Source organism: Equus caballus, chromosome 14, assembly GCF_041296265.1.
Source record: "Equus caballus isolate H_3958 breed thoroughbred chromosome 14, TB-T2T, whole genome shotgun sequence".
NCBI classification, from domain to species: Eukaryota; Metazoa; Chordata; class Mammalia; order Perissodactyla; family Equidae; genus Equus; species Equus caballus.
The window spans coordinates 35154135-35207939 of NC_091697.1; the positions used below are offsets into that span (position 1 = coordinate 35154135).

The following is a 53805-nucleotide window of genomic DNA, read 5'->3' on the forward strand; positions in this document are numbered from 1 at the left end:
TACCAGTAGGTAAACTGAGGCCCAAAGGAACGACTCCACAGCAAATTAAGAGCAGAGCCACGGCTAGGCTGAAACAGCTTCCCTGGCGAAGCCCTGGGGCCTGCATCCCAGTGTCCTCACAGCCAGAAGAGCCACACCTGCCCCCACCCACGAATTCTGATGTATTTGTCCTCCTGGCCCATGTGAGAGTCAATGTGTCACCCCTCCCAGGTGACATTTGTCTCTTGAAAGGATTGTCTAACCACAGAGTGGTGGGTGGCAGGTGGGCGGGTGCTCCACAGAGGCGTGCCACCATGCTGCTGGAGCACCACCTCAGGCTTCTTCGAGGTCAGGTGGACTCGGTCCACGTTCAAGTCTTCCTCTGCCGTGACAAAGATCCCACAGGGACCTCAAGGCCACAGTTTGGCCCGTGTAGCCATCCTCAGGGGTTTCCCGCCCCCAGCCAGCCAGAAACTGGCCCCAGACACCAGAAAACAAAACCAAAGACAAAGAAGTTCTGGGGCGAGCAGAACGTCTGTTCTGATCCCAGCTTTATTGGTGGCTCTGCAGCCCCCTTGGAGCCCCGCCTGCTTGCTCAGGCCAGCCTCTTGCTCACGCGCTCGTAGGTCACGCCCCTGACCGTGGATGTCTGAAAGAAGCAGCCAGAACAGAGGAAGTCAGTACCGGGGCCCCAGGTGACCATGGGCACCGCTGGAGGAAGAGTGGCCTCCGGTCCCAGCCCTGAGGAGAAGCGAGTCAGCTGCACCACTTCTCTGGGCCTCAGTTTCCCCTTTTATTACGTGAGTCACTGTGCGGTCTCAGTGTGGCAAAAGTGCTAAACAGATGTTGAGGGTGATGTGGCTCTTCGCATGATAAGCTTCCAGCTCCTGTTCATTTCCCTTCACCTATGCCAGGCACTTCCCTTGAATTATCCCATTTGACCCTCCCAACAACACTCCAGGGTTGTACCCATTGTACAGATGAGAAAACTAAAGTCTAGAGAAGTCAAGTGACCCTTCTGAGGTCGAGAGGCCACACTCAACCACGCCACCGTACAGCGTTCATGGGCACCTGTGCTCGGTGAGCGGAAGATGGTCCCTGCCCTCCGGAAGTGTAAGGTTCTGTGGAAGAGGCAGGCAAGAGCATGCTGTTCAGTGAAGGCCCACTGTGTGCAGTGCCCTGGGCTCAAGGCTATCAGGACACGCTGTCGTGAGATGGACAGGCGTTGTCAGTTGGTCCTGATACCCAGCGAAGGAAAGCAGCATTCTCACGGGAAGGGGGTGGGTTGCAGAGGGGGTTTTATGGAAGCGGGTTTGTCAAAGGGCAGTGGTGTGAGGTGATGTGTGATTTGCCTGTGGGATGAATGGAAGTTGGAGTGGGGTGGGGGGAAGCTGAAAGCAGCAGGGATGCTGGGCTCAGTCCAGAGGAGAGGTGCTGAAACACGGCAGGGGAGCTGCTGGTGAACTGGAGGCCAGAGGAGGGACGCCCACCAAATGTACTCCCTGTTGGCAGAAGGAGGGTGGTGGCCAGGATGACTCTGAGCCTCTAGAGATGGGAGATTTGGAACCCAGACGGTGCACGTGCATTTGTATGCGTGCATTCCTATGCCCTTGTGCATGCATGCATCGGTGTGTGCATGCATACGTGTGTGTGTGACAACCCTGGACTCTGGGCACTGCTCACACGACACAGGCTCCCTGCTCAGGACCCTCTAGGTATCAAGAAACAGGTTCATTCCATTTGGGAAGATCAGTTCTCTTGTCGGGCACAAACCTGCTTCGGTTCTCCTGCCTGTCCTCGCTGCACACCTCGCAGGCTGGGGAGCCTGCCTCTGGGAGTCAGAACCCACTGCTGACTTCATGTAAAAACATGTCCAAAACTTTCGTCAGAATCTCCAAGAGCTCAATTTCCATCAGGAAAAAGTATAGTCACTTTTGTCCTTTTTGTATATTTTTTTAAAACATACATCTATTTATTTCTAGATTTTTAAAAAAATTAAAATGAAGGGAGGAAGAACAGGCAGAGAGCCTAGTCTAGAAATCAACTGATGGGATCTGCCTCCACCATGAACTAGCTGTGTGACCATGGGAAAGTTACTTGCTGTCTCTGAGCCTCTATGGCTTCTCTGTAAAATGGGAATAATAGGAGTGCACTGAGCCTGTTGGGCCGTGTGCTCCGTTCCTCTAGACTGGGCTTGAGATGAGGAAAAGGAGGAAACAAGAGAGAAATGGATAGAGAGCAAGAGAAGAGAAGGAGAAGATGAGGACGTGGCAAACCCTGCCTCCCTCATTTCCCTTCTCCAGAACCTTAGGGAGAGTAGACTGGACCCCAGGGGGCTCTGGCCTGGTATATGTGTTGGCCTTGCCAGCATTTTAAAAAAATGTTTAGAGGGCCGGCTCGGTGTTGCAGTGGTTAAGTGCACACAATCTGCTTCGGCGGCCCGGGGTTCGCCTTTTCGGATCCCAGGTGCGGACATTTAATAGTCTGGAGATTTCACATAGAAGTGCAAATTTCCAGCTTCTCTTGAAAAATTAGGAGATTTAGCAGGAAGAATCCGCAGTCCCTTGTAGAAGTGGAGTGGGGTGGCAGCTGCCCTTGCAGGGCCCACCCGGACCCTCCATTTACACTCTGGGAAGAGTCCGTAAAAGCTCTGGCTAATCAGTGAGGCTTCCTGTGCCTCGGTCTCCTCGTCTGTTAAATGGAGGTTAAAACTCCTAACTGACAGGGTTATTGTGAAGAGCCAATGAGATGACATGCCCCAGTGCTCAGCATGGAGCCTGGCGCATGGGAGGTGCTCACAGAGCCAGCTGCCCAGAGGCCCACCTCTCAGGGACCAGGGCTGGGGCCAGAAAAGTGTCTGATCCATCGTCCCAGGAGCCAGCAGGACACTCACCTCCACCAGCTTGTCCCCCACAATCTCCGAGGAAAAGTGAAAGTTGGGGGAGTCCACCGTCAGCTTCCCACCCTCCATCTGCACGGTGGCCTGAAAGAGAAGCGAGACCCAGCCTGAGTTGGCAGAGGCCCCCGAACCCAGGCCAGCCCCTCAGGGAGGAAGGGCCTGCCACAGCCCCAGCAATCCCCCTCTGGCAGTCACTTGGCCTTATAGACAGACAGTTACATACTGTTTATCCAGAGAGAGAACTTGCGCGAGTCGCTCAGCCTCGCTGTGCCTCAGTTTCCTCTTCTCTGAAATGGGGGTAGGACCTGTACCTACTTCACAGAGTGACTGTGAGGATGAAATGATTTAATGTGATGTGTGTAAAGTGCTCAGAACAATGCCTGGCACATGCTGAGCGCCCCTCGTTAACTACGGAGTTGGTTGTGATCATCATCATCAGGGTGACAATGCTGTCGTCCAAGGACGTCGATTGCGGCATTGTTTGTAAGAGTTAACAACCTAAATATCCAGCCTAGATTCCCCACCCGTAGATAGCCTAACTGTCCGCCAGTGAGGGAGTGTTAAATAAACGACAGCGTTTCCATACAATAGGATACTGTGCAGCCATTAAAAAGAATACGGCAAATCACTGTGTGCTGGCCCAGAAACACAGCTTGAGAGATTGTTAACGTTAAAATACCCAAGTGACAGAATATGAACATTATGACTAATTCTCTGCCTTGGTGGCCTGAGGAGCAAAGTACTGATGGCCATAGTTGGGGCTGGAGGGGACCCAGAATGGGTGGAAGACCTGAGAGACCAGTCTGGATAGGATGACGACAAACAGTTACCTTTTACTTCTTTGCTACCCAAGATTGCAATTTCAAACCCGGATGGGTCTGATTCTGGGATTATTCATCTCTAGGCTACGCTGGGAAGCAGCATAAAAAGTGATTCTGCTCTCTGAAGCCAGACTGGCTGGGTGTGAAGCCGTGCCCCTATTGTGTGACCGGGCAACCTCTCCCGATGGCTCAGCCCGACTCCCTATCTGTAAGATGGGATAGTAATTGTAGTGACCTCGTGGGATGAACCACGTGAATGTGTGTGAGGTGCTCAGCAAGTGTCTGGGATGGATTAAGTGCTCAGCAAATGTTAACAATTTTTACTGTCGTTGGAGTGTCCATTATTGATGGTAGCACTAAAAACCAGGAGTGGTTAAATCACCAAGTAACTCAAGCTCCTAATGCTGGAGGCTAGACTGGAGAAAGAAGGCTGCGCTGTGGAGCAGCCCCAGGGGATGTGTTTGAGGAGAAGTTAGCCAGAAACCTGGGGAAGGAGGGAGGGGCGGCCAGCGGCCTCTCACCTTGAACTTCTTGCCCCCCACAGTCTCCATGTCACACTCCTTGCCGATGGTGAACTTGTTGGTGATGGAGTGGCCCCCGGGGTAGTGCTGGGACCAGGTGAAGTTCTGCCCGTCCTGCTGCACCTCCGAGATGATCTTGAAGTTTCGGCCCTTTTCGATAGTCTCGCTGGGGATCCCTGGGCCCGGGAACAAGCAGAGTGGCCGTGTCGGAGCGGCTCACAACCTGTGACTTTGGGGAGGAACCTTTCTCCCCTGCGGCAGGCTAGCACGATAATGAGGGGCACCAATCCCAGACCTACCACAAGCCATGTGGCTTGGGCAGGTCACCGCCTCTCGGAGCCTCAGTGTTTCCATCCACACAATGGAGCTAATAAGGCCCATTTCACAGGGCTGTTGCAAGGATTAAAGTGATTGTGTCTTGTAAAGCCTCTGGCATATAATTGACAATAAATAATAGCTGCTCTTCTGGTAGGACTGTAACATAAATATAACAGAAATCTGCCAAGCTCACAGAGTTCTAGAATGAATGGGACCATCAAGACAGTCTCCTAACGCTCTGATTCCACAGTTCGGAAATGAAGACCCAGAACGGGAATGGGGCTTCCAGCATCTGGATGGGGGCTCCAGGCAGAACTGGGTCTCGAACTGAGTCTGGCTCACTTCCAGTTCCACACTAGAGTGTCGCAGGTGAAGCCAAGTCCCGGCTCCTTCAGGGCCACCCCCAATCACTGACTCGGAGGGGCTCTTTCCTCCCCAAGGCTCCAGAGCACGTGGACTGTGCTCTCAGGGCCTTCCTGGCCACTAGGGGGTAGGGCACAGGTAGGTCCCGTGGCACTGTCCTCTGAAGCTTGACAGTGGCACTGCCTCAGACTGAGACAGCGCACCAGGATTGCTGCAGGATTAAGTCCATGGCCCCATTGGTTCCTCACAACCAGTGTTGCAAATCGAGCAGTGAGAGGAGTAGGATCTTTGATCTCTGCCCACAGTGCCTAGCACGGTAAGAGGCCCTTGTTTGGTGAATGACTGAGTGAATGAGTGACTTGTCAAACCTGGTCTCTATATTGACCCTTTGGTCACCACTCCCCAGGCAGGTTGTGGTGACAGCACTCATCATCTCCTCATAGGGTCCTGGGTTCTAATGACCTCTGCCACTGATTTACAAGTCTTGCTGAGACACCCTTTCAGTAACATTGGGTTGGCCCTTGCATACAGCAGGGGTTCAATAAATGTTTGAATGAATAAACCAATCAAGTCTCTGCTTCACCAATTACTAGCTGCGTTACCTTGGACTAGTAACTCAACTTCTCTGGGCCTCAGTTTTCCACCAGAAAGTGGAGATAGTAATATTCCCTAACTGCTTTAAAGTATTATGGTTCTTATTAGTCCCAGAGCCTGGAACAAAGTAGTTGCTCAACAAATGCGGGAGTGAATGAATGAATAAGCGAAGTCCAAGAGTTTGGGTTGCTGGCCCCGAGCTGGCTGGGACAGAGCAGCCAGGGAAGGTATATTCAGGAGCTCACTCACCAATGTGCTTCATGAACTCATCGTAGTTCTTCTCACTCTCGATCTCGTACTTGCCGGTGAAGGCCATGCTGCCGGGAGAGCTGGAGGCCAGAGAGCAGGCGGGGGCAGGAGAAAGCTCGTGCTGCTGAGCCCTCTAGTGCCCCAGCTTATAAATGCCTCCGGATGCCGAGCTCAGCCCCCAGGTCAGCCCACTTCTCCCCTGAAGAGGAAGCACTTGCCGTTTTATGATGTGGGCAGGACCGAGCCCTGAGGTTATTCACCCTGGGGAAGGGCTGGCTGTGAGCCCATCGTGCTCCCAGGGCTGGAGCTGCCACCGGGTTTGAGGTGTCATCCACCTCTGCCCATCCCTCCCTGTGTGCTCTCCTCATCCGTCATTGACTCGTTCAGCCCCTCATTCATCGACCAAAGTGCATCGAGCACCTGGCACTGCGGATGCACTGAGTGAGACACACGCCCTTCCCAAAAGAGCTTCCTGTGAGTCCAGAGACCAACACACTGCTGCGAGAACTCTCCTGCAAGCAGGATGTGCTGCGTCCTGAGAGAGAGGCAGATGTGCGGCCCGGGGCATGGGGAAGAGCCATGGTGTCCAGCTGGGGGCTGGTGCATCCTTGCATGGAGATGGCGTTTGATGCAGGTCTTGAGGGAACAAGAGGATTTGGATGTTTAGAGACACAGTAGGGTTGGAGGAGGCTGAGCCTGTAAGGAGACAGCATTCTCAGATGAGGGAACAGCGTGATGAAGGTGGGAGGGCCACAATGGAAGGAAACAATGTTTGGCTGCAGCAAAGAGCACTTGAAGGAGAACAGACACAAGGAGGGTGCAGATAATGCGAGCGGAGTGGAGCAGCAGCCCACGGCCCCAGGGAGCCCACTTAAAGGAGGAGGTGCCAGCATGCATTGAAGACCCACTGTGCGCCAGGCACGGGCTAGGAGCTTAATGAATTGTACTTTGTTGGAACTTCACTGCGGGGAGGGCTGGGAGTTCAGACCCTTGATTCCAGCCCCTATTCTGTCGTCTGGCGCCAATCCACACGCAGGACCCTCTCCTCAGCATCACTCCTGCCCTACCTGTCTTGTGGGACTGCTCTCTGGAGCAAACAGACTGATGATGAAAGGATGAGGCACTCTGCAAGGCTCTCCTTCTTATTATTAATTAAGGGAAATTCTGCAAGTCTGTCTCCTTACCAGAATCAGCTCTCCATGAACCCCTGTCATTTCCATCCAAAGCAGAATTCACTTCAGCCGCTGACCCCCAGACCTGGGCCTGAGCAGTTTCTGAACGGATGAAACCAACTTTGCCACATTTTGCCAGTCTTCAGTCTCCAGTCTTGGAATTCCTTACCCCAGCTGCGGGTCCTATTTTTTAAAAACCGTAAAGACACATATTAAAAAGGAAACAACCACATACACATATCATCGTGGATTTTCTGATGATAAATTATATATAGTGATTCACAGCAATGGCAGAGAGGGTCCTTGATAGCAGTTTGATATCTATCCTTCTGAACTTTTAAGTGTGTACATATACTGTCTTATGTAAATGAGATTCTATTGTTCTGTACCCTATTTTGATGTTATGATATAGGTACGTGTCTATATCATTACATAGAGGTATATCATATCCTTTTTAATAACTTCAGAGTATTCTATTGTATGTATGTTTCATAATTTACATAACTATTGCTGGATCTTTAGGTTATTTACAATCTTTTTCTATTATAAATAATTCACACCTCTTGGTGTACATGTCAAATTGTTTATTAAGATTGTTTGCTAAGGATGAGTTCCTAGACATGAAATTCCTGGAACAAAGGGTTTTTGTACCTCAAATGTTTGTATCTGTTACTCTCCTGCCTTTCTGAAAGGCTTGAGCAGTTTATGCTCCCACCTGGAGCATATGAGAATTTCCCCTCATTGACAACATTGATGAAATAACGACAATAATAGCTAATGTTTATTGAGTGTTTATTATGCACTGGGTACAATACTGAGTATTTTACATGGATTATCTCATTTAATCTTTAAAACAGCTCCATAAAGTGGGTACCATTATTGTCCCCATTTTGCCAAGAAGGAGACGAAGTTTCAGAGAATTTAAGTAACTTGCCCAAAGTCGCAGAGCCCCTGTGTATAGTTCATATTTACTACCAAAACAACTGTCAGCATTGTTTGAGGATATTTCCAAAAATCCTCCATAATCCCATTACCCTAACACTGTAACTGTTTATATTTTTTCAGTTCTCTTCCGCTATTTTCTCCCTCCTTCTCTCTCATCTTCACTTTCTTTCTCACTGACTCTAATTATAGCAGATATATAATAGCCATAATCACCATGTAAATGCAATATTCCATTCGACTTTTCTTTACTTAGCATTAGTTTATAAAGACAGTCCCGTGTTTCTATAAAGCTGACATGTTTATTGTTAGAAATGGCTGCATAGGGGCCAGCCCCGTGGCCGAGTGGTGGAGTTCTTGTGCCCCGCTTCGGCAGCCCAGGGTTCTGCCAGTTCGGATCCTGGGTGCGGACGTGGCACTGCTCGTCAGGCTGTGCTGAGGCGACGTCCCACATGCCACAACTAGACGGACCCGCAACTAGAATACACAACTATGTACTGGGGGGCTCTGGGGAGAGGAGGAACAACGTTTGGCTGCATAGGAGGCTGGCCTGGCGGCGTAGTGGTTGAGTTCAGTCACTCTGCTTCAAGTTGGGACTGAACTGGTTTACACCCAGCTTGCCTAGGTGCTGAATTTCTCAGGACTCAGAGTTTAGAACATCTTTAGAACTTCCTCCAAACATCCTGCCCCCAGCATCACAAATTGTGCCGTCTAGCAAATCTATTTCTTTTCTTTTTAGCAACCTTTATGGAGGATTTTTAATTTTCAAAGTAACGGATGTTCACAGTAGAAAATTTGGGAGCAAGAAAGCACAAATAAACTGAAAGCTCCTATAATCCCACCATAGTGTCTTATGTTTCAATTGTAAAATTAATACATGCTCAGTGTTTAACAGGACAGAAGCTCAAAACTGGCAAAGTAAAGGTGAAAGCCCCACATCTCTCTACATTTCATTTTCCAGAACCAGCTGCGACTAAATTCAGCATATAAACTTCTGGACGTTTCTCACATGGGCACAAACATATTTGTGCTTGTCCTTTCTTCCTTCTGTTCTTTTAGCAAAAATGAAATCCAAAGATACTGTTTTGTCTTGCTTTTTTTCCACTTCTCAGTATATCCTAGACAGTAATCTTATTTCTTCATGGAAGCTGAAAACTGTCCCATTCGCTATTGAAAGGGACTTTTCAAGTGAAGAAATCCACTAGTATAATGCATTATGTCACTCTGGTGCAGGCGTGGAAAGACAATGGAGCATTTGCGTCTCTCTGTAAACCTTGGAGGAAAACAGTTGAACCGCAGTAACTGGGATGGAAGTTAGATATAAGATGACAATCGGTGGGTAAGCTAGAGAAGTGTGAGGGTGGGTCTCTGGTCTTGCAGGAAGTGTGTACTGTGTAGAATCCCACCTGCATGCCTTGGCCTACCTGGAATGATGGCTCACCTTTCATCTGTCTTTCCAAATTCGAATTGTCTTTCCAACTCTACCTCCTCCAGGAAGCCTTCTCTGATTACTCCAACCTATAGATTGCCCCTTACGGGAATCCCCCTAGTGTGTACCATCTGCTTGTAATGGCTCAGGGGGAAACCTAGGCTTTAGAGTCATGCGTATTAGTCTTCATCTATTAGCTCTGAGACTTCAGACACGCAGTCTTCATTCATTCAACAAACGTGACATGAGCACCTACTGTGTGCTAGACTCTGGAACTACCAAGTATCTGTCCTCAAGTCTTGTGGGAGACCCAGCCTAGTAACAGGCGATTACAACACAGTGTGACAAATGAAATGTAGGCCGTAACACTGGGATATTGTGGGAAAACAGAGACAGCCCCCAACCACCTAAGCGTCAGGGAAGGCTGGTTTGAGAGCCATTGACAAATAAGCAAAGCTTTATTTACTCATTATTAAGTGGGGATAAAAATAGCTGTCTTTAGAGTTTTTATGAGATTAAACGAGAGTATGTAAATACAGCGCTTAGCACAGGATCTAGTGTTTCGTAGGTGCTCAGTGAATGATGCTATTGTTCCCACTCAGTGGCAATTTGTCTGGTCTGCTGGCCTATGGTTTTTTTTTTTTAATTTTTTTAAAGGATGTTATTTTATTTTATTTTTGAGGAAGATTAGCCCTGAGCTAACTGCTGCCAGTCCTCTTTTTGCTGAGGAAGACTGTCCCTGAGCTAACATCCATGACCATCTTCCTCTACTTTATACGTGGGACGCCTGCCACAGCATGGCGTGCCAAGCGGTGCTGTGTCCACACCCGGGATCCAAACAGGTGAACCCCAGGCCACGGGAGCGGAACGTGCGAACTTAACCGCTGCTCCACCAGGCCGGCCCAGGCCTTTGGTTTTGAAGGACTATCTATTGTAGCATTGATTTAACTCTACAAAATGTGTCTTTTATTCCCAATTAGAATTTCATCCCTTGAGGAGAGAGGCTGTATTTCTCCTTCCTCGTGGATGTGTACCTGGCAGGCCCTGGGATACTGTGGCTTGCATTTTACTTGTTCAGCTCCTTCTGGAATAGGCTGTGAGGCTGTTCTTCAGTGTGGTCTTCAGCATACACTGCCGAGGCGCAGTGCCTTGGGGCCAGGAGGGGAGCGCTTGTGGAAAATGGAAATCCCTGGGCCCTGACCCCCAGAGGGTCTGATTTGGGATGTCTGGGGGGTACCCTGGGATCTGCATTTGACCAGTCCCAGTGGTTGTGATGCACAGTTACTCTGAGAAGCCCTAGGCCAGGGGACATGGGCAGGAGCTGGCAGGATGGACCAGAGGGCCTCCCCAGGCCCCCGCATACCGCCCTTTCCCATGACTTCCTTCTGCACAATCAGAATCATTCTCCTTAGCAGCTGCTCATCCAAGGTCAGCGGCAGGCTGGGAGTGCTGGGGGTGTGGCAAAGACGCCTGACTCAGCTGCACTCCTCTCCCCTGCCCTGGAGTCTGGGTGCCTCTGACCCTCCAGTCCTCCTCCCACCCATGCCCTACCTCTTTCCCTCTTCACCAGGGTTCACCTCTTTGTTCAGACAATCATTGAGAACCTTCCACGAGGGGTAAATGACCTCCAACTGCCTCCATATCACAGTGAGGTTTTATGGGGCAATTGAACCAAGAGAGCAACTATACCCCCAGATAGAGATAAAGGATGGCCCCGAGGCTAATCCCCTGGGCCACCCCAACTTCCCACCTGAACTCCGGCTCCTGCCTCCAATCAGCCACCGTCATCCTGAGAGTAACCGGGGCAGGGAGTGGAGGTCCAGGTGCTGAGTCCCTGGTTGGAGGAGAAGCCCTAGGCCTCCTCATAACCTCCCCACCCCAGAACCTTCCAGGGCCTTGAATGGAGTAAGTGATCCATCAGGGTTATAGATTGTTAACCCCCTTCCTCTTCTTGCCTCAGCCAAGAATCTGAAATGCTAACTGGGGTTGGTCCTAGAATGTCAGGGCTAAAGGAGACCTCTGAGGGCAATTTATTCCATGATGCTTCTCCTAGCTCTGCTCTCAAGAGCCAGAGGCTAACAACTTCAGCATTCCCTTGGAAAGTCCAGTCGGCACTTGGTTTATCCGGAATTGGAAATTAGAAGAGAGAGACTCTGCGGCCAGGCTGCCTGGGTTTGAATCCCAGCTCTGCCCCTTGCTGGCTGTGTGACCTTGGGCTGGTTATTTATCTTCCTCTGTCTCAGTTTTCTCATCTGCAAAATGGGGATAATAATTGTGCCTACTTTAAAGGGTTGTTATGAGTAGTAAATGAGTTAATTTTTGTAAGCACTTTTTCAGAGTCCGGCACAGAGCATATAAGAGGGTGCTAAGTAAGTTGGGGCTGGCCCGGTGGTGCAGTGGTTAAGTTTGCACGTTCTGCTGCGGCAGCCCAGGGTTCACCGGTTCAGATCCCAGGTGTGGACATGGCACCGCTTGGCAAGCCATGCTGTGGTAGGCGTCCCACATGTAAAGTGGAGAAAGATGGCACGGATGTCAGCTCAGGGCCAGTCTTCCTCAGCAAAAAGAGGGGGATTGGCAGCAGACCAATCCTCAGGGCTAATCTTCCCCAAAACAAACACACACAAAAAAAGAGGGTGCTAAGTAAATGCTTCTGGGCAGGCTGGCTGTGCACCCTCAACACCGCTGTGTCTGGTCACCAGCTTTGCAGTGACAAGTATCTCCATCATTGCTAAGTGTCACGCCCCAGAGTTCAGTCCTCATTCTTGTCTTTTCTCTGAGCACTCACTCCCCTGGTGCTCTCATCCAGTCCCTGGCTTTAAATACCATCTATGTGCTGAGGACTCCCCATTTTTTTCCCCATCTCAGACCTCTTCCCTCTGGACTTAAATCCTACTGCCTACTAACAGCTCCACTCTGTGTCTTGTGCCATCTCAAACTTAGCATGTCCAGAGCTCCCGTCCTTCCACCCTCAACAAAGCCTGCTCCTCCCGGTGCCTTCTCCGTCTCAGCTGATGGGGAATTCTAGAAGCCAGCATCGTTGTGCACCTGCAGTGTGCTAAATGCTCTACAGGAATCATCACCCAATTCTCGCAGCCAGTCTGCCAGGGAGGTCCTGATAGCATCCCCACTGTGTAAATGAAGAAACTGAGGCTCAGAAGTGTCACAGTCAGTTGGTAAGTGCAGGAGGCAGTCTAGCTTCAGATCCTGCACTCATGTCCTCTAACTAAACGCAGCAATTTGATTTGGCTGCAGCTTCCAGAACCAACAAGGCTCACAGAAACCATTATTGCTCCTGCAGTACTTAGCAAGTGATCCCAAAGTGCCAGCCACTGTCCTGAAGCGCTCAATATATGGCATCTCATTTAATCCACGCAACAAACTTCCAAGAGAGCTGTTATTATCACTACTTACAGAAAAAAGTCTAGGCTCAGAAAGGTTAGGTGACTTGTCCAAGGTCACACAGCTTGTGGTTGATGAAGCTTGGATTTGAACTCAATTGTCTCTGGCCTGAAGTGGTACTTGCCACCACTATGGATACTGCTGGCTCTCGGATGAAAAGCAGAATGACAGTTTCTGGCTCTAATGCCAGAGTTATAACGGATGCATTCATTGATTCATTCATTCAAAATATATTTACTGAGCACTAGGCTTTGTGTTAGGGAATGGAGATACACAGCAGAAGAGAAGACAGTGCCCACCGCACTGAATGAGCTCCCAGCCCCGCAGCTCATCCCCTTTCCCCCAGTCCGTGCCCTGCTCTTAGCCTCACCTCCTTTCCTCTCCAGCCTGTGGATGCATCACTTGCTCTGCCAGGACCCTCAATGTTTTTTGGCCACCTTGGCTTCCCAGGTCCCATCTTTGGACCCCCAATTTTTGTCTTTCCACCTCCCATCTCCAGGACTGCTGACTACAACCAGAAGAAAAGGTACAACAGGGGCCGACACCACCACAAATTCGTGATGCTCCCTCAGCTGGGTTTTGAACAGCTCAGTAGTCACTCCCCTCATCACTGGGTGGTTCCCAGCCCCATTCCCCATGGCAACTGGTCTTATCAAGTCTCCTATATCACTCCCACCACCCCAGTGCCATCCCAGCCCCAGCCATTACTTTAATGGCCATATAGTAATCCATTGCATGGATATACCACAACTTACTCAGCCAGTCCCTCACTGGTGGACAGTTAGGTTAGGTAGGAAAAAGTGTACACAGGAATAGGAGACACCACAATGTGGAGAAAACAAAACCAAAGCATTATTCAAGACTGTGTATTAACATGATAGTGTTGAGATGAGCGAGGTGGGGCTAAAGTTCCTCTGGGTGTTCATGGGTCATAAACCAGCAGAGGACAGTGACCTCAGAGACAGTGCCCAGAGACAAGATGGGAAGTCCTGTAGCCACTGGTCTGCAGAGCAGCCTCCTCACTGGAGACAGTCTCCGCCAGACAGGAAAAACCCTTGCTTTCTGCTTCTGCTCTGTATCTCTGCCTGTCCCACTCCCTCCTTTTGAGCTGATAGAATGTGTGACTGTTGTAGACAGAGCCCATTGTGTTGTAAGTAAAGAAACCCACTTGAGCCAGTTTAGGCCAAAAGATGGAACTTACTACGTTTCACCATACGTAATTGCTGATATTGATCTTTTTGACCTATAAAAAAAACAATTTCATATAGGTCAACCTAATATTTTTAGGGATGCAGGGGGAATCCAAGGGGGTGGAAACAGAGGGCTTCCTGAGAAACTAGAGGAACCAGTCTCTCTCTCTCTCTCTCTCTCTCTCTGTCCATGTGCAGCTTCTCACTTTGTCCAATGATTCTCCAGTCCTTCTCTGCTGCCCATGTGCACCACGCACTAGGGCTTTCAGAGCATCCAACAGAAGCTAAGTCAGGAGAGAGTTAATCTGATTGGTCTATAGTGCGACAAGTGTCTGCCTTTGGTCCAACCAGCTGTGGGCAGGGAGGCGGAGCTCTTCACTGCAAGCAATGAAAACTGATTTGAGCGGAAAAGAAATTTACTGTAAGGATATCAATTAGATCACAGAATTTTTCAGCCTGGAAAACAAGCAGCGATGAGAGTGGATAAGCAGCTAGAACCACAGCCACAATCACGTCACAGAAAGGGTTTCGTGAGGGTCCTGCTGCCAGTAGCATCAAGAGCTGGACTGGGCAGTTTGCCCCTCTTATCAGTGGTGGCACTGCAGCCACTATTCCCCTGCACACTGGACGTACCCCTCCAGCCCCCAGCACCAGAATGGATTCTCTTGTCCCTGCTTCTTTGTATCTTTGCAAGCTGCAGAGGAAACGTGTTAGTGGGAACGTCTGATGGGTGGAGCCCAAGTCATGGGCACGCACCTCATTGCCATGGGTGATGGGAACACAAACATCTGGCCTTTTCTGCTTTGCACTTGGAGGTGGACCCCACCTTCCACCAGGACGCATGCAGTGGGGAGTTCCCTAAAGACAGACAGAAGTGCAGATGCTCCGCCCCACCAAGGGGGTCGTGAGGTACCACCCCAGCCATCAGGGCCAACTGCCTTGGCTAGAGAGGGACAGTTTTTGACAAAGTGACTGTGGGATGGGCAGATGCCTAAAAGGCATCCACCACAGTGACGTCTCCCCAAGATCATGGGCTGTGCCCTCCATGAAGCCTTTTTCTCCTTCTGATCTAGCCCACTCAGGCCGGGCTCTCTTCCACTCAGAACCTGCATAGGAGGGCAGGATTCAATTGTTACCATTGCTTTTCTGTCTGAGATGTAACCAGCTGGAGGGCAAGAAGTCTGCCTTGTGCTTCTGTTTGACCCATCCAGCGGCTGACCTAGGGCGGGCCCGTGGTAGGGGCTTTACTTGTTAGTAACAGACACTGATTCCTGGTGACGAGCAAAATTTTAAAAAATAATACAGGAATTTTGGAGGAAGGTATGGGGTAGCTCAGGTAGGCATAGGAAAAGCTAAACCACCAGACCTCAAGGTGGCCATAGCCCCGGAGCAGGAAGGAAGGGAGAGACAGACCCCATGGGCCACTGCCGTCCAGTGAATCTCCTTCAGCCATCCTCCATCCTTACAGCCCTCCACTCAAGACTCAAATTCCCTGCTTGGCCAATTCCTGGCTATATCACTTGGATGGGTCATTTAACCTCTTTGCTTGGGATTCCTCGTTGACAGCATGGGGCTGACAATTAAACCCGTCTCTCAAGGACTTGGAGGATTGGATAACTCAATACGTGAGGGTACTTAGAAAGGGGCCTGGCACCTACGAATACTTAATAAAAGTTAGCTAATAAAAAGGTACCAGGGGAGGGGCCAGCCTGGTGGCACAGTGGTTAAGTTTACGTGTTCCATTTCAGCCGCCCCGGGTTCACCGGTTGAGATCCTGGGTGCAGACCTACACACCACTCATCAATGTATGCTGTGGCAGGCGTTCCACATATAAAGTAGAGGAAGATGGGCATGGATGTTAGCTCAGGGCCAGTCTTCCTCAGCAAAAAAGAAGAGGATTGGCGGCAGATGTTAGCTCAGGGCTAATCTTCCTCCAAAAAAAAAAAGGTACCAGGAGAGAAAGTCCAACTGGCCGAGCTAGGGACACATATCCACTCCTGGGGGTGACTGAAAGGTCTTGATTGACAGTCCCACAAAGACCCATGTGCCCCAGGGGGAGGAACAAGGACACGGAGAGAACATGAAGTGCTCTTACAGAGGAAGGGGGAATGGATGCCAGGCAGGCAAGCTCCCTAGGACTGAAAAAGAAGATTGCCCACCCTCGTGTCTACTGGTCTCATCCTGCCTGGAGCCAGAGCCAGGAAGGAGGAGGAGGCAGGAGATATAGATCCAACAACATCCAAGCAACTGCACCTGCAAACTTCTGACCAAAGCGGCCCACGACCTTTGAAAAGTATCGCTGCGGGCCAGGGTCAGATGCCAAAGGTCTCCATCCAGCTCCCTGCGCACTTATTCATCGCCCCCTCTCCTGCCGCTGGCTAAGCATGAGGAATTCCTGTGGCTGGCACAGAATCACTCCTAATGAATTTCTAATGAACTCATTTGGTGTTAATGCGGTGTGTAATGCCGCAGGACACTCGTTATAATTTAGCCTTATTAAGTCTCTGGTTATTGGGAACGACTGTTGCCCTAAGCTCATAGGCAGGAGAAAAGTGATTACCTGGAGCAGGCAGTTAAGTTATGGAAAGACTGGACATTCAGAGAAGGCCCGGAGGCGGCTGCTCCTGTTGTTTTCTCCTTGGGCTGTGCTGCTCTCCAGAGGGGAACCGGCTGTGCAGGGCTTTGAGCTGGGGCAGAGAGCCTCCCTGACCTCCTATTCTGTAACATCAGAGCTGTGCGGGCTGCTGCCTGCGGGGTGGGGTCTTCAAGGCCCATCCAAAGGTGGCCCTGTTCCCAAACAGTCTTCTCCACTTGCCTACTGCTTGGGTCTGAATTTCCGCCATATGTGTGGCTGCCTTTGTATTGGAGGCACTGCTGCGGGTTGAAAGGTGACCATTACACGCCTCTGAGTTCACAAAGCAGTCACAGATAGATTATCTCGTCTGATCATCACAGCATCCCAATTATCGTCATTATACCCCTTTGACAGATAAGGAGATTGGGGCTCACAGAGGTGAAGCAATTACCCAAGGTCGCTGGGTTCCCGGACTGGGACTGCAACCCATATCTCCCGACCCCCAGGTCAGTTCCCTCTCCAGCTCACCTCTCATTTATTGCCTGGCATGCTTTTCCTGCACACGTGACTCACATCTCCACCTGGACCAGACTTCCTGGAGGGCGGAGGCATTTCTATGATCCTCTTCACCTGCTTGACTGGCCTTGGCTCGGAGGATGGGCCTCAAGCCTCCCTCGGTGAGGGCGGGCTGAGACCCCTGGAAGATTCTGTCATGCACAAGTTGATGTTGTGTCTTCTTTTACCACTTCTCCCTGAAATTTTCTCCTTATTCTCACTTTCTTACAACTAACTTCACACTTTTGGCTTAAATGTAGATCAAACCTTTTTCTTCCATTTGAAATCGTTTTCTCCTAGTGATCAAAGTAACACATGCTTTTTTCATAAAATTGAGAAAAATACAGAAAAATCTAAAGAACATAAGGATCATCTGTAATCCCATCACTCAGATATATAACTATTGTTCAACAGTTGTGCATATATCCTTCTAGATCTTTTATGTGTGCATATAAATATATGTACAAACATTTTATCCAAAATGGGATTGTACCTTATATGCTATTTTGGAACTTGCTTTTTATTAAACTTAGAAACGTGAAATTTCTGAAAGATGAATTTACATTGTCAAATAATAAGCAAAAACTAATTTATCAAGAATATCCCGGGGCTAGTCCGGTGGCGCAGCAGTTAAGTTCGCATGTTCCGCTTCTCGGCGGCCCAAGGTTCGCTGGTTCAGATCCCAGGGGTAGACATGGCACCACTTGGCAAAAGCCATACTGTGGTAGGCTTCCCATATATAAAATAGAGGAAGATGGGCACAGATGTTAGCTCAGGGCCAGTCTTCCTCAGCAAAAAGAGGAGGATTGGCAGTAGATGTTAGCTCAGGGCTAATCTTCCTCAAAAATAGAATATCCTTGGTAACTCCTCTGGGTTATGGGAAGATACGAAAGAAGGAGAATTTAGTGAATAAAGCCCAAGTAACCTCATATATAAGCCAGAAAGGAAATTTGTTTTCTGCTACTTTATCTCCCCAAACGTCTTGTTTATCAGTTTGATTTAGGGATTTGGCATGAGAAGACCAACGGAGCGGACATGAGGGCCTAGCTGCAGAGTCACATGGCACAGGGACAGGAAGGGTGGGTGGGGCCATGGGAGTTTACAGGTAAAGCCAGGGGCCCGACGTGGCCCTTGCTCACCTCCCCAGCCTCCTTCTCTGCTGAAAACTCATTTTCACTCGAATCCCCCACACTCACTGCTCCATTTTGTACCTCCTTGACTTTGCACATACTTCTCTCTCTACCTAGAATGCCCAGTGGCGTAAGTGGTGAAATTCGCTTTCATGCAATGTCTGATCAATCGTTTGCCTACAAGGAAAACAAAAAGAGCTCCTTGGAGGGCAAGGTAGGTTTGGGGTCAGTATGGAAGGGGGTGCTGAGCGGGCAGGGGGAAGGTTTCTTTCCCCTTTGAGGGGGGAACAAGCTTCTCACGGCCTTCCTGGGTGCTGTGTTTAGTTCAGCCTCTGTGACCACAGGGCTGCTGTGCACGTCCAAGCCACTTGGAATTGATCTCCTGCCTCCTAAGCCGTGTTCTGGTCTGCAAGTCCTTCTTTCCTCACTCTCTCCAGAACTTTCTATCAGTTCGGGGTGAGGGGCTGCTGGCCTCTGCCAATGGCTTCTCACCCTGCTTGCAGCCCAGCAGTTCCTCAGAGCTGCAAGAATGTTTACTGTAATTGTTCAGACGTGGGCAGGAATGGGTAAGTTCATGTTGATATCGATGTGAGCAGCATGTGTGTCTGCGCCTCTCTGTGCAAAAATGCGCACCGCCCAGGTGCATCTGTGTCTGTGGTATTGTTCGTAGGAACTGTGTGTGGGAGAAAGTATGCTATGTGTCCCTGTATCTGTGTATGTAGAAGGCTGTAGCGTTCTCCGTGTAGGCGTGTATCCCTGCGTATACCTGTGGAGCATCATGTGCTGGTGTGCTCAGCTGTGACCTGTGTGTGGCTCTGGAGCTGTTTGTGTACAGCTTCCTGGAAATGTTTGTTTCCTGAAGGGAGGGGAGCTATTAGTTGGATGGCTTAGACTTCAAGTAAAAACAAACAAACAAACCCACAAAAAACGCCTGAAACAATCAATAAAGTGATTACCTCACATAACAGGAATTCCAGAGGGGGGAGGGAGAACTCACAAGCTGACTGGTTGCATTGATCCATGATGTCTTTAAGGGCCTGCCTTCTTTCCACCTCTCCACTCTGCTTAATGCTGCGTCTTCATGGTCACAAAATGGCTGCAGCATTTCCATATCCCACATTCAGACATTAAGAATCCAGCGAAAGATAAACGCATCTTTACTTCTGGGGTGACTTTCCTAAGAATGAGGAAGTTTTCTCAGAAGCCCCAAGCCTACTTCCCCCCAATGTCTCATTTGCTAGAACTTGTGTGTGAGAGAGCCAAAGCTAAACCGATCTCTGTTAAGGGGACTGAGACACCAAGTCTGGTTTAAACTAATCAGCATCCCCCTCCTGGAGCTGAGGATGGAATCAGCCTTTCCAAGCACAAGGCAGCTTGGAGGAATGACAGTCATCTGACAGTTCTGTCAGGAAGGAAGACAAGTGGGAATGGATGTTGGGTAGACAGTCCCTAGTGTCTAGTGCAAAGGTGTATGCATATACGCAAGCATGTGTGTTTATAAGTGCATGTGAGTTTGTGTACATATGAACAACAGTGAGTGCATAATATGTACGGGTGTTTCAATGACCCATCATTGCATAACAAACCATTCCAGGGCTGGCCCAGTGGCACAGCAGTTAAGCGAGCACATTCTACACTTCACGGCCCGGGGTTCGCCAGTTCGGATCCTGGGTGCGGACATGGCTCCACTTGGCAAGCCATGCTGTGGTAGGCGTCCCACATATGAAGTAGAGGAAGATGGGCACGGATGATAGCTCAGGGCCAGTCTTCCTCAGCAAAAAGAGGAGGATTGGCAGCAGATGTTAGCTCAGGTCTAATCTTCCTCAAAAAAACAAAAAAAATTCCAAAACATAATGGCTTAAAGATTTTATTTTTCCTTTTTCTCCCCAAAGCCCCCTGGTACATACTTGTATATTTTTAGTTGTGGGTCCTTCTAGTTGTGGTATGTTGGATGCTGCCTCAACATGGCCTGATGAGCAGTGCCATGTCCGCGCCCAGGATCCAAACCAGCGAAACCCTGGGCCGTTGAAGTGGAGCGTGTGAACTTAACCGCTCAGCCACGGGGCCAGCCCCAACATAGTAGCTTAAAACAACAAAGTTTTATCATTTCCCATGATTCTGTGGCTCAGGAATTTGGGCAGCATGTGGCTGGGTGGTCATCTGCTCCACGTGGCATCATCTGGGTCCCTCACAAAGCTCCATTCCCCTCGTGGCTAGGCTGAGCTGGCAGGTCTAGGAAGGCTTCCCTCCCGAGTGTGCGTGTTAGTGCTCCTGCTGTGGCTCTTCTCTCCTACATGACCAGCTCGGGCTCCCTCGCAGCATGCAGCTCTAAGGGTGGTTGGGCTTCATACATGGCAGCTGACTTCCACCAAGGAGGAGGCAAGAGCCGATTCAGAAATCTCAGAACGTTCCTTCTACCACAAATATTCAACAGGTGGGAAATAGAATCTCCCTTTTGGAGGTGTGTACCGGGGGGTCCCCCTGAGCTAGGGGCTTGCCTTGTGTGCCCGCATCATGGGAAAGTTGATGGAGTTGACCTGCCCTGGCTGTGGCCTTCCTAGATGGGTACATTGAGACTGCACATCCCGGCCAAGGCAACAATCTAATCACTCCTGGGATCTTGTCCTTGACTGGGAAGCCTTGGATCCTGAGCCAGGAAGAAGGCTCAGCCCTTATCATAACCCCACTAAAAGCTTGCTGCTGGCAATGCAAGAGGAGATGCTCCACATTATTTTTTTTGATTCCGTGAGAGCCTGGGGTTTTCTACCTGGGGCAGCACTGACCTCAAACAGCCAATGGGAACACTTAGCTGTTATAGCCCCTCCCTCCACCATCCCCACCCTAGCCTCACTCACAGGGCTGTAAACAGGGCCAGCCCATGATTTTTTTTTATTTAATATAGCTTGAAGAACGTTCCGTGTTAGGGCTGGTCTGGTGGTGCATGGGTTAAGTGTGCATGTTCCGCTTCAGTGGCCCAGGGTTCACCAGTTTGGATCCCAGGTGCGGACCTATGCACTGCCTATCAAGCCATGCTGTGGCAGGTGTCTCACATATAAAGTAGAGGAAGATGGGCACGGATGTTAGCTCAGGGCCAGTCTTCCTCAGCAAAAAAAAGAGGAAGGTTGGCAGCAAAAAAACAAAAAAAGAAGAATGTTCCATGTTGGTACTGAAGAGATCCTCATTCTTTTCTGCAACTACCTAGTCTTTCATTCTATGACTGTACTTTAAGGTGTTTGACCAGTCACCTACTGAAGGAGCGTTTAGGTTACTCCTAACCTTTTGTTATAGCAAAGAAAGCTGCAGAGGAGAATGTTGTGCATTATTTTATTTCGCATCTGTAAGATCACTGCTGTAGGATTAGGTCCCCTGAATAGAGTAGCTGAGTCAGAGTATGTGCTAGATACTGGCAGATGGTCCTCCGTGAGGGTTCGTCCCCCACCCCCCAGCATATTTGAGACCACCTCCCCCTGCCCTGACCCTGGGGCTGGGTTTGAAAGGAGACCAGGTGTGGCCAGCCCAGGATGAAGGATAGAGCCATCCCCAGGGAAGCCCATGGCAGGAAAACACAGATGAGGCACCTGGGGACAGTCCTATGACATCAGCTGGTAACACAGACCACTCCTCAAAATAAGAGCGCAACCACAGTGCAGGGAGAGCTAGGGCCGAGAGCTGGGAGATGGGGCTTCTGGGCTCAGGTCTGCTGCTTCAGCTTGACAAATGGCTTTGGGCAGACCACTTTCAGAATGACAATGGTTAACTCCAGGCTAGTGCTAAGCACGTGGCATACATCATCTCCCATAAACTTAAGAGGCTGGTACTTCTGCAGCCTGAGCTCAGAGAGGTTAGGGAACCTGCCCACAGTGGTCCAGCTCTTAAACGAAGAGTCTGGATTTGAACCCAGGCTTAACACTGTGTTTCACTGCCTCGGCCTATCGCTCAATGAGGTGAGGCAGCTAGACTCTGCCTAAGCCTTGTCCATCTCAGAAAGTCACGTGGCCTGTGACGTCACGGCGAGGGGCTCAGTCAGAGAGGAACTGGCTGGGGGCAGGGCAGGTGGGGTGTGGAGCCCCCTCCTCGGAGAAGGCCATGTCAAGCTCTAGCTTACTGCAGGAAGGGTTCACTCCCCAGCAGTCTTCTCTCTGCTTCCAGGCTGGTTTCGGGTTTCAGGCTAGATCGTGAGCTCCCTGGTGAGCAGAGACGCAGGCGACAGTGGGATACGTCTGTGTCCCTGCCTGTGCCTGACGCTGGAGCTTGCCACAGGGTGGAGCACACAGCAGGTTTAGAGGTGAGGAAGAGGAGCTGAGGTCAAGGCGGGGGAGAAGCTGGCTAGGGGCAGAGAGAGACGGGCCCCAGCAGGTAGGACGCCGGCCAAGCTGAGCCCCACCCTCCTCCCGCTGCCACAGATGCTGCGAGCTGGAGCGCTCTCTAGTGGCACACTCTGCGACCTGGCCTGGGGAGGTGCCGGAGGGCCTGGCCGGGGGAGGGGAGGCGGGATATGGGGCGGCCCCCTTGGCCCCACTATCATCCTGGGGGCCCGCCATTACTCCAGGGAGTGTCCTTCCTCGGAGGGAAGCCAGCTGAATAATAGTAACAATGAGGCGCTCACAAAAAGAGTCACAAAGAGGCTGGACGAGGAAGAGGACTCTTGAGGCCATGATGGTCCATTATTAGAGTCACAGGAAAGGTGTAACAAATCCCCCAAGTGTCCTGCCCCTGCTGCCCCACCACCGGGGGCAGGGCCGGCCTCTGCCTCTGAGCCTCCTGGAGCCAGGGAAGCCTGCAAGGAGACCCAGAGCCACAGTGTGGAAAGGGGCTCTTGAGGCCACCTAGTCATTCCTTCATTTCTCTATTCAATAAACGTTTATGGAGCCCCTACTATGTGCCAGACACTTGGACGCCGGGGATATGGAAATGAATGATGGGCAAGGTCCCTGACTTCCAGGAACTGAGGTTCCCGGCAGGAGAGGCATACAACAAAGAAACGAGGTCATTCTCATGGTCAAAGTGCTGTGAAGGCTCCACAACAGGATGACGCGCCATGTGTGAGGAGGTGATCCTCAGACCCAGTGGGCGGGGAAGGCTGAGAGGGGCATCTGTGCAGACACCTCCATGCTTAGGACACAGGACTGGGGCTGCGAGCCCGGGGGCTCAGGCAAATGTTCGCCTCTCGTACAGACCTGGGGGCAGTGAGCTCAGCATACTGCAGGAACGGAAGGAAGGCCGGTGTGGCGGGGAGAAAGAGTAAGAACAGCTTTGGTCAGGGAGGGGGCCAGGGCCACGCGTGCCTGAAGACGAGCCAGGGGTTTGGATGTGATTCCAAGGGCCCAGGTCATCAGTGGGGGGCTCTCATGAGGAAGGCATGATCCGATGGGCGTTGTTAGTAGGTCATGGCTTCTGCTTTGTGCAGAATAATGGATAGGGAGAGCGAGGTGGAAGCACAGAGGCCAGCCAGGAGGCGACTCCACATCTCCAGATAGAAAGAGAAGGCAGCTGAACCAGGGTGGGGAGGAGTCAGGTTCCGATGCATCTTAGGGGCACAGTGGACAGGACCCACTGGTGGGTTGTCCGGGAGAGAGAGGGAGAGCCCAGACTGGGGTGGGTGGACAGGGTGCCTTCCCCCTCCCACGCCACACCCCTTTCAGCCTGGGTGTGGGCCCATTGAGTGGTCTCCCTCAGATCACTTAGAGGAGGGGCAAGGGACCCTAGACTCCACTGCCAGAGCCCCAGAGCCCAGAGGTGCTGTCAGCCTCCTGTAGCTCTTTTCCCACTCCTTCCCTCCCTTCATCTGCAGTCTCTCTCTCTCTCTCTCTCTCTCTGTCGTAGACACACACACAGACACACACACACACACACGCGCGCGCGCATAGTTGACTGCAGCCTTATCAGCAGGCAGCCTCCAGGGACAGAGCAGGAGGCTGACTGTGGAGTTTTCCGAGGAGGCGGCCCCTGCTGCTCCCCACTCCCTCTGCCACTCCTGCCGCCTGCACATCACCCTCGTGGCTCCTGCAGCTTTGAGCTAAGCCCCCCAGACCTGTGGTTCTCAACTGGAGGCCATTCTGTCTCTTTGAGGCATTTTTGGTTGTCATCACTGGGGAGGCAGCGTAACCGGCATCTGGTGGCTGGAGGCCAGGGATGCTGCTCCACATCCTGCGAGGCACAGGACAGCTCCCACAGTGAAGAATGATCTGGCCCCAAATGTAACAGTGCTGAGACTGTGACCCTGCCCTGGGCTCCACCATCAGAGCTGGAAGGGACTGTCCTCTTCCTCGAGGTCCCACTGTCACCACACTGCCATTTATCAGGTGGACGCTATGTGGCCCACTGTGCCTGCATTTTCTCTCCCTCCATCTTCTCTGCCACACCGTGAGGTAGGTAAGATTTGCCCAAGGTCACAGGGGCAGTGAGAGGCTGAGCTGGGATTCAGACTCTAAGCCCGTGGTTTCACCACCCCCTCTCTAGTAAAGGGATTTCACAGGGTGTGGCATTGTTATTAGCAGTGGGACACTTTGTTTCAAGTGAAATCTTACTGGGAAGTCCAAGGTGTAAGAGATAAAGTGGGACTGCCTAGGTTGAAGCAGGGTGGGAGCATATCAAAGACCTCCCATCCCCACCCCACTTCCCATGGTCCCCATGGTGCCTCCAAGGCCATCTCTCCAACCTAGGAGGGCCACCATGGAGGGCTACACAGGTTGTGCACTGCAGAACTCCAGGGGGCGCCATTTCTAGGGCTAGCAAGGCTAAGGGAGAGATTCCTGTAGCCGGGGTGGCAAATAAGTTTCATCCTGAGTGGGAAGTGATGTGGATCAAGGCTGCCCCAGGGAGAGAAGCCCAAGGCGTCCTGCCCTACATACCAATCTATATGACCCGATTCATATCTAGAGTTACACGACCACACAACAACCAGACCCCACCCGCACTGATATCATTTAATGACTTTTTACATCACCTTTCCTTTGTCTAGTAAAAATAAGTCACGTACCCATGCCTTATAAATTTAGCCCTACCCTCAACACATGGCAGCTCTTCACTGCCCGTGGGTCCTGTCCCCATGTTATCTCTGAATAAAAGAGCACTACCTGTAGATCTTGAGAGTCCAAGAAATCTTTCTTTCGACTCCTCTGTTCACTGAGCCCACGTCAGGAAGGTATTGCTTAGCAGACACCGTGATTAATTAATGAGTTCTGGAGCAGGAAGGCAGTATGGGAGGGGCTGTGAATGCCGTGTCCGCCTCCCCTGTCCTTAGATGGGAAACAGGAAATTGAATCTGACTAGGCGATATCTTGCCCCCTCCCCCACTCCTTGCAACTCACTGGTGACTCAGAAATGGAACTGTCGACCCTACATTGAAAAAAAAACACAAGGGCCAGCCCTGGTGGCCTACTGGTTAAGTTTGACATGCTCTGCTTTGACGGCCCAGGTTCAGTTCCTGGGTGCAGACCTACACCACTCGTCTGTCAGTGGCCATGCTGTGCAGTGGCTCACATACAAAAAGAGGAAGATTGGCAACAGCTGTTAACTCAGGGCAAATCTTCCTCAGCAGAAAAAAAGAAAGAAAAAGAAAAGAAAAGGAAAAAACCACAAGACTTGAGGTTCATACACAGGCCAGTCCCCCAGGAAAGCCCCCTGGGATTATGGGACCAGTGGTGCCTCTTTCCCAGAGCAGTCATGTTTCCCTTTTGGGTCCTCCTGACGCTCATCTTAACCTAATACTACCTGGATTCATGTGTTTGCACAGAGAGGCACTGTCGTTGAGATTTTTACATCCCTGTTGGGGAAGGTTTGGAGCTAGAACTGGCGGAATGAGCCAGAATGGGGCTGTCCCTTCTCCAGGCCCCACCCTGGAGTGAGCTCCTTCCCCGAGGGCCTGGGCCTCTCCAGACCGTTCGTCAAGCTGTGTGACATTTTGGGTGGCTGGGCCAGGAGGACCAGCAGAAACCCTGTTAGGGGGACAGCAGGCACTGTCTGTTCTCTCTGCAGGGGGTTCCCCAGCCACCCTGGAGCCTGGGAATCTTCCAGCCGGGGATGAATCATCCTGGCCCACGTCCCCTCTGCCTTCACCCCCTCCATTGCTTCTGCCTTGACACAGCTACAGAGCAAGGCCATGTTCCAGAGCTGACGCTCTCCCTGCTCTGGAAACACAGGCTGCAGGCCTCCCTCGGGGCACGTACCACAAAGAAGGGGGCTGCACAGGGAAGTGGTAATGGCACACCCCTGGGGGACGGAGGGAGACCATCAGTGTATACCCTTTGTACCTCCTGAAATGAGTACCATCATGGACCTATGTAAGAAAAAAAAACTGAAAAGAGAAAGAATCCGGGCTGGCCCAGTGGTGTAGTGGTTAAGTTTGCACGCTCCATGTCGGTGGCCCAGGGTTGGCTAGTTTGGATCCCAGGCACGGACATATGCACCGTTCATCAAGCCATGCTGTGGCAGGCATCCCACATATAAAGTAGAGGAAGATGGGCACGGATGTTAGCTCAAGGCCAGTCTTCCTCAGCAAAAAGAGGAGGATTGGCAGTGGATGTTAGCTCAGGGCTAATTTTCCTCCAAAAAAAAAAAAGAGGGGCCAGCCCCATGGCCGAGTGGTTAAGTTTGCTCACTCCACTTCGGCAGCCCAGGGTTTGGATCCTGGGCGAGGACATGGCACTGCTCATCAGGCCATGTTGAGGCGGCGTCCCACGTGCCACAACTAGAAGGACCCACAACTAAAATATGCAACTATGTACTGGGGGGCTTTGGGGAGAAAAAGCAGAAAAAAAAAAAGATTGGCAACAGTTGTTACTTCAGGTGCCAATCTTTAAAAACAGAGAGAAAGAATCACTTTGGGGCTTGGTACTAGAGCCCCCAGATGGGGAGGGGGCCAGGCCAGCTGCAAACACAGAGAATGGGCTATGCTATGAGGGTTCTTGTCCTGGCCTCTGAGAGATGAAACTCTGCCTCCCAGGAAATCCACCATCCATCTGTTTGCTCATTCAGGCAGCAACTACTGCTTGAGCTCCTACATTGTGCCTAGCACTGGAATGGGTGCTGGTCGAGGTCCCTGCTTCCCTGGAAGAAACAGCCCTATGGGTGGGGAGTGGGGACGGGGATGCAGAAGGACAGAAAGAAACAGGCCAACAATGCAAACTGATAAGTGCCAGGACTGGGACCAACTAAAGGGATTACCACTAAGGTGGACATGAGGGATCAGGCAAGGCTTCCTGGAGGAGGTGATGTGGAAAGGAGTTTGAAGAGTGACTCAAAGCCAGGGAGGGTTGAGAGTGCAGTGGAGGAGGGTATTCCAGGAAGGAGTCCCTGGTGAGAGGCCAGCTCAGGGACAGACAGAGTGAGGGGACTTCTTATCAGATGCAGGAGCCCTGTGGTGTTGTCTCCAGCTGCCATTGAACCCAGATGTCTTTCAGCAGAACTCGGGCACACCTGCCTCGTCTGGCCCTAGTGTGCACATGTCTCTGCCCTGGGCGTCAGGGAGTTCCTCAGTCCAGGACCGGGCATGTCTCCGTGGCTGCCCTGCTGGCTGGCACAGGACCAGGCACGCGGTCAGGCTCAACATCTGTCGGATGGTTGTGTTGCAAGTTCATGATCTTCCACAGAGAGGATAGAGATCCATGCACAAGGAGTCACCAGCTCATCAGACATTGGTTGAGGACCTACTGGGTGTTGGCCATGGGCTCCATACGGGGGACTTAGGAGAGAACAAGCAAACAAGGTTCCTGCTGAGGTGTTTCCACTCCACTGGGGGAGACACAGCATGTGCAGAATATCAGATGGCAATGACTTCTGGAAAGAGAAGGAAACAGGGCTTGTGCTAAGAGGGTGGGTGGGGGTGGCCAGGGAAGCCTGGCTAGGGAGGTGTCATGGGGCCATCGCTTACATGAAGACCTGCAGGAAATACAAGAGGGCAGGGCAGGGCAGGAGACGTGGTACCTGTAGAGCCAGAGGAACAGAAAGGAAGCCACTGAGGCTGGAGCACAGGGAATGAGGACATGGCACAGGGGAGAGATGGGCAGGGGCCAGGCACGCAGCATGCTGTGGGCAAGGTAAGGTTTGGGATTTTATTCCAAGTAAAGTAAAAGTTCTAAGCAGGGGTATGGCAGGATCTCATCTGCAGTTTTAAAAGATCTCCTCTCCCCCTCAATGGATAGATTCGGGACATATCCTCAAGGATGAATCAAAACAACTTGCCCATATACTGGGCATGAGTGAAGGGGACAGAGGAATCCTAGAGGCTCCTAGGTTTGGGGCCTGTGCAACGGGCTACTCTGGATCAGTTCTCAGTAGAAAGAGCTCAGATTAGGGGTCAGACAGGCCCAGATTTCAATCCTTACTTAACCTCTTCAAGCTTTGATTTTCACTTCTGAAAGATGGGGACAAAATTGCACATAGAAGGTGTTAATTCTTGTCCCTTGACCAGAGAGGTTACAGACGCCCAGAAAAATAAAGTGTTCTGTCCAAGGTCACATAGCCAGACTAAGCAACTCCAAGTTTGTTCAAACCGAGGGAAACAAGGAGGGTGAGTAGGGGGTCTGGAGGCCGACCTAACACGCAGTTCAAATCTTGGCTCTGTGCCTCAGTCTCCTTGCCTGTAAAGCGGGACTATGACGTTTCTATCTCCCAGGCCTGAGATGACTAAATGAGGTATTGCATGGTGAGCACCTAGCCCAGTGCCTGTCAGGTAGCAAGCACCCAGAAAACGAGCACAGAGCCCAAAGAGGCTCCCTCCTAAGCTTCAGGGCCCCATCTTCTGCTGGGGACACATACCAGCTGGGGACACATACACGTGAAGAATAATATCACTAAGGCAGTAGCTTCATCTACTGTCTGACTTCATCCGCACACCCAGGCTGAAGCAGGTCAGTATTTTCACAGATGAGGAAACAGCTCCAGAAGGGCAAGGGACCAGCCCCAAAGCCCCCATTACCAAGCCTGGACTCTAAACTAGGAGTGGCACGCAGCTGCCCGTGGCCAAGCCGCCTGTTTTAGTGCAGCCTGGTAGCTAGTGTGGGGACCTGGAATTGGCCACCCCAAGATATGTCTCTTTGGCATCAGGATTATTTGAGGCTGATTGCTTTTGATAAACTGGGACAGGGAAGGAGGCTCTGAGGAATGGAACTTGCCCTTTGTTAGGACACATTTACGTTTGTAAGGTAAATCTCTATCTGTAAAGGTGCCTCCCTCTCTGTACCAGGAAGAAGAAAGGAGATGACCTTCTCTCTAGAAACTCTTAATACCAAAGGCAAGGACTTAAATCTGCATTTTATTGTGCTAGTCTGGTAACCTCCTGTAACTGACTTCCCTCTCCCTCCCAACATTGGCATTTCTTTAAGGATTAAGCATCTTTCCTTAGGCTAGGAACTGATTGCTGCACTCACCTGTGACCACCCAGCTCCAGACAATCGACTAGCCTCCTGCTATGCCCACCCAGACAGCAGACCACTACCTGCTGTGTCCATCAAGCACTGTGCGGACAGGGCAATCTTGTGACTATTGTGGGAGGGACATTTCAATCACATGTGAAACACCCTGTTTGGGGGTATATAACCACTATGTGCACCCCACTTCTTGGGTGTCCTTTCTTCCTTTGGGAAGAAAGGCCCCGGGCCATGGTTCCTCATAAAGCTTTGTTTAATTTTCTCTTGCTATTCTGTCTCATGTGAATTTAATTCGTTCTCCAGCCAGATGAACCCCCATTTGGGAAGAGGAAATGTCCTCCTCCCCTACACTAGAAATGGTTGCTACGTCTTTAAAGGACTGAAAAGTAAATGAAGAAAATTTCTTGACATATGAGAGTTATAAGAAATTCTAATTTCAGCTGCCGTAGACAAGGTCTTTTGGGAACACAGCCCTGCTCCTTTGTTTACTATCTCCATGGCTTTTGCTGCAAGGGCGGGGTTGAGTAGTTGTGACAGAGAGCATACAGCCCAGAAAGCCTAAAGGGCAAGGAGGCAGGATGGACAATGCCATGGGAGATAACCCAGGGTCCACCGGAAGGCTGTGGGGGAGGGGAGAGGTTCAAATCCGGAGAAGGCAGGTCAGTGCAGAGACCTCTCCAAGCGGGAGGCACCTTGGGGAAACGGAGTCCAGCTTCCTCTTTTTAGATGAGAAAAACTGAGGCCCAAAGACTGGAGGCAGCCTGCCTGAGGCCACCCAGCGCGTGGCTAACAGCCAGATCCCCAGGGCTGCCTCCCTCTCCGTGGGGAGACGCGGCCAGCGCCCCGCTGGGCGGCGCATCGAGCCCCTGGGGCCTCTTTGGTTCAGTTGGGCCGCGGGGGGAGCGGGGCGCGTTGCAGGGCGCAGGGGCTGGAGAGCCAGCGGGACGGCCCCGGAGGATGGTGGCGGCCTCTCCCCGGCGGGGAAGGGGAGGCGCCTGTGTCGCGGCCTCCGCCTCTTTCCCGCCCCCCGCTCGGCGCTGCAGCCAGCTTTGCCTCCACCTCACCGCCTAGTTCTAAGGCGAGTCCCGCGTGCAGCCAGCTGGTTACCTGGGCCGGGGGATTTGCCCCGCTCGGTTTTTTTCCTTCCTATTTTGCAAAGCACGGAAGACACACCCAGCTCCCTGGAGCTCTGAAAGCAGCATTTGATCCGCGCGCGGTTGGGGAGCTCTGGGCTGATAAGCAATCGGGAGGAGCTGCCGGCGGGCAGCCCTGGGGTGCGCGCGGCTCCAGCCGCCAAGCTGCAACCCGAGCCCCGCCCCCGCCGGTTTCCCTCCGGGGTGAACTGGGAGGGCCGCCTGGGAGGAATCCAGAAGCCTCCTTTGTCTGCAGCCTGGAGAAATAAAAGAAATAGCAAACATTTATTAAAGGTGTGGCTTAGAATAGGTGCTCGGAGAGTAACTGGAACTGTTAGGTCCTTCACCACCTGAAGCCCGGGCTTCCCATGGCGTCCATTCTGGAGGACGTCCATTCTCCAACACCTGGAAAGTGCCGGCACGACTCCTAGTCTGAGCCAAGTTTCTCCTCTTCTGCGACCACCTCTCCATGGTGCCCTCAGGAGCCCAGTCATTGGAAAACTTCTGGATCCTCAGCCTCTTATCTACACGTTCCCTTAACCCTCCAGCCCGGGAACACGCCCCGCCCCCGCCCCAGGGCCCTGGGCCCTTACGGGCCCCTTAAGGGAAGCTGTTAATTCCCCACACCGCCCTATAGATCAGGGTCTCCCGGTAAGGTCAGTGTCTTCCTCCTTGTGGAGGCTGGCAACCCATTTCTCCTCCCTTCTCCGTCTGAACACACTTCTTCCTGTGGACTTAATACCGCCAGTCTTGACAGTCCACAGACCCTGTTGTAACTCTCTCCTACAGGAGGTCAGACATCTCCTTTAATCCTGTCACGATCACTTCTCTCTCCACCCACCTGAGCCACTTCCTCCCAGGACGGTAACCCTGACCCCTACTGCCAGCATCACACCTCCTCTGAAATCTCAGTTCCAGGGGTCCTTGCTCTCTTTGACCAGCACCTCCTCTCCCTCCTGTTCACTCACTGCTCCCTCCAGCATCTCTTCAACTTCACCCGGAACTCCAACCCATTGTCCCTAATTGGTCACTGTCCCCCTTCCTTCCAGCCCGGTCCCCAAACACCGAGTTCCCCATCCCAGACTCACCACTAGTATTAGTTTTGTGTATTATTACTTCCCCTTGCATGGAAGGCTCTCTTGAAAAGCTTTGGTTCTTCTACAGAAATGTCCTGGTTTTTCTCCTCCCTCCCTGGCTGCTCCTAAACAGGCTCCTCCTCCATTTGGCGTGCAAATGTACTGTGCTCCTCCACGTGCGGCCCTTGAACTCCTTTTTCCTGTGAACGCTCTTCTACGTGATCTCTTCAGTGCTGTGACTTTAAATAGCAGGCATAAGCCAGTTGCACCAAGTTTATTCCTTCAGTTCTGACTTCTCCGGTGTCCAACCGCTAACTGACGTAGACAGCTAGTAGTCATCTCCAAGGCAGATCGTGGTAATGCCGCCATTTTGTGAAGTTGCGTCCTCTGAAGAGCCATGAAGCTTGACTAGGCTTGTGCTTGTGTGGATCATCAACTACCTCACCTCTCCTAACCTCCAATCATCTGTCTCCACACTTCAGACCACCCTGCCCTTCATAAGTTGTGCCCCAAGCCCTGGATGGGGAGACAGATCTAAGAGCATATGCCCCCATCTCCTTGCAGATTGATCTCACAAAATAAGCTACATTTCTTCTCCCAAAAGTTCATGCTGTAATAATTGGCTTTTTTTTTTTTTTTAAAGATTTTATTTTTTCCTTTTTCTCCCCAAAGCCCCCCGGTACATAGTTGTGTATTCTTCGTTGTGGGTTCTTCTAGTTGTGGCATGTGGGACGCTGCCTCAGCGTGGTCTGATGAGCAGTGCCATGTCCGCACCCAGGATTCGAACCAACGAAACACTGGGCCGCCTGCAGCAGAGCGCGCGAACTTAACCACTCGGCAAAGGGGCCAGCCCATAATTGGCTTTTTTTTAATGCACGTCGGGTAGGAGAACCCCATTTGTGTGGTAGCACCAATCCTGCTTCCCCTGGTCGTCCCTGTTGCAGTGAATGACATTCCAACCACAGGTGCTCAAGCCCAAACAAGATGCCATCTTTGATTCCTCTCTTCACTCCTACGGCCGGGGAGGAGAGGAATCGACCTCTCAGGAGTCCTTGTCAACTCCAAAACGTGTCCCTAAAGCAGGCATTTTCCTTGGTCTCCCACACATAAGTCTGAGCCCTGAACACTTGTCCCCTAGATTATCACAATCTCTTCATCACTGGTCTCCCCAGGTCTTCCTTGAGTCTCTGCCATCTGTTCTCACACAGCAGCCAGAGTGACCATCAGGTCAGGTCGTGCCTCTGCTCAAAACCCTGCTGTGGCTCCCACTTCCTTCTGAGCGAAAGTCCCTACAATGGCCTGCAAGGCCCAATGATCTGGGCCCCACGACGCTCCTGTCTTAGTCCGTTCAGGCTGCTGTAACAAAATACTACTAACTGGGTGGCTTATAAACAACAGACATTTATTCTCACAACTCTAGAGGCTGGAAGTCTCAGCAGGGTGGCAGCGTGGTCAGGTGAGGGCCCTCTTCAGGGTCACAGACTTCTTGTTGTATCTTTACATGGCAGAGGGGGACCAGGGAGCTCTCTGGAGCCTCCTTTATTAGGGCATTAATCCCATTCATCACCTCCCAAAGGCCTCATCTCCTGATACCATCACCTTGTGAGTTATGATTTCAACACATAAATTTTCGGGGACACGAATGTTCAGATCACAGCCCCTCTCTGACTCATCGCCTGCAGTCCAGTCAGTCACACTGGCCTCCCCCCGTTCCTGCGGCAGGGCCATTGAACTGGTGGTCCCCTCTGCCTGAGAAGCTCGCTCCCTCACTTGCCGTGTTTGGTTCAATGTCATCATCTTTTTTTTTTTTTTTTGAGGAAGCTTTGCCCTGAGCTAACATCCACCACCAGTCCTCCTGTCTTTGCTGAGGAAGACTGGCCCTGAGCTAACATCCGTGCCCATCTTCCTCTATTTTATATGTGGGAGTCCTGCCATAGCATGGCTTGATAAGCAGTGTGTAGGTCCACACCTGGGACCCAAACTGGCGAACCCTGGGCCACCAAAGAGGAGGAACATGTGAACTTAACTGCTGCACCACCGGGCCCACCTGATAATGTCATTTTCTCAGGGTCCAGAGAAGACACTTTTCTTCATTGTTATAGTCTCCTTAGGGACCAGAGGCGGCACTGTCACCAAGGGCAGGAATCATGTCTGTATTGCCTTCTGATGTATACTCTGCCCCTGGAACAGTGCCTGGCACACAGGAGGCCCTTCGAAAGTATTTTCAGAATAAATGAAACCAAATTCCTGAAGGCTTTAGGGCCTTGGCCCCAGCAGGTCCTCCTTCAGCTTTTGCGCTTGAGAAGTCAGGGCCCCTTCCCCGGGCTGCAGCCGCCAGCTTCTCTCACATTTTCCAGATAGCACTTATCATCACGTGATATGTGTAGTGTGTGTCTCTCCCACCTGGTAGGGAAAGTTGGTCATCTCCTTTCCCCACGGCATCTCCCTGTAGGCACACAGTAGGTTCTCAGTAAACACCAGCTAGATCAGGATTGCTCATCTCCACAGGACTGACATTTGGGGCTGAAGCCTTCTTTTTTTAAAGATTTTGTTTTTCCTTTTTCTCCCCAAAGCCCCCCGGTACATAGTTGTGTATTTTTAGTTGTAGATCCTTCCAGTTGTGGCATGTGGGATGCCGCCTCAGCATGGCTTGACGAGCAGTGCCACGTCCGTGCCCAGGATTCAAACTAGTGAAACCCTGGGCTGCTGAAGCAGAGCGTGGGAACTAACGACTCGGCCACAGGGCCAGTCCTGAAGGCTTCTTTGTTTCAGGGACTATCTTGGGCATTGTGGGATATCCGGCAGCATCCCTGGTCTCTACCCCCTCCAGTTGTGACACCCAAAAACGTCTACAGGTGTTGACAAATGGGCAAAACTGCCCGGTTGAGAGCCACCATGTTAGTCGAATAACTGGTGAATGAATGAGGGAACTCAGTGCCGAGTCCTACCTTGAGCTCTCTCCTCTGCTCCCTAAGTCGAGTCCATTCCTGTGGGAAGCTCCCCAGCCCCACTGAGACAGAGCACAGAAAAGGCTTGGCCATTCCTCTCCTTCCAAAACACTGTCTCCAAGCCCCACCCCAGAGAACAAACGTCCTCTAAAACCTCTGAAAGCCCTTCAGTCACATGAAGTTTAGAGTTGTTTAATACCTAACAAAGGTTTTACCTCCCAGGTGTGCGTGTGTGTCTCCAGGGTGGAGGTTGGGATGGAAACTGGCACCATCCCCTCTGCCATTCAATCCTTCCCAGGTAATATTTGCATTCCTATACTTCTCCCTTACCCTCCAACCCAGCCCTGACTATTGAAAGGGAGGAAAATGTCCTTGGGTTTTTAAATGAACTCTTTCTTCCCAAATAACTTCTTTAGCAGCCACAGCTGGAAGAAACATTGATTCATGCATTTTTTCAACTAACCTTTATTAAGCATCCCCATGTGCCTGGGACTGTGTTAGTGCCTTATACATTAACTATATATTTTATATCCATTTAATCTTCACAACAATTCTATGAGATCATGTTATTACCCATTTCACAGATGAGGAAACTGACGCACCCAGAAGGAAGTTCTGGAGTCAGTTCTCTGCAGAACCTTAAGCCCAGTAAGGCCTGATATCCAGGCCAGTAAGTCCAGCCACACAAGACAGAGCCCCTTGGACACTCTATCAGGGAAAGCGTCTCACACTCAACAGATCCACGGAATTTGTCTCTCTTCCCCAGACATACTTCTCTTCTTGGTTCCTCAAACCCCCAACCCCCCACCCCTCCATCTCCTGTCATCCCTGTCAGAAGCCAGGCCTCTGCTCTGTCCCACTCCTAGATCTAATCAATCACAGAAAATCTTCTTATCTTTGGAAACCCCACCAAACAAGCCCCAGGCAACCCCCACCCCCTGCATCCTTCCTCCAGCCCCAAGCTTTCTAAATGCAAATCTTCATGACCTGCATAATATCCTGCAGTGGCTCCCCATTGTCTTGGGGATAAAGTCCACAGTCCAGCTCATTTTGAATCTCCAGGTCCACCTTGCTCCTCCCCACCCTAGTGGAGCTAAAGCTCTGGCCCCTGCTGTTGCTGGAATTGGAGCCTCTGCATGGGCTGCTCCCGGCTCCTCTCTTTGCCTGGACAACACTTAATTGCCCTATCAGACTTAGCTCAGCCTTCTCTGTCCCCTAAGACTAAGTGATGCCATGATACCCAGTGCTCATCCCTACCCTATTGGAATTGCTTACCTGTCCCATCCCCCAAGGAGAATGTAAGCTGTAGAGTGCTGGGGTCCCATTGGTCTGGTAAGCAAGGGCCTGGCAGACACAGCAGGTGCTCAGTCTATTTGTTGAAGGAGTGAACGATAGACGAACAAGGAGATGGGTCAGCCTGGATGCCAAGCACAGAGGCCGGCGTGTTTACACAGTTGTCCTAGGGTGGGGGGCATCACACTCTTGTAGGGGGGTGGCCCAGAGCCTGGCTTTGGAGTGAGGTAAACAGGTCTGCATCCTATTGCTGACAGTATTTGTGGATGTGACATTAGGTGCACTCCTTGGCCTCACTGTGCCTTGGGTTTTCCTCCTGCAAAATAGGATGATATGGGGCCAGCCCCGTGGCTGAGTGGTTAAGTTCATGCGCTCGGCTTTGGTGGCCCAGGGTTTCGCCAGGTTGGATCCTGGGCGCAGACACGGCACCACTCGTCAGGCCATGCTGAGGCGGCATCCCATATAGCACAGACAGAAGGACCCACAACTAAAAATATATGGCTATGTACAGAGGGGCTTTGAGGAGAAAAAGGAAAAATAAAATCTTTAAAAAAAAAATAGGATGATAAGATTGTCTTCCAGTGGGTAAAACGAACAACATGACCTGTGAAAGGGCTCTGCAGGCAGTATTTGTCAAATGCTGGTTCTGTTTCTGCTGCTCAGCAGGATGGCATGATGACAAAGATGAGGATTTGGAATCAGGCTGCCTGGGTCCAAGTCTTGACTCTTCCGCTCTTCCATGCATCAGCTGTGTGACTTTGGGCAAATTACTCAACCACTCTGAGCCTCAGCTTCGCAGTGTAAATTGGGATAATAGTACCTACCTCCCAGGGTTGCTGTGAGAATAAAGTAAGATAACATATGTAAAGCAGTTAGCACAGTGCCCCAATAAATGTCGACTGTATTTTTAGCTATAATTCCTGTAGCACACTGAGGTCCCATGATATAGTGTGATGGGAGAACCCTCGGTTCTCCATGAGTCCTTGTCTCTGCTGTTCAGTTTTCACGTCTATACAAAGTCAGCTCAATGGGCTCCTGCAACTTCTTCCTCCTCTTCTTTTTTTTTTTTTTGAGGAAGATTAGCCCTGAGCTAACTACTGCCAATCCTCCTCTTTTTGCTGAGGAAGACTGGCCCTGAGCTATCATCCGTGCCCATCTTCCTCTACTTTTATATCTACTTTTATATGTGGGATGCCCACCACAGCATGGCGTGCCAAGTGGTGCCACGTCTGTACCCGAGATCCGAACCGGCAAACCCTGGGCTGCCGAGAAGCGGAATGTGCGAACTTCACTGCTGCGCCACCGGGCCAGCCCCCCTCCTGTGACTTCTGAAATGCCGTGATTCTGAGTCCTGCAGGCCTTTGTCAGCCCTCACGCTACCTGCTACCCCTCCCCAAGGAACCCCGCTTTCCAAGGAAAGAGGAAAGACTCCTTTTCCATCTCTCCGTCTCCGCTCCCTCAGCCTCATCAAAGCTGGCTTACTGGTGGCTCATCCCTTTTGGGGTTCCTTCCTGCTTTCAGTGGGTGCTAATGGGTTAATCAGAGGCACTAATGGAACCGAGGGGAACTCGGTGTCAGCTAACGCATGGGTCGCTCCATCTGCCCTCCCTGTAACACAGTGCCTCCACCCTGGTAAAGGGCACTCCGGGATTTCCTGTCGGCTCGATCTGCTGGTTTCTGACACCTTGAAAGTCAAAAGGCTGGAGTGGGAAGGAGAGGGACTGACAGAAGTGGGGACAGAGGGGAGAGGCTCTGAACCAGCTGTTCCATCCCAATTCTGTCGCTGACTTGCTGTGTGAGCTTGCACAAATCCATTCCCCTCTCTGGGCCTCAGTTTCCTCATATGTAACATGAACTAGGTTGGGGTGTAAAGGCTTTGCTGGAGCTAACATTCTAGAACTTTCTTCTTCTTTTTTTTTTAAGATTGGCACCTGGGCTAACAACTGTTGCCAATCTTTTTTTTTTCCTGCTTTTTCTCCCCAAGTCCCCCGACTTCATAGTTGTATATTTTAGTTGTGGGTCCTTCTAGTTGTGGCACGTGGGACACTGCCTCAATGTGGCCTGATGAGCAGTGCGATGTCTGCGCCCAGGATCCGAACCAGTGAAACCCTGGGCCGCAGAAGCGGAGTGTGCAAACTCGACCACTTGGCCACGGGGCCGGCCCCTAGAACTTTCAAATCCTGTCACTTTTGCAGCTGAAGAGTGAATGTCCTTCCAACTTCAGTCAACATCCAAAAACTATTAAGTATCTATGGTGTGCCAGCCTATGCCAGGCTCTGTGGACCACGGGGAAGTGTGCGTGTGTGAATGAGACACAGACCTGACCCCGGGAGCTCCCAGGCTCTGTGCCATCCTGCTACAGTTCTTCTATTTACAACATGGAGTGGAACGAGGAGGCCTCCACCCTTACTGAGGGCCTCTGTGTGCCGGCCTGAAGGCACAGAGGAAATACTGATAGCTGACGAGCTTTCAGTTCTTTTAGTTCTCTGACTAAACCATGCTCTCTTGCCTCCTGGCCTTTGCACAAGCCATTCCCTGTTCCTGGAACAGCCTCACCTCCCCTGCTCTTGGCCTGTCTAACTCAACTTATTTGCCAGGCCTCACCTTCATTCATTCCTTCAACCCATATTTACAGAGCACTTGCTGTATGCCAGGCTGTGCCAAGGGTTTAGGATCTAGACGAGAACAAGACTCACGCTGTCCCTGTCCCCTGGGAGCTTAAGATTCCTATGGGGGGAGACAATCTATTAAACAATTTCACCAAAAAAAAAAAAAAATGTAAAGTCGAGATGAACATAGATGGGACAGAAACAAGAGCTGAGACAGAAGGTGGGGTGGGGCATCCTGGAAGAGGCAGCAGCGTGTGCACAGCTCAGAGGCAGGAAAGAAATGGCTTGTGAACAGCACGGAAAGACCCATGTGGCTGCAGAATGGGGAGAGAGGAGGGTAAGGGAGGCTGGAGCGGCCGGAGCAGATCAGTCCAGAGGTCCTTCTTGGGATGCCAGGCCCCCATGTTTGGGTAGGTGCTCCCCAGTGCTTCTGTGTCATGGCAGCTGTGGCTCTGCATCCTCAGTGCCTGCTCACATCTCTGACTCCTCAATTAGACCCCAAGTCCCTGAGGACAGAGATCACCTCCTGTAAGTGCTGTACCCTCTATTCCTGACTCGCTGAACACAGCAAAATACACATCCTCCGTAAGAGCTGCCAAACACCGTCTCTCCAGTCTTCCCATCTCTATGCGTGGAACCACCACTCATCCAGCCACTCCAGCACAAACCCAGGAGTCGTCACCAATGCCTGGATTTCCGTTTCTCTCCTCCCGAGAACCGCAGAAAAAGACCTGTCCCCTCTGTCTCTCGAACCACCCGAAAATCTGCCACGGCCGCCACCCTGGCCCAAGGCCCCACAGGAGCTGCTCAGCGGCTCCCTCCTCGACTCCTCCATCCTACCACTCTCCTACTTAAAATGCCGGCAGCCAATTCTTTTCGACCGTGCAGGCTGAAAAGCAAAACAAAAACACAAGCACAGTCACTTCCCACTGTGCCTAGAACAAAATCTTTATCCCAGCCTCCAAATTCCTGCTCACCTGGCCCATCTAGGTCTCCAAGTTCCCCTCCTACACTCTCCCCTCTGCTCCTCTAGCCACACTGGCCTCTCTTTCTTCTTCTTCTTCTTTTTTTTTTTTTTTAGGAATTAGCCCTGAGCTAACATCTGCTGCCAATCCTCCTCTTTTGGCTGAGGAAGACCGGCCCTGAGCTACCATCCTTGCCCGTCTTCCTCTATTTTATATGTGGGAAGCCCACCACAGCATGGCTTGCCAAGCGGTGCCACGTCTGCACCCGGGATCCCAACTGGCGAACCCTGGGCCGTGGAAGCGGAATGTGTGAACTTAACTGCTGCGCCACTAGGCCGGCCCCTCTTCTTTTTCTGATTCTTACATATTCTAAGGTTTATTCCTGCCTCGGGATCTTTACATGTGCCATTCCCTCTACCTAGGATGCTACTGTCATATGCCACTTAACGACAGGGATACGTTCTGAGAAATGCGTCATTGGGCTGTTCTGTTGTGAGAACATCATACAGTGTACTTACACAAACCTGATGGTCTAGCCTACTACACACCTGGGCTGTATGGTACTAATCTTATGGGACCACCATCGTATATGTGATCTGTGGTTGACTGTACGTCCTTATGCGGCGTATGCCTGTATTTGCCCAGATTTTCACCTGGATGTTTCTTCCTAGTCCGAACTCAACTCCAGTGTCAGCTCCTTGGAGGGGCCATCATGCTACCCGCCCTCACCATCACTACTTTCCGTTACCCGCCACCATATGCCCTGTTGGATCTACCTAGTGTTTCCTTGTTTATTCATTGAGTGTTTGTGTATCGTCAGTGTTCCCTCTCTCAAAGGTCAACTGCACGACAGCAGGGGCCTTCCTTGCCTCACTCGTAGTGATGAGGATTTTAGGCTGATTACTTTTAAAACTGCAGATGAGAAGCAGGCTCCGAGGAACGGAGTTTGCTTGCCCTTTGTTGGGAAACACTTACATTTGTAAGGGAAACCTCCATCTGTAAAGATGCCTCCCTCTCTGTGACAGGAAGAAGGCAGGATGGCCTTATCTCTGGAAACTCTTAATGGGGAAGGCAAGGACTTAAGTTGGTTACTGTCTGGCAACCTCGTGTAACTGATTTAGGGTGGTGGCTTCTGGCCTTTACTTAATCCGATTTGATTCTTATCTAAAAGTTGTGGGACCACCCAATGGCCAGACCCCACCTGCACTGATACCATTTTAACTTTTTTACATGTTCTTTCCTTTGTCTTGTAAAGAGATGGCTCACATACCTATGCCTTAAATTTAGCCTTACTCTCCACCCATGTTGGCAGCAGTAGTGGGGGCAGCAGCAGCAGCAGCTCCTCTTGCCCGTGGGTCCTGTCCCCACGCTATTCCACACTATTCTCTAAATAAAAGAGCACTACTGCCAGATCTGGAGAGTCCAAGAAATCTTTCTTTCGACTCCTCGGCTCACCGACCCTGCATCAGTAGCTGTAACCCCAGAACCTGATGCATCATAGGCCCTCGGTTATTGGTTGTTGAATGAGAGCATTGATGGGTCTCTTTTATACGGCCGGCTCTGTTCTAAGCACTCTACATGTGTTATCCGACTGCATCTCAGACAGCAACCTCGAGAGAGAAGCTGCTTAGACAGGTGAGGTGACCGGCCCAAGTTCATGCAGCTAGGCAGCGATGGAGCCTGACTTCAAACCCACCTGCCCCTCAAGACTGCACTAGCAATCATAACAAAGTGCTGATCCCCATAGTTAACCCTGGTGTTGCACCAATGAATGAATGAATGGACGAATTATAAACACCTGGAGTGAGTGGTGTGCCTGAAAGAATGACATTCCCAGCTTTAAGAAGCTCACTGGGGCCTAGCCCGGTGGCGCAGCGTTTAAGTTTGTATGTTCCGCTTCAGCGGCCCAGGGGTTTGCCAGTTCGGATCCCAGGTGCGGATATGTCACTGCTTGGCAAGCCGTGCTGTGATAGGTGTCCCACATATAAAGTAGAGGAAGATGGGGACGGATGTTAGCTCAGGGCCAGTCTTCCTCAGCAAAAAGAAGAGGATTGGCAGATGTTAGCTCAGGGCTAATCTTCCTCAAAAAAAAAAAAAAAAAAAAAGGCAGCTCACTGCCTTCCTCTCCTTGGGTCTCTGTTTTAGAGTGGGGAAAGAAGGGCGCATTCTCACTGACTGAGAGACTGTTGTGTGCTGGGTACTGTACCCATGGCCCTTGTGGTTATCTGCTTTGCCCAGACTGGCTGCCGAGTCAGTCCAGCCAGTGAGGGGACTCCCGGGAGCATCCCGTAGCTGTGGGCTCTCCCTTGGACAGCTCTGCTATCTTGTGAGAGCTGTGTCTCTGGCTGGCTGCCCACCTGCCTGCCAGCCACAGCTTCTTAGCTCATCAATCATGCGCCGCGCTCTGCCAGGCTGTATCTCAGAGGAAGACAAGTCAAGTCAGCTGAAGATGGAATGGGCCGCAGGCTCAGGAGGCAATCGAAGACACTGGCGGGGGAGGTGGGGGGGGGGGCACCAGAAAGACAGCTGAGGACTGGATCGATCCCCCGCTAGGGAGGGAGGAGGGGTCGATTAGGGGAGGAGGCAGGGGCAGGACTCCCATTGGAAAAGCAGTGGGGTGAGCAGGCGAGATGGAGAAGATGGCTGGTGTGGGCGGGGGTGGTTTCCCATTGCAACAGAAATTCAGTCTCCTGGGGTGCCCTGGCCGCACCCGCAGCCCCGGGGGGTAGCCGGACAGCGCTCGGAGGGCGGGCGCTTATGGCGGCTGGTTGATCGCAGGCTCAGCTGCCCTCCCGCACCGCTGGGCTCCCTGTGGCCTGGTTTCCCGGCAGGCACCCTGCCTCCCAACACCGCGGGGAAGGGAGTGGAGGGAGAGGCCGGGCATCTCCATCTTCACCACTTCCTCTGCTTTCTCGGCTCTGAGCCTCTGGGGATTGGAATTTGCACTATCTCCCCAGGGAGGTTCTGCGGAAAGTCAGGATGTCTGAGCCTTAGCCTCCTTGGAGATCTTCTAGGCTAGAGAAGCAAACCGGCAGGCTCTTGTTGTTGTTTTGCTTTTCAGTCTGCACAGTTAAAAAAAAAAAAAAGGAAAATGAATTAGTTGCCAACCTTAAAACAAGATTAGATTGCACATCAAAATCTGATTTCTGGCTTCTCTTAAAAAATCCAACGATCTGGCAACTCTGGGCTGGCTTTCCCAGAGCTGGGTCGAGGCTGCTCCAGATGGAGCCCACCACGCCCTTTTCACCCTCTGTGTTGCTGACCAGGTCCTGGGGATCTTTGAGTGTCCCACCCCTCGCCTCTTCCAGACCCCTCGCTGGGGAAAGCGAGGCCCACAGTGGGCAAGACATGAGAGCAGGGTCCAGGGGTGACAGCTAGCCCTGGGACTGAGAGGCCTCCAGGTTTCAGAGCTCAGGGCTGCTCTAGGAACTGTGTGATCTCAGGAAAGTAACCAAAGGGCCCCTCAGAGGTCCAGTTTTCTCATCTGCGAAATGGAGACAGTGGTAGTACCTTATGAAGAATCAGTTAGATGCTGCACGTTTAACATTTAGCACCATCCCTTGTATGTTTACAAGGAAGATACACGTAGTTTTGAACAGGTAATACATGTGATAATATATATGTTCCAGTTAATAGTCACACACACACAAAGTATCTCAAAACTTAGTGGCTTGAAACAACAAGGTATTATTGTCTCTTGCAGTTCTGTGTGCTGACTGCATTCGTATGTTCATATGGGTGGTTCTTACCTGGGGTCTTTTGTATTGTTCTGGTTACGTGGCAGCTGAGGGTGCCATCATCTGAATGCTTGACTGGGGCTGAACTTCCAAGACGGCTCATGACTGGCATATGATGTTAGCTGTCAGCTGGAGCTCAGATGGGACTGTGGACCTCAGTGCCTACATGAGGCCATTCCGTGTGGCTTGGCCTTCTCCCATCGTGGTGGCTGGGGTCGGAGAGAGTGTCGCAGAGTAAGCAATCCAAGAGAACCAGATGTAGCTGCATGACCTTTCATGACCTATCCTTGAACATCACACAGTGTCACTTCCACTATTCTTTATTGGACTAAGCAGGTGCAAACCCACTCAGATCAAACAGGAGGGGACATAGACCCTACCTCTCAAAGAATTTGGGGGCTGTTTTTTAAAACCACCACAGCTTATATGTAAACTGAAGCATAAGTCCCCCTTCCACCCCATTCCCCCAGGGCTGAATTACCCTCCCTAACAGCAACCCCTACTAATGAATTTCCTGTGTTTCTTCCCAGAAAGAGTCCACACATACGTGCACGTGAGAGTTATATGTATACAGATGTGCCTAGCACCTGCATATTCTGGTTATTCAAACACTATTCCAGCTCAGGAACCAAATGGACTCTGATAGCCTCTGGGGTGAACTGTTTGCTATCGAACTCTTGCTATTTGCTATCTGAAATGAAATGCAGGAGGCAAAGATTCCGATAACATAGCATCCCTTGCTTTCCAAACCCTCACTTTCTGAATTCAGAAACCAAATAGATTTGGAGAGCAAGAGATGCTTGTGTAAATATACATAAAAACACCTTTTCCTGGGCGCCCTCCCCCCATGTGAGCATACCAGGCACACTCACTGATCTATCCCTTGCACTTTTCACTTAACAATTTATCTCAAAGATCAAACTGTTTCAGCACATATAGTTGGGTCTCATTCCTTCTCCGAGCACAGAGCATTCCATTGTTCAAATGCACCGTAATTTGTTTATTCAAATCACCTCCTATTGGCCACTTGCTTTTTTCTTTTTTCCAGTCTTCTGCTAATCATATTCCACAACACAGTGAATAGCCTGGTCTGGAGTCTTCCTGCCCTTGTGTGAGATTGTCTGTGTGATGAATTCCTAGAGGCAGAATTCTGGGTCAAAGGGAAGGGTTCCCATGACCATCTCGACGCCACATCTTCTCTTGTGTTCTGGCCTTGATCTTTTGCCCTTGCTCCTGCTGTCACCTTGTGAGATCCTGCCTGTTTCCAGGGCAGCAGGTGGCAGCTGCTTCCCAGCTACTCGCTGAGGTCACATAGAGGCCTGCAGTGGGGAGAGAACCCTGCAGGGACAGAGATGATGGCCTTTGCAAAAGGAGGATGGGGGGAACTGAGGGGGGGACCCCACTCCTCTTATTTGCCTTTTGGTTTTCAGCAGCAGCTGCATCTGTTTCTCTCAGACCCCAAGCCGTTGCTGGGGAAATTCAAGCTGCTCTCATTCCCTTTAAAGGGAAAAAGGGAGCTTGCTTCTTGTGGCAGGTCTGCACCCAGCTGTGCAGAGCCCTCTGTAGGAGCTTCCAGATGTGCAAAGACCATGAGGAGGAAACACCATCAGGAGCTGCAGTTGCTCCTTCCCCTGTTTTCAGTGTCACGGGTTGCCCATGACTGCTCGGTTCTACTCCTGTGCTGGACACAACATCGAAACAGAAGTCAGGGGTCTGAATTGTTGCCCCCATGGTGTGTGTCTTCAATTCCCATTTCAGGCACAATTGCCCTTGTGTGCCCTGCACTGTGGTGAGGAGGCTGCATGGCACTGAGGTATGCAGGCCATTTACTGTGTGCTCTCAGATCCATTCCCTGCCCTTCCCCTGCTGGGCTCAGCTTCTAGGGGGCTGAAGTGCATTTCCCAGGCTCCCCTGCCAACTGGTTTCCTAGTAAGTTTGGCCACTGGGAGGTACTGGTAGATTAGAGAGCAGAGGGTGGGGAGAAGTCGAGATGTATGCCCTGACACTGACACTTCTGCAGTCTCTGTCAGTGATTCCAGAGGATGGCCCCTTCCTCCAATGTCCTAGCTCCTACCAGGCGGCCTGGCTCATAGGCTGCAGTGACACTGACCCCTCCCTGTGTTCCTTCAGCCCTGGATAGAGATTTCCTACAGTGGTTAATCTCTAGATAGCCCCGCATATCCTTGGTTTTCTTCTCTTCTAGCCCTCTCTAACTAGATGCCCATGTTAAATTCCTTTTCTTGCACTCTCTGGCGTGAGTTTTGATTTCCTGCCTGGACCACATCTGATATGGTGTGTGAGCATGTGGATTCAGGTTGGAATGTCTGGATTCATATCCCAACTCTATCCCTTACTGGTTGTGAGACCCTGGGCTCTCAGTTACACTGTTTGTAACCACGCAAGTTGCTAAGCTCTCGGCGCCGCCTCTGTTCCTTTATCTGTAAAGTAAGAATAATAACAGTACCTATCTCGTTGGCTCATTGTGAAGGCTAATTGGACGAATAGTTTGTAAGGTGCTTAGAGCAATGCCTGGTATATATTAAGCACAATATATATATGTATATTTTTTGAGGAAGATTATCTCTGAGCTAACATCCACCACCAATCCTCCTCTTTTTGCTGGAGAAGACTGGCCCTGAGCTAACATCCGTGCCCATCTTCCTCTACTTTATATGTGGGATGCCTGCCACAGCATGGCTTGATAAGTGGTGAGTAGGTCCGCACCTGGCATCCGAACTGGCAAACCCCACACTGCTGAAGCAGAATGTGCGAATTTAACTGCTGCACCACCAGGCTGGCCCCTACGCAAAATATTAATTCTAGTTTTATTATTTTTTTCCCCATTTAATCCTCACAACTTCCACAAGAGACAGGGGCTGTTACTGTCCTGGTTTTACAGACAAGGAAACAGAAGCCCAGAGAGATAAATTGACAGAGGTCATGCAGCTGTAGTAAAGGGATTCATGAGGTCAGTTGGACTCCAGTTTACGCCGCTCTACCATACCGCCAATCCAAACCACATTCAGTGGGCAGGCTGGGGACCTCAGCGGGGCTGCTGCAGCTCCCATACTGACTGGCGGGCACTGGGTGGTCTGGCCTGTTTGGCACTGTCTCTCTCACACCCTGCCCATCTTTGCAAATGGGAAGCCAACACAGCCAGCAGCCCGCTCCCTGGGCCAGAAGGAAAGGGTGAGTCTGTGATCTGGGAGGGAAAGAGGCAGTGGTGAAGGAACATAAGACCATTTTCACCCCCTTCATTGTAGTGACCATTCATTGAGCTCTTCTTATGGCGGCAGATAATGTGGTCAGGTACACGCTAAATTATCTAAGATTTTTGAGGCTGCATGTAAAGGAAACCCAACTAAACTGGCTTAAGGGAAATGCTAATGAATTGACTCATGGAACTGAGAAGTCCAGGAGTGGATCTGGCATCAAGCAATATATGGTGATGTTTACATCATCGTCATCGTCCTCGTCACCTTGGTTCTATTTCCTTCTAAGAAGTGACTTCATCCACAGATAGGTGGGCTCTCTCCAGACTTATAGTTCCTAGCTCAATAATTCCAGGGAAGAGAGATCCTTTCCCAAAGCAGACTCTGGTTGGACTGCTTGAGTCTTAAGCCCACCCCAGGGACCAATCGCTGCTGCCAAGAAGACATCACGATTGGCTGGGCATGGTCAGTGCCCCATCCCTGTGGCCAGGAAGAGGCTGGGCCTCTTCCTGTGAGGCTGTGACTGAAAGTCTCGACAGAGCACGCAGAATGGTGTGGATCCCAAAGAAAAGGAGATGATGCAGACAATATAAAAAGGAAACGTGGATGAAGAGTTCATGACTGTCACCATAAATGCATCACTCTTCAATCTGTTCTATTATTAGCTTCATTTTGCAGAGGAGGAGTCAGGCACAGAGAGATTGAGTCAGAAGGTCACACTTAGTGGCCCAGCCAGGATTGGAACCTGGGATTGCCTGACTCCAGAAGTACCAACTTTACCCATGGTAGTTCCCAGGAAGGGGAGGAATCAAAAGTGGGAGGGAAGATGGAAGACTTTGCCCAGTACATCTGGGCCCTGCCTTCCGTGGCCTATGGTCATTTCCAGTAGGAAGGTCCAAGCTCTTTCTGTGGGCAAGGAGCTCACCAATACTTGTGCTCAAGGCTCTGTTGCAACCCCTCAACCCAGGACCCTGGCTGGGGATCCACCAGCTTGTTTTCATCTCGGTGGGCATGAGTCAGGCTCTGCCCTGGTCAAGTTTGGGGCTGAGCTGTGTGGCTTTCTGTCTGTGCGTTTGTATACACAGGAAGCAGTCTTCTTCAAAGCCAGCTTGGCCAACAGCAGCCCAGCTGCCCTGTTCCCTCACAGGAATCCCCTGCCCCTCTCCCCACTCCGACTCGACCCCAGCCAGTTCCTCCGACAGGCCACTTCCAGCCCCTGGAGCTTCTATCTCATGATGCTCCTTTTGCCTGCCTGAAAGTATTTCCTCTACCCTCTATCTGGTTGACTCCTCATCCTGTTGAATTCAGGTCAGGGGTCACTTCCTTCAGGAAGCTTCTGTGACATGCTTGCGGTTCTCCCTTGGTCTTAAGTTCCCCGCATCTGTGCTTATTTCTAACATAGTGCTAATCACATTCTAATGAAATTCTTTTTGCTAGTCTATTTTCCTCACCAAATCCTAAGATCTCTGAGGATAAGAACTTCATCTCTGAACACAGTTGGTGCTCCGTAAATGTGTGTTGAATTAACAAATGAATGAATGAGTGGCACCACTGGGACCTGACATGTTCCCTTTGCAGGTCCAGGCACTGACCAGGGCTGCCTAGGGTGTATGTTGGGGGCATGGGCCGTGCAGAAAGGCAGCCAAGGTTCTTGTGGTTTCATGGATAAACCCTTCTGATTCGGACAACAAGGTCAGGTCTTCAGAGGCCGTTCATTGCTGGCTTCTCTCTGCCCTGAAAAAATAAAGTAGAATTTAGTCCTTAGGTAAATTATAGAGTAAATCATAGAATTGTGTGGAACGTTGGTGCCGTGGAAGCTGATGTCAGAGAGGGATTTTTTGCTTTTATAACTGTTATTAGGGAGGAAAAACTTTTCTTCCACTCTCTTAGATTAAGTTTTCAGGGGCTTGCAAATCAGACTGACAAAAGACAGATTAGCAAGAAAAAGACAGATTTAATCACATACATACAGGAATTCACAGAAAAATGTGGCTCAAGGAAGTAATTAGAATTTGGGGCTTGTATACCATTTTAATATGGGGAGGGAAGGGGGAGAAAAGGCACTTACACAAAACAAATAACTTTTAGGAAACATAAATGGGCCCCTAGAAGAATAGAATAGATGGGAGGTATGCTGGTTGTGACAATGTCTATTTAGGTGTGGTGATTCGAATCTCTAGTCAATCTTCTCTGGTTGCTCCCTGACGAAGGGATTTATGACAATTGAGTTCTTTTAGGAGGCTATGCTTTTAGGTGGAAAAGAGATTTCAGGAACTCAAATGCCTCCTGCTCAAATATTTTATGTGGAATGTGGTATATTCTTGATCCTTTCACTGAAAAGTCCGCAGATTGAGACTGCATCAGTTAAAGCTGAATCCAGGAGTGCAAACCATTTCATCAAGTCCCTGGTCTCTATCTCTCTCTTCTGCACATCAATTAATACATCAATCTATTCCCCCCTCCCCCTTCATTTCTCTCCCACTCTTTTCATGCTGTCTTCTTCTGTGATGGCTTCATTCTCAAGCACGTTCTTCCCCGTGTCACGTCCAGATGGTCTCCAGTACCTCCATATGTGCACCAAGCCAATTGCTGGCAATTCTCTTTTCCCGAGTGTTCCAGCAAAACTCCTTGGATGGGGGTCTCACTGGATCCAGCAGGGACAGAAACCAGCTGACCAGCCAGGCCATGCCTGGCACACATGCCCAGCCTGGAGCCAGGAGGATAGAAAGGCCAGGTCAGCCTCACCCAAACCCCATGGACTGAGAGTAGAAGAGGGGTGGTTTCCGGAAGGACAACTAGGGTGCTGCTAACAGAAGGAGCAGAGTGGATTCCAGGCAAAGGAAAACCACAGACGTCCTCTATACACAAAGAAGTTTATCATGTGAGAAGAGCTGAATCATAGAATTGTGGAATCACAGTGTCAGGAGGTTGGAGCTGAAAAACCTTTTAAAAGTGGGCTCCTGCAGCCCGTTATGTGACAGCTGTTTGCCTTGTGCCCAGGGGAGCTGCATCCTGTCCCTGGCTGATGCCTGAGTCCTGGGCAGCCTGGGGGATTGGAGAGGGTTCCCCTGGTGTTCCTCTCCGTCCTCACTGCTTTTCCACTGGAAGATTCTGGGTCACAGCTGCCCACCAAGACCTTGTTTATGCTCCTTCCCAGTGAGTTCTGGGCTCTGGCCATCTGCCAGGCTGGCAGGCAGCCACGCCGACCGTGGGCTATACACTCCCTCCCTGACGCAGAGGACCAATCAGAGAGACAGCCAGGACTCCTCTGGAGCTAGAAGCAGGCCAGGGAGCAGGGAGCAGTTCAGCCTGAGACTGAGGCCCAGGGCCCTCCTCTAGCCTAGGATGCTGAGGCTCCCCTCCTCTGCCCCTCCTCCAGCCTTGGGAGCCAGGGCCCCGCCTCTCTAACCACAAACCAAACGGGAGCATCCTGTTCAGACCTGCCCAGACACTCCTGGGACCTGGGGCCATTATGTTTCTCCCAAGTGAGAGCTGAAAGCCAGAGGAAAGGACAGTTAGCCTAAACAAAGCCTTACAGAGTGGAAAGGCCAGGCCTTCTCCTTCCTCTGCCCCCCCCTGCTGAACGCTCAGAGGTTCGGAGGCTCCAGAGAGGCTGACCCAGGTCTCAGAGAGATTCCCCAGATAAAGCCATCCTTCCTTCCTGTCCTCCTTCCCTCTGCATTTCTCCCCCCACAGAATGTTCCAGCAAAAAGGGAGCTTTCAAAACACCTACTCCGGAGATTGCAGACTGGCGGCTCACAGTTCAGAACATGTTGTATTTGGCCCTCCCACTGTTTAAGAAAAATTCGAGCCAACATTTAAAAAATTGGGAGATTTCACATAAAAATTCACATGTCCGGCTTCTTTAGAAAAACCGTAAGATCTGTTAACACTGGGTCTGCGTGTCCAGGTGGCACCAATTGGCCATGCTGAGTGTCAGCCACCCCCATAGACAGAGTAGGCACCCCACAGCCCTGTAGACAGGGAGGGAGTCACAGTCCTCTTTGTCCCCTGCACTGAGATCAAGTACCAGTTGCCGTTTTCCTTTACCCTTGGTGTTTTTGGTTTTATTACTTTAGATAATTTGCCTCTAGGGCTCCATCAGAAATTGAAAATGAAAGACTGAGAGGGTGGCATCTTTTAAGGAAATCAGAAGAGAACCTACCTCTTTGTAGAGGAAATGAATATTCTTAGATGTTTCTATTATTAGCTTGGCCCCCGTGAGCACTTGGGTTTGCAACCCCAATCTAATCAACCTTCCTAATTTTGCTGAAGGACTAATTTGGGCTGAGAAAGCTACAGTTCAGTCTCTTGACCAAGGATGTGTGGAGATCAGACTTGGCCACCCCAAAATGTGTCTCTTTGGTTAAGAACAGAAGACTCTGAAAGAAACTTTGACCTTCCCTCTAACTGCCTAAAAGAATTTAAGATTGAAGGCCTGTCCCCAGGACAGGTCATCACCATAGATAACTCTGGGTATCTGTCGACTGTGAGGGTCCTTGCTAAGCCCATTCTTATCAAAGTTCTGTCTACCAAACACTTGCTTTTCTCCCCCCATGTGAATTGCTTTGAAGTCCCAAACTGCCCCCTCCAACTTCCTCCTTTATCTTTAGCTGAAGATGGTATTTAAGGTGGCAACTTGGGTCGTTCTGCAGTTACTCAGCTTTCCTGGTTTCTCCCATGCATACATGTTATTAAACTTTGTTTGATTTCCTGCTGTTCTTCTGTCTCATGTCAATTTAATTCTTAGACCAGCCAGAAGGACTAGAGGGTAGAGGAACTGTCTTCCTCCCCTACAGATGCGAGATGGGCCAGTGGAAAGGAACCCGCACCTGCACTTCTTGGATGAGGAGGGGGCTCCAGGCTCCCTCCATCCACAGCTGCTCTCAGCAGGGATGAGCACATCTTTCTGAAGCAGCATCGTTCTCGTCTAAGGGCCTCTCACTTGAAGAGGGAGCCGTGCAGAGGAGATAAGTAGCAAGATGAGAGGTCTGGGCCCCTGCCTGTGAGAAGACTTCCAGGAAGGAGGGTTGGGGTGGGCTGGACCGAGGGCTGCCATCTGAAGAGCTGTCTGGGAGCCGGGAGCTGACCTGTTCTCTGAGGCTCCAAGCTGCGCAGTGGACTCTGGGAGGCAGACATCATCTCACGAGAGCAAAGAAGTTTCTATTGAGTCTGGCTATTTGAAGAAAGAGCTGTCTGGAGAGGGAGGAGGCTCCTGCTCTTTGAGATGGTCAAGCAAGGCTGAAGGTCATTGATGGGGATGTTGGAGGGAGATAAGAGGTGGAGGGTCTGGGTTGGGCTGAGGTTACTTTTCAGAAGTTCTCTGATAAATATCAGAGGCTTTGGAACCCTCTCAAATCACAAAGAATTATGTGTCTGAGGGCAATATTTGTGGCTTTTTCTCTGGTCCACAAAGTGTCGCCTGAGCCTACAAACAGGTTATTGAGCAAGTAGGCAGGTAGTCTGCCAAGAGGAAGGACGATGCAGAGCGAGAAGCACAAGACTGTCCACGGCTCGGGTTCAACGCCCTGCTCCATTTTCAGCCATCAGCCATGCCATTCCCTGGGTCACTCACTAACCTCTCTCTGCGTCTGTTTCTGCGTGTGCAAGACAAGAACAATGGGACCTACTTTGTAGTCTTGTTTTTAAAGGTTAGGTGAACTTACAACAATTGTTGAAGTAGTATTAGCGATCATTATTGCTAACATTCCTTTCAACTCTGAGATTCTACTGGGAACAGATCCACACATTTTGAATGTATGCATAACTGGGAAGGCTTCATATAGTCTTGCATTTTGCATGAAGTGATGCTATAATCCATAGGCGGGACTCTTTTTTTTTTTTCTGGTGAGGAAGATTGGCCCTGAGCTAACATCTGCTGCCAATCTTCCTTTATTTTGTATGTGGCATGCAGCCACAGCATGGCTTGATGAGCAGCATGTAGGTCTGGGCTTGGGATCTGAACCTGTGAACCCTGGGCCACCAACGTAAGTGCACAAACTTAACCACTACTCCACCAGGCCAGCCCCATAGGCAGGGCTCTTTAATAGTGGAACTTCAGTCTGTGCTGGGGCAAGGAGGGGAAGCCACATAGCTCAGCTTAGAACTTCTCTCTTAATATGGGCTTGAGCTAGTTAAACTCCTTATGGCCTTGGTTTCCACATCTGTAGAATGGGAGTCGTGACAACACCTACTTCCTAGGGTTGCTTTAAAGATTAAAAAACATAATACATTTTAAGCATTCAACCAGTATGTTGCACATATGAGAAAGAACTCAACAAACTATATCTGTCACCATCATTCTGGGTAGGGGCTTCTTTACGAAGATCCTAACATCACAGGGCACGAGTCTACTGTAGTTCACATACTAAGCCTCAGGCATCATCCTTGTAGTTCTGAGATTTATTTTTCGCATATCCAGGCTCCCCTGTTAGACTTCTTCTTTTTTTTTTTTTTTTTGAGGAAGATTAGCCCTGAGCTGACATCTGCTGCCAATCCTCCTCTTTTTGCTGAGGAAGACTGGCCCCGAGCTAACATCCATGCCCATCTTCCTCTGCTTTATATGTGGGATGCCTACCACAGCATGGCATGCCAAGCGGTGCCGTGTCCATACTTGGGATCCGAACTGGTGAACCCCGGGCCACCAAAGCAGAACGTGTGAACTTAACCACTGTGCCACTGGGCCGGCCCTCCCTGTTAGACTTTTCAAGCCTTGGGGACAAGAAATGGCAACCACCACAGATAGTGGAAAGAGCAGGAACTCAAGAGCTGCGAGTTCTAGCCCAGGCTCTGACACTAACTCGTGGTCATGTTTCTGTGCTGGATCTCAACATTTCCCTTGGTTGGAAATACAGCTAAGAATTACTCAGCGCTCCCCTGTGCTGAGTGTGCCCTGCTGACCCTTGCACGGCTGATCTCATTTAACTCCAGGATAGCTTAGTGTAGTAGCTTGTATTATTTTCACCCCATTTTACTTAGGAGGAAACTGAGGCTCAGAGAGGAAACAAACCTGACTCCAGATCACAGGGGTCAAGAGATGGAGCTGGCAAAAGGACAACTATTGTACGATTCCACTTATATGAGGTACCTAGAATAGTCAAATTCACCGAGACAGAAAGTGGAGTAGTGGTTAGCGGAGGCTGGGGAGAGGGGGGAATGGGGAGTTAGTGTTAATGGGTACAGATTTTCAGTTTGGGAAGATGATGAAAACGTTCTGGAGATGGATATGGTAATGGTTGCACTACAATGTGAATATACTTAGTGTCACTAAACTGTACACTTAAAATGGCTTAAACTGGGGCCGGCCCCGTGGCCGAGCAGTAAAGTT

At 50.8% G+C, this 53805-nt stretch overlaps 1 protein-coding gene and 1 long non-coding RNA gene across 2 annotated transcripts; both read right to left on the reverse strand.

Annotated features, from left to right (window-relative positions):
* Positions 1 to 490: 490 nt before the first annotated feature.
* On the reverse strand, positions 491 to 6409 carry FABP6 (fatty acid binding protein 6). Its single transcript, XM_001503464.5, has 4 exons — positions 5745 to 6409; positions 4221 to 4396; positions 2873 to 2962; positions 491 to 628 (listed from the first exon to the last, which is right to left on the reverse strand). The coding sequence occupies exons 1-4, from the start codon at positions 5809 to 5811 to the stop codon at positions 575 to 577; spliced, it is 387 nt and encodes a 128-aa protein (XP_001503514.1). The 5' UTR covers positions 5812 to 6409; the 3' UTR covers positions 491 to 574.
* An 18637-nt stretch (positions 6410 to 25046) lies between these two features.
* On the reverse strand, positions 25047 to 31862 carry LOC111767744 (uncharacterized). The gene is made up of 3 exons (XR_002799548.2): positions 31727 to 31862; positions 30613 to 30895; positions 25047 to 27913 (listed from the first exon to the last, which is right to left on the reverse strand). It is a non-coding gene; the product is annotated as an uncharacterized lncRNA (long non-coding RNA).
* Positions 31863 to 53805: the final 21943 nt, after the last annotated feature.

Coding starts and splice junctions, on each gene's coding strand:
- FABP6 (XM_001503464.5), bottom strand. CDS start 5,811: ATGGCCTTCACCGGCAAGTACGAGATCGAGAGTGAGAAGAACTACGAT. Junction 4,397..5,744: donor TGAGTTCATGAAGCACATTG/GTGAGTGAGCTC, acceptor TCCCGGGCCCAG/GGATCCCCAGCGAGACTATC. Junction 629..2,872: donor TGGGGGACAAGCTGGTGGAG/GTGAGTGTCCTG, acceptor TGCTTCTTTCAG/ACATCCACGGTCAGGGGCGT.